The following is a 72,089-nucleotide window of genomic DNA, read 5'->3' as shown; positions in this document are numbered from 1 at the left end:
CCCACATGCCACGGAGCAAGTAAGCTCATGCACCACAACTACTGAGCCCACGCACCTAGAGCACGTGCTCAGCGACAAGAGAAGCCACAGCAATGAGAAGCCCCTCACACTGCAACAAAGAGTAGCCCCCACTCGCTGCAACTAAAGAAAGCCCGCGTGCAGCAACGAAGACTCAAGGCAACCTTAAATTAATTAATTAATTAATTAATTAATTAATTAATTAATTAAAAAAAAAACACTAGACAAGTTTACATTCTTTGTTTCATACTAAGGCTCTGAAGCCTGGTGTGGGTTTTACACATAGGACAATCTCAATTTGGCCACGTTTCAAGTGCTTGGCTAGGGGCTACCTAATGGACAGCTTGGGTCTAGACTAATCCCTTTAATTCATGTCAAAAAGCAGAATCCCAAGGCCCAAAGTGACTTTCCCAAGGTCATGAAGCTGATTACAGAAGAAAAGGAATTTAATCTACACCCACTCTGTCCCACACCAGCAAACCACAGCACCTCAATCCTCCAGAAATTGTTGTTTCCCTCCTAGAAGAAGAAGCCGAATAAGGACTTGACCTCAGGGCAATATAGCGTACTGGTTAAGAGGACAGGATCTGGGGCCAGAGTGCTGGGATTCCCACCATGGTTCTTCCATGCAGTGTAGTTTTGTCAGGTTACTTATTTTCTCAGTGCCTCAGTTTCCTTATTTGTAAAATGGGAATATTACTAACAGTACCTGCTTTCCAGGGCGGTATAAGGATTAAATAAATATGTGAATGTATATGTATGTGTACAAACACATACACATACTTAGAGATACCCATACAAAACTCAGAAAAGTAAATGGGGCACAGAAAATACCATGTAAGTGTGAGCTATGTATTACTAAATGTTTTTCAAAATCTTGAGGCATATTTTAGTTAAGTTTAAATTAAGCCCAAACCCATATGCTTTTACCTGACAATCCTGCAGTATATTAAAAGGAGAGGGTCTAGTGTATCATCACAATATACTTATTAAATTAATAGATTTTAGAGCTTTTTTTTAATTTAAAAAAGTTTAGGGAAAAAAAAGGATTTCCTGATTGACTTTTGTTTAGCCCCAAATCTAAATATAAATCTCTCCAGTAATTGAGTTAATTGAGGTGTTACTATGTTGTTTTTGTAGTTTTCTTCCTGATCTCTAAAAAGAATGTGGATGCATTTATCTATCCTTTGCATAAAAAGAGGCATACATAATCCTCTGAAATCTAACTGAATGCACAAAAATTGTGACTGCCCAGATTCAACCTGGATCAAAACAATATATTCATTGCCAAGTCAATCCAAATAAGAACCACAGCCAAAAGTTCCCTCAAAGTCTGGTTTACAGATAGAAATAGGACGGTTGTGTGGGTTTTTTTTAAACAAACGTAGGTGCACAAAGGTCAAAATAATTTTCTTTATTGCAAAAACACAGAAAATTGTTCTGTAAAACATACCCTAAAAATAATAGCATCTGATTACCAAAGGAGGTCACTTTATTTGTCTCTCTAAGGGGTTTTAGTAGCTGCAGTTGTTTGGGTGAAGTTACGAGGTGAATTTATTGTGGGTAGGTTGTGAAATGGGGTCATAGCCCCACGGTTTATTCTCAAAACGTTCCTGCACTGAACCAAGCAACAGAAATATGTAATTTCACCTCAGCTGGTGACATTTGTTCTTGGAATCCAGAAAGTTTTTATGTGCTAAAAGTTGGATTATTTCTCAGAGACTATATTATTTGAGATTTATATATAGTGCCTGTTCCCTCAATAGGCTAAAGATCTTTTACATTAGTAATGCTATCCTTTGAGCTCAAAAGATAAGCCCTTGACTGCTGGTGCTGTCAAGAATGGGGATATTTGGGGTGATTTATAGAGGTCCAAAAGTCTTTTTTTCCACAGCACATAACTGCCAAACTATGCCTCTGGGTTATAATTGGACCTGCTGGTCTGATTCCCATTGCTCATTTGGACTATTGTTTGTCTCAAGTAGTCGTGGTTTCCTGTAAAAAAATAATAATAATAAAGTGGACTGTGACTGGTCACTGCACACCATATTTTTCTTCCTCTGGCTGAAATTTAAACACATTTCATTACAATGCTGTATTATTTTTCTTTGCCCCCAAAATGCAGTTCTTTTTTCTTTCTTGATTTCAGTCCAGTCAATTTGCCTTGACACAGACTGTAGTGACCTTTTAACATCCCTTCTCCATACTCACAGTAGTGTCACTATAATATTTGTTACTGTCAACATTTTAGAGACCAGTTGGAAATTTCAGTACTTATCTTTCACCAATAACTTGCACAAGATTTGGAAAATCAATAGCTTATTTTCTCTGCAAATCATTTGAAGCAAAATGGCACAAAAAAGAAACAATTTCACTTATGTCAGCAATTCGAGGATAGGTACATTAAGTACACTTTCAGGCTCATATGTGCAGTTAGTGCCAAATCATGATCAGTACTCTTTTTTTTTTTTTTTTCTCCACTAACATTGTAAAAGGATCTAGAATTAAAGGAGATGGATACAATGCCTGCCCTAGTTGGCTGTGTGACTTTGGCAAATCCCAGGATCTTTCTGAGACTCCGTTCCCTCACACATAAAACAGGGCTTAGGGCTTCCCTGGTGGCACAGTGGTTAATGGGTTTGAGCCCTGGTCCAGGAAGATCCCACGTGCCGTGGAGCAACTAAGCCTGTGTGCCACAACTACTGAGCCTGCACTCTAGAGCCTTCAAGCCACAACTACGGAAGCCCACGTGCCACAACTACTGAAGCCCGCGTGCCTAGAGCCCATGCTCTGCCACAAGAGAAGCCACAGCAATGAGAAGCCCTCGCACCGCAACAAAGAGTAGCCCTCGCTCACCGCAACGAGAAAGCCCACATGCAGCAACGAAGACCAATGCAGCCAAAAATAAATACATTTATAAAAAACAAACAAACAGGGCTTAGAACTCCAGGGGGGTTGTCAATAAAGCCAATAAAGGTTTTGTTAATGACCCACAGCTTCCTAATGGACAGTGTGAACTGTAATTTCTCTGAGGACCCCAAATTACGAGTAAAACCGTATACATGGTCCATGTGAGTGGATTTTTGTATAGTTTTCTTTTTTATGATAGTGTCTACTGGAAATCAAGAGGAGACCACTTTTATTTTGGGGTCAACATGGCATGGGGCGTAAATGCTGTAGATGAAAACAGAAGCTCAGAAACAGAAGACACCATAAGCTTTTTAGGACTCACAGAAATCATGGGGTAAACTTTGAGATTTCACAGGATGTGCAATAGCTGAGAATGTGGAATTGGGAGTTGCATGGGTTTTTTTTCTTCTCTACATTTTAAAGATCTGGCACACTCCAGATAATAACTTAAGTAAAATAAGCACAAAGTCACAACTGTCCAATTTCCATAATTATCATTTATTCAAGTTTTGGGTCATAGTAAAGTTTAACTTCTGCATTTGGATTGATTTTCAAGAAAATATGCTCTACCCTCAAGGCCAACACTGGGATTAAGTTCACCCTAAATATTAAACAGCAGCTGGTGCCTCTATAATTTGTATTTTCTTCCCTATGTTGCCGCCTAGTAATCCACAGCTTTGCCAAGGATTTGAGCTCCTTCAAGTAGGAAATCTGAAATCTGAAATTCAAATTCTATTTTATTTTTATATTTCAGTACACAAGATGGATCCCAGGAAGGAGAAAAACTGACTTCATTTTCTTTCCACACAGAAAAAAAAAAGGCTTTACTCGGCAAACAGGCTGAATACGTCCTGACTACATCATAACTTTTTCCAACAGTGTCTTAAATCCAAGTTATTATTCTAAGTTGTTTACCTAGTACTTTGTAATGCTTAACACTTGCTGCTGACAGATTTAAGACACAGTATAAGTCTTGCTTTGTGCTTTAATCCTTAAATAACCTGAAGATGGATAACAGTAAGGATAGAGTTAGTTCTGAGGTGCTTGCAGGAAACACAGCCCCAGTGATATGAAATGAGGCATACATTTCAAGGGTGTGGTCAGGTTCTCAAACTTGGCTATCCACAGAAAGTGAGCATTGTTCTCGTTGCTGTCAGAGAATTCACATGCCTAGACCTAAAATTTCATATCCTTTTCAGAAATGAAGATAAAGATTCAGTCAAGGTAAGTCAACAAGCAACAGTGAACTCTTGCTTTGTGTTACCAGGATTGGCACAAGAATTGTGGAGCCAGATGTCATCGGGGGTGTCCCTAACTCTTCAGAGCTTGGGAAGTTTGCTCACATTCCCAGTCTATCCTCGATGGAATATCAAAGTCTTCCCCCAAGACATCTGAGGAGTCCAGGGATGCTTGCAGTGTTAACATCCCCCCTCTGAGCCACTACATCTGCAGAGGAAGATGGCCTTCTCATCCTATATAGTTAGCACCTGTTAAACTACAGACCACCACCCACATAAGCCTCATCAACATTCAAGAAACAGACACAAAAACAAAAAACACCTACAATGCATGTCTGTGTGCAGCTGATTTCATTTAGAATTTAGAAGGACCAGTTTGGGGGTATATTGTAGCCATGGAAACAATTCACATGGAATATTAGGTATCACTGTTCATAAAATTATTTTACATTCTGCACTGCCAGTTAATTGTCCATCAGCCACTCCCTTCACAAACCTCCCTGCCCTGCACTTTAGGCCTGACGCTTCTCTTCCTTTTCTCGATGATCCTCAGACCCCTATTTGGCCAAGGAATTCAAAGATTTTCTACTTCCCTTGCGTATAATAGTGGCTCTTACACCTTGGGGTATGTAGCACACATTTTAAATGACAAATCTTAGGGCCAACCAAAGACTGATAACCAGATATAGGGTGAGGCCCTGGAATCTGCACTTTTGACAAATATATTACATGGCTCATTTGCAACTGCTGCACAGATGTGACCATTTGTATTTATTGACTAACATCCTTTCAGGGGTCTCTTTTCATGTTTTGACATGTCTTCTGTAGAGAACATGTAGCTGGAGCAGTGGCTCTCAAAGGGCTTGTTAAAGCTCCTACCACCACAGACTCTGATGGTCTGGGGTAGGTTCAAGAATCTGTATTTCTAATAATTTCCCAGGTGACGTTAATATTGCTGGTCCAAGGACCACACTACAGGAATCACTCAGATGTTTACCTTTTTTCTCACGTCAGACAATCTTTGTCTGAAACGTTTAATCAATTTTTATCCACTAAAATCTATTATACTTATGTCAATGTCTACTATTATATTTAGGTTTATTTATTTCCATTGTTGTGTGTGTGTTTAATGTAAGCCATCTTTTCTATGTTACTTCATCTTTCCTTTCTGACTTTGTTTAGATTGATTTTTTTCATTTCATGTCCACTAGCTTCAAAGTTACACAGTGTACTTCTCTCCTTTTGTTGGTTTCCCTAAAAACTGAAAATGAAAACTCACTTATCAAACTCAAAAGTTTATCTTTGGTACACATAAAATAAATTGATAATCTACGAAATTGTTCAATGGATAACATGAATTGATCAGTACACAAAGACCAATAATATTTATTGAAGTCAAACTATTTACTATTGTAAACATTTAATAAAAGCATTATGAGATCTAAATGCAGTCTTTGACAATTCCAACAAAATAAGTGGTATGTTTAAAAAATAAGGCTGGTGAGCAATAAAAAATAAATTTTAAAAATCTCAAGAACAATACAAGGACATTAAACATGATAAATCCAACATCACCTCCCCTCTTTTTGTTATCATGTATTATGTCTCTTCAAAAAATACTTTTTTTTTTTTTTACTAATGATTCCTCCTTGCCTCATAAAATTTCTATCTGGAATCGTTTTCCTTCTGTCTGAAATACATTGTCTAGAATTTCCTTTAGGGATACACTACTGATGATAAACGATGTTATTTTATTCTATTTTACTTACCTATTTATTTTTGACTGCATTGAGTCTTTGTTGCTGTGCATGAGAGCTACTGTGCCTTGTGGTACGCAGGCTTCCCCTTGCGGTGCCTTCTCTCATCACAGAGCATGGGCTCTTGGTGCGCAGGCTCAGTAGTTGCTCCGCAGCATGTGGGATCTTCCCGGGCCAGGGCTCGAACCTGTGTCCCCTGCATTGGCAGGTGGATTCTTAACCACTGCACCACCAGGGAAGTCCCAAAATTATGTTTTTATACTTTTGAAAAACACTTGTTTTCATTATGAAAAATAGTTGGTTTTTGATTTGTTTGTTTGGATAGGAAACTCTAGGTCAGGTATTATTTTCTCCCAAGTTATTGAAAATATGGTTTCACTATCTTCTGGTTTCCATTGTTATCACTGTTAAGTTGGCAATTAGTTAACCGACCTTTTGGGGGCAGGGTTAACTTGTCTTATTCACTAAGTAACTTTGAATAGCTTCTCTTTGGCATAGATTTATTTTATATTATTCTGTTTCAAATTTGTTGGACATCCTGAAGCTGAAGTTTTTTTATCTTTAATTCTAGAGAATTCTCTAGTAATATTTCTTCAAATATTTCCTCTACTCCATTGTCTTTCTGTTTCATTCTAAATACATTCTTTAAATCTATACTACAGTTAAAAAAATAATTTTCTCTTCAGCCGCATTTAATCTGCTACTGAACCATTAATTTATAAAACTTTATAATTATATATGTATATTTTTCATGTCTATAAGTTCTTTTCCACTTTGCTAGACCTTATCAGATATTCATGTAAGTTTTTTTCTCCTTGCTCTCATTTTTGATTTCATAAATTATTAAAATGCATGAACCATCCATTTTATATTCTGAGTTAGATAATTCTAATATCTGAAATCTTTGCTGGTCTAATTCTCTCTCTTGTTCCTGCTGGATTTTGCTTTCTTTTGTCTTTTAGAGTCATGGATTGTGATTTCATATCCTTGGGATGTTTTCTGTGGACCTTCTTGGAGACCTCTGAGTTGAAGGTGGGCTTTTTGGCTTAAAGTGTGATCCATGGACCAGCAGTAGCTGCTTCACCTGACAGATTGTAAATTTGCAGACTCTCAAGCCCTAAACCTACCGAATCAGAATCTGCATTTTAATCATAACCCCACGCACAGCAGAATTTGAGAAGGTCTGGTCTAGGGAGGATTTGGATTTGTGGGATTTTTTTTTTTTTTCCCTGCCAGGTACCTGGAAGCATTATCGCACTTTATATGAAGTTCTCAGCTGGAAGCTTTTTTGGAGCACACAAATCAGACTAATTCAAGATTCAAGCTCCTGGGTGGGCTGGCTATGAATTCTCTAAGATGACTTTTTTCCCTTCCACCCAGAGCCAAAGCTCGAGAGGGCAATTTCCTTGTATTAGGAAGCACGAGGTGGGTCAGACTCACTCCCCCTTCACCCTTATAGCTAGACACAGTCCTTTGTGGTCAATTTGAGTGGCAGAGGGCACCCTCCTAATACACTGCCCACTGGTGGGCTGTGAGCTGAAAGCTTTATCACCTAACTCAAGCACGCCCAGGAAGCTGTGAAAACCGAGGCTCCACATCACATGGGTTCAATAGATGCTTTCTGGAAACCACCCTCTGCCTTCCTCTGACCCACTGCATTCCTGCCTTCACCAAGTCCGTAGCTCTCAAAGACTCTTTGCTTTCTTGTCAGCTAAGTAATAAATTTGAACAGGTTTTTTTTTTTAATACCCTTGGGTATTTCTTTTTGCTCTATTAATATGGTCATTTAGAACAGTCTGACATACCTAGGAAACAGAAATGCAAGCCTTAAGACTTCTATTTCATTGTGAAGGAGAACACACAACTAGGACATAGATGGAAAACCGCTTCATTTGTTGATCAAGAGAAGAAAATGATCCATATCATTTAATACACTTTTCCATCATGCCTTTATCTGGGGTCATCCTGTACTACCTCATTTAAATCTCACATCACCACACATTAGGTACAATTATCATTACCCCCCTCTAAAGATGAGGAAACAAGCTCAAGAGGGATAGAATATTCTCAAGGTCATCCATCTACAAAGGAGGAGAATTTAAACCCACGGTCATCTGAGTCCAATGCTCTCTGTCCCTCTCCCTGAGTCCTCAAGCTGATGTTCCATCTATCCAACCTCCAGGATATCCTGATTATGACTCAGCTGAAAACAGTTCTTCTACCTTCCTACCTCCTGCTCAAGAACTTGTAGTGGCTCCCTTAATACTTCAGAGTGGTTCAAAACCCACCACTCCACCTAATAATGCCAACTCCACACCTAAGTTTTCCTCGAAGGCCCACCCGGTTCCTCCAGTCCATAAGGATTTCTTTTTTTTCCCCCCATACTGCACTGTGGACCCAGAGCCTAGTAACTGTTTATCATTTTTACATATTAGCTTGATTTCATGACTAAATTGAAGGCTACTCTTAAGGCAAAAACAATGGGTTGTTATTTTGCTTTATTTTATTGTTTTCACTCTTCCCCCTGGAAGTACGTGTGGCACTTGGTAGGTATTAAATAAATGCTTAAATGCAATTAATTGACTGCAGGGCAAACCTGCAGTTTATTCTGTTCATCTTTTGTTTTTGCTTTGTTTTGCAAATATCGGTAAGAAGCAAAGAAAGCAGGGTGATTAAAATCTTAGGATTGCAATTAATGTAAATTAAGAGAAAACAGATGGCCAGATTATGAAGTATTTTTGTCTTCAGATGTTTATTCCAAGCACTGCTTTGGTCAATGCAGTTTAGGCAACAGGTAACCCTTAGAGATGATTAATTCCAGGTGGATCAAACCTTAATATCTTTTTGAGGACGATTCACTTCAGTTTGCTGCATCATTACTTTTAGGAGGCAGTAAAGGATAGCAAACACTATATACTCTTCCATGTTCTCTGAAACTTCCCTCACAAGTTGAAAACCATTTAAAAATAATTCGAGATTAAGTTCAGTCAGTTAGCTAGTTATATATAGCATTCTCTTCGGGTAGCATTAGCATTAATTACCATTTGTGGACTGCTTTGAAAATCACAAATGCTATGGAAGTGCTGACTATTAATTTAGTAAAAGCACAAGCCATGAAAGCTGAAATTTAAAGGTGGTTGCACACTGCTGAAATGTTTTAATATTTAAATGAACCAGCCTGAAGAAAGTCTCTGACATCCCATGTTTATAAATCAGGGAGGAAAAAAGTCTGCAGTGGAGAGATTTTAAATGATTTAGAAAAGAATACTGAGGTGGGAATGAATAGGGATGACTGTTGACTATTAGAGGATGGTAACTACACTCAAGGACGATCAAATCATGACTGGGAGTTTACATGCCCATCGGTTTGTAGATTATTCCTTGTGCTGGGGATTGGCAGTGACTTGGGAAGTGAAACATGGGGGACGAAGAGAAAGAAGAAAAGGAGAAGAAAAACGAGAAAGGAAAGGAGGAAAAAGAAAAAGAAGGAAAAGGAGATCTCTTGACTGAGATTAAAAATAATGATAAAAAATGATGAAACTGGTATTTCTCCATTGCAAGTCAGCCCAAGGTGCAATTATAGCACAATAATGACTCCAAATTGAAACTGCCTTCTGATTCCTTCCTAATGGTCATCTCCAAATTCACCTCTGTCATCACTGGTTGACGTGTGACCTTAGTCAGGAGATTCTGCCTCCCCACCCTCCCCCACCCTAGGCCATCTGCATCCTTTCCTTTTCATCACATGGCTTCCTGAGATAAGGCTGGCTTCCTATGTCCCTCTCACCCTCATCCTCCACTCCCACCAAGACAATTTCCTCTTCAAGACTGTCTTTGATATTCAACTTTTCCTTTTCCAGTAAAGTCACATTAGGTCTTTGGGCCCATATATCTGCTATTCCCATGACCAAAACTTACATGCTCTTCCCAACAAAACTTTCCAGGAGAGTAGAATTCCATAATTGTGAAGGTTGTTGAACCATTGAACTTGTTCCCTGGAACTTTCTGGTAACTTTCTAGTAGTAACTAAAAGTTAGGGGAATGAATTAAATGACCGAGAGAACAACCTGTGATGTTATAGGAAGAGTCCTTACAGAAAAGATAAGATGGAAGCTTTTCTTCCCTCTTTCCTTCCTTTTTTCCTTCTTTCTGTTAATTTTTTTTAAGTATAACATATATTTACACTGCAGGATATTTGGAAAATAGAGAAAAGCAAAAACATAGTAATTGTAGCTCATCTGCCGATATATAGCCACACCTTACATTTAATCATAGTCCCTGAATAACTATTATTCATGTTTATATAATATATTGCATCAAATAGTTATATATAATTTTATAAATATGTATTATGTAAATATAAGTAGTATTGATAATATATAGCATATTTATATTTAAGCATTTTATAACATATAAAATATATAATAAACAAGTACATATGAATACTTATATATTTACTGTATTTTCATTATAAAACATTTTCCACATCTTTGTAATAGATGTTTAATATCCTGTCACGTGGATATACCAGAACCATACTTTAAATTTAGAATTATACTTTTATTAGTCTCACAGTTTGTTTTATAAAGAATGTTATAATAAATATCTTTGGGCAAACTTTTTGTCAGAATTTTTATTAAGTGAGGCAAGGCCTATTTTCAACAAGGTCCTTCAAATTTCATGTTTTCTAATTTTCTTACCATGACTTTTCTAATAAATTGTTAAATATGCAACTTTTAAAAGGTTTCTCTTAGAGTAATCAGATCATCTCTGTATGGTAATCATCACATTGTAACAGAATTTTGATTCTGATCAGAGATTTCAAAGCCTATTTAAGGAGCAAACCAAAACGAATTAAACTGTTTCTAAGATACCTGTTAAATGCCCCAAAGTGTCAGGTGCTGAGCACACCAAGTTGGCGCTAGAGAAATCAAATGAATGAAGCAGGGTCCCTGCCTGTGGAAGTCTCCTGATTCTTCATCTCATCTGTGTGGTAGACTGACTGCAAGAATGGGCACAGTTCTCCCCTTCCCTGTATTCACAGTAGTGGCAGTAGTATGCCAAAGCATTTTGTGTCTATTCCCTAATCCTTGGGTCTGGGCTGGCCATGTGACTTTGACCAATGGAATGCACTGTAAGTGACTATGTGCTGGTGCCAGTCTGGGACACAGGGACTTCACATACCTTGCTTGTGCTCTTGGAACCCTACTACTGACATATGAACAAGCCTGGGCTAGCCTGCTGGAGGATGAGAGACCACACGAGGCATAAACGAAGTGGCCTACAGAGGTCACCTTGAACAGCCAGCCCCCAGCCAAGCCAGCAGTTGACCACAAACACATGCCAACTAAGGCCGGAACAACTGCCCAAATAAGTCCAGAATCCTGAGCTAAATAAATGTGGTTTGGTATGGTGTGTAACAAAGGAGATGCTATTTATACTGCCTGTAAGCCAATCCCAGCAACGTGCTTAGTATCATAATAGAGGAAGAGGCAAGGAGCTGTAAGCAGCTGGCATCTTTCTTCCTTAGCTGCTTTTGATCTTGACACTACAGTTTAAAGTAACGCGTGTTATGTCCTTAAAGAGGTAGCTTTCTACAAAGGAGTGAAAGCACTCTGAAGAAGGAGAAAGATCACTGTGTTTTGTTTTGTTTTGTTTTCCTTAAACAATGTTAACTCCCCATATGTACCTTCCCTGGGCTGGGATGCAAGGTTATCCAAGGGACAGAGGTGACTGCTGTTGGACTGAGCTACAAATCCTCTTGTTTCTGGATCTGGTAATAGGTGGTCATTGATGCTGCCAGGAAAGTAACTGCGTGGGCATTCTGGCCCTGAGAGGCAATACTCTGTGCATTCCTTGATGTGTCCAAGTTAACAGTATTATCCAAAGAGCTCTTTTCTGCTCCGAGCAGTAGCTTTAGATTTGCAGTTCTGGTTTAGTGAAGCCAGCATCCTTGTGTCCTCTAAGTTTCCTCTCTCTGGTAAGCCCATAAGTAAAAGTCAGTTTTCTTTCCCACATTCCTCAGTGTTATCATCAAAAGCTAACAGCCAGTCCAACCTTTCTCCTAGACTCTTGCTTTTTGCTATATCAGTGCATCTCAGACTTTAAAGTACATAGGAATCACTTGGGGATCTTGCTAATCTGCAGATTCTGATACAGTAGGTCTGGGATGGGGACCAAGAATTAGCTTTTCTAACAAGTTCCCAGGTGAAACCGCTGCTCCCAGTATAACGTTTTGAATATTAAGTTACTACATGACAAGTGAACTAATCCCTACTAACCAAAGTCTGGTTGATGGATAACCAGAGTTAGAGAGTGCCTGATCTCAGCATCTTCCTGCTCTCATTCATTGTCAGGTGAGCAAATTATAGTCTCTGTCCTCCAGGAGACAAAGAATCAGACTAGTCTTGATAGTCTTGTGTGATGACTGCTCCAATTAAGGTGTATTCTCAACTGCGGAATCTTTTATTTTTAAGAACTCATTTACCAGAGGCCAATCATAACAGGGTGTGAAGGTGGTTCCCCATAACTTCCACTTGTCTCTTCCTTATTTCATCCCTGACTGTTCTATTTCTGACCATCTCTTATCCCTTTGCTCCTGCTTTGCATAGGCTCACCAAACGGCCATGTTTCCCACATCTCCCAACTCCTATTTAATTTTGTGATTTCCAGGAGCCTGTACACCTAGAATACTGTTGGTTGGCAGCTCTATAGGATATGGTTGATTCCTGACACCTCTTCTCCTCAAAGCGGTTGTCCCATTTCAAAGAGCAGTCATTAACTCTCTACCTTAGCATGGATTTAATTGTGTAGACCTTTGACATTCCAGATGGGCTCCATGGATCAGCAGCACCACCTGCGAGCTTGTTCGAACTGCAGAACCTCCAGCTCCATCCCAAGAAACTGAATTAGAATCAGCATTTTAGCAAGATTCCCAGGTGACTTGTATCAAAATCTGAGACATACTAGTGTAGGAATTTCAAAACATCTAATTATTCCTGCAGCACGCATTTCAGGGCAATTCTTATACTATGAAAGAGAAAAGACTTGGCTCCAGTCACTAGGTGTATATCTGAGGACAGACAATGGGGATTACAGACACTTACAGAGTTGTGACAATGTTATCAGATATACGAAAACATTTTGCTCAGTATCCAGTACACTGGTGGTATGGAATAAATAAATTTTGTTTAATGAAAGATAGATATGAAAAAAGTTGAAAGATGCTGATTTGATATTAATGCATTTAAGACTAAAATGTGACAATAAAGTTGGACTTCGGTAAGTAGTACTTTATAAGCACAAAGCAATATATGTATAATTCTTAAGAGTTTGCTTATTAGCTTGAAATGAAATGTTTTATTACTCAGAAAGTATATAAATACATATACTTTGAAAATGAATTCTACCAAATTTGAATAGCTTTAGAGATGTAAAATCAGAGACATATTTGCTTTACCATTGTCCAAAAATTCACACAGCTACTTTGCGCTCACAAATACAGAATATCATTCCAATACAGAATATAGATGTTTAAAGATCCAAATTACTGTTGACAATGGCAAGATTTCTGAGTGGAAGTTACTTTCTAAACATTCAAATTCAATGGCCAGTTATACTGAATAAAATCACTTGGAGTTTGATACTTCCATAGAACCCCCATTTATGTGGCTACAGAAAGGTCAGTCTCCTTTCAAACTGGGAGGGTACTTGAGCAATATTAACTGCCCACAGAACTGGTTCTGTGTATCTTGAAATCAACAATAACCTGAAAAGCTCAGCACGATTGCCCACTTTAGTGCATAAAAAAACAACACAAAGATTTAAACAAACTTTGTATATCTTCAAATCAATACAAAGATTTATAAACAGATATTTTTATATCTTGAAATCAACACTAAAAAGTTCCTCAAATGATCATCCACTTTAATGTATCTCTCTCAAATGTCATTTTGAATGCCAAGAAAAGGAATCACATTGCTTTCAATGGCCACACCTAGAGCTCATTAAACCACTTCACTCACTATCCCTGGATGTCCTTCTCGATACTAACAGGATGTGACAGCTAAATCTGTTTTTCGTTTCTTCTTTTTTATAAGCAAATCCATTTTAATTTCAAAATATTAAGCAAGACTCTATGGCAAATCTCAGGCCATCTACCAAAAGTATCCAAGTTGCTCTTTTTAGAATCATTTCAGACTCAAACCTTAAAAACAGTCTAAAAACACATGCTACATCATCTATTAGGGTGGACCACATGAAATTGCCAATACTTGACAATTCTTGACCCACAATAACAGCAATTTCATATGGTTCGAAGTACAATTTCCTCTCCAAGGTTTAAAAGGACATCTTCTATTTATTGTAATGTCAGTTAGGAAAATATATTTCTTAAATGACCAAGAACCTAAGTTGCTTTATGGCAATTCCCTGGGTCACATAAATTAGAAGTCCCTAATTTGCATATATAAACCACCTGGTGAGTAAGCCAGTTCTGCTCTAATTCTTGGTATTGTATCAACAGCCATGAGGTTGGACGCTCCCTTATAATTAGAAGAGGAGAAAAAAAATTAGGAAGGTTTTTCTAAACGCTTCTTTTGGAAAACTTGAACAATAAAATGGCTTAAAAAAAATGTCCCCTCTGGGTAAATGCTTTAACCAAAAAGTCTTACACACGGACCAGTAATAATAATAGAAAAGCTTGAATAACCACTCTTGCCCCTAACTCTACAACTGTAGTTTTAATGGTTGAACGATGGACAAAATTATCAGTTTTGCTCAGTAAATAGCTAGAGTGTGTTACAGAATAAACGAGAATCAGTCTGTGCATCCATTCTTTTATGTTTGCTGCCCAGCATTGTGAGAAGTGTTGTTTTCAATGATTACACAAAGAAATACAAAAATCCTGACTGCCTTCAAAGCCATTAAGGAGATTTAGTCATGTTCAGTAAAGCATCAGACATTGATGTATTTCATTGCTTCTCAATGTCCTGAAAACTTGTAAATTGCTGATTCTCACAGAATGATGGTATACAGAATTAACTTTGATGTGGGCTAAGCAGAAGTCTGTATATGAGTAATAAAAATGTTTTTGAAAAGAGGCTTGTAATAGCCCACCTTTTTCAGATGATAAATTAAATCCTTGGCCTTCAGAGCATGTGTCTGTGATCCAATGTCTCACAAATTAGGATGCACCACCAGAAAGAACAGTGATTCACCTGCCAGCCCCACAGGTAGCCTGTGAACCTCCTCGCTCTGATTAATTAGACGGCATCTTAGCCCACTCTGCAATGGGAGGGAGTTTTCTTATATTCAGTGACCACTGTTATCCTAAGCAAAGACTTTCCACTAAGTGTCCCAGAGGGAGGTTCAATTTCCAGGGGAACACACAACCAGCCAAGGCCCAACCAGCTATAGGAAACTAGTCGCAAGCTGGCTACTTCAGCTAAACACAGCATTATTGGTTGGGGCAGCGGGGGCGGGAAACGGAATTTATCAAAGGTTCATCTGCCCCAAGTCCAACGTATTCAAACTGAACACAAACGCAAGCAATATACCTATTAGCACCTATTATCTTTTAGGGAGCAGTAAATCGTTATCTCTGAAGCAATAAAGTATTCTTGGAAGAATACCTAAATATGTCAGAGGGGTAAGTGGATCTGACCTGAAAAAAGGTTTTACGAATTTATGGACATTTCAAAGCTCCATAATGAAGAGGGAAGATATATTATAAAACAATTATTAAGCAACAACCAACTGGAGAAAGTGCAGACTGATGTTAAGTTGGCTTACCTCCTCCAGCTGTATTCAAAGCGGGGTTCATAGAGCAGCATTTCTTTTTTTTTCAAAGAGGGCGCAGTTGGACCCCACTGGGTGTGTTCCGGTGTGTGGTCCTGACGATGGACAGGGAGAGGATGGGCTGGAGTGAGCTGAGCATCAGGGCAGGCGCAGAGCATGGTGGAGTCAAGCCCAGGCGCTGAAGCCCCGACCACTCTTCCCAGAAGCTCACCGGCTCTCAGCAGTTCTACAGTTGCGGAAGGGTCCTGGGATGAGACCCACCTGGGTACCCGGGGTGTTGTAGGCCCCTCCTCCCAGGCTCCTCGTAAGGAGTCTGGTTCAAACCACTCGTTGTGTAAACCCCAATGCTCATGGACTCTTACCTCCCCTGCCACTCCCTAGCCCTTCAAAGTCACAGTACAAGGGAGCCTCTGCCAAAAGCCGGGCAGGTTCAGAGGAAGCGCTCTGCTTGAAAGGCCGTGAGGGGAAAGACCTCCACCGGCGGAACGCGGGAGTGGACTGCGCATGCTCCAGCGGCAGAGCTGGACCCACCCCCACTCCCACCCCCACCCCGGATGGGCGGGGCAGCCACGCGGGTGTCTGGTGCACGGAACCCTGGGGCCATGATCCCACAACTCAGGGCTCTGCGCAGGGACTAGCACAGACATTGAAAAGAAATACTTATCAGCTTATATAACAACTGTATATAAAATACTGAATTATTTTATGTCTGTTTAACCTGATGTTGAGCTTTATGTCTTTTTAAGTTTATTTAGTAACTCATGTATATTGTATTTTACTAAAATACTGGTGCAGGATGGATTTAAAATTAAAAAACAAGCCGCAAACGAAAACAAGGAAAAACAGGTCCTTCCTTACAGAAGTTCTAGTCAATCTCTAGCTTCCAAATAACTTCTTTCCTTTTTTTTTGGGGGGGGGGGCACGGCAGTTTAAGTCTCTTTGCCGTGTCCATAATAGTTTCTTGCTTTGAGCTCCTGAATCTTTAAAATATACCAATAATTTTCTTTCACTAAATTCTTTTGCGTGAAGTAGAAAATGTAGACTGATTTCTTTTTGCAGTGCAAGATTGAAAGTCAAGTGAGGGGAGAAAGGAGATTTTTCATGTTGCTATCTCATTTTCATTTACTACCTATGTAGTTTACCAAATAAGTTCTTAATAAAGCCAGCCATTGCTAGATGCTTTCATCTTGTTTTAAAAAGATACCAGGGAAAATAATTTTATAACCTACCTTTGAGTTCTTTTCATGTTTGCAGTCTTTCTGGTCCATTCTCCAATATGGAGAAGAATTTTGCCTCTATTCTCTGTGCACATCTTCCTACCCACCCCATTGCCCCCTTTATACAAGGGAAAAGATAAGGACGCAGAGAGAGTGGAGTTCATTGATTGTTATCTGAGCTAAATATTAACGTAGTTTAGAATAAGCAGCACCAATACATTTATTTTTCTTTGTTTTTTCTAACTGCCATGAGGCTGGAATCAGACTTGCTCCATCCAAAGCTCACAAGGGGTTCCCAAACATGTGGATTAAGATGTGCTCTTCTAAACAGGTCAAACCAAGGGTGTGGCGGCCCCTACGGTGGAGACAGAGTGAGTGTGTCTTGAAATTTGGCTTATTGTGATTGCTTTCTCCTTCTGTCTAGACATTAAGGGTTCTCATCACTTTATCACTAGTGGAATCTTTTAAGTCAGCAGCGGCCCTAATTATGCACCAATTAACCTTAATTAAAACAGTTCCTGTGTAACAGCACACCCAGAGTTCACTAAACAAACAGCTTGACAAACGCTGTCATTTAAACTCCTTTCCAAACATGTCAGTTTCTTAATTAGGAAATCAAGTTGTGAAGACTCTATATTCACAGACATTATTTGGGAAATTAGAGTAGAGAAGATGGGGGCCAGTTCCTCTTCATGGTCCTTAAATGCATTGGTTACACAGAACATGCTGCCTTGTATCGACCCATAGAGCAGCACCGTGAAGATCACCGCTTTCTGTATGCATTTGCTCCAGGTGGGCAATAAAATGATATCCAATTACTGAAGTTTCATTTTTCAAGGAAAGATTAGAAAATGAAAGGAGGCATTTCATGGAAATAATGAAAGAACTTAAGACTGATCCTTTTTGGACTTCCCTGGTGGTGCAGTGGTTAAGAATCCGCCTGCCAATGCAGGGGACATGGGTTCGAGCCCTAGTCCGGGAAGATCCCACATATCACGGCGCAACTAAGCCCATGTGCCACAACTACTGAGCCTGCGCTCTAGAGCCTGCGAGCCACAACTACTGAGCCTGCGTGCCACAACTACTGAAGCCCATGCACCTACATCCAGTGCTATGCAGCAAGAAGCTACCGCAGTGAGAGGGCTGTGCACCTCAATGAAGGTTAGCCCCCACTTGCCGCAACTAGAAAAAGCCCACGTGCAGCAATGAAGACCCAATGCAGCCAAATAAATAAATAAATATATTTAAAAAAAGATTGATCCTTATCCTATTTGTATTAATCTGGAAGACATACAGACACTATAAATTGAGTTAGAAAATGCTGACAAATTTGGACTTTTAAACTATATCTTTAACATCTTTATAATATTGGTTCTTATTTTTTTGTTCTTTTTAAATTTTTTAATTTAATTTATTTTTTAATACAACAGGTTCTTATTAGTCATCCATTTTTATACACATCAGTGTATATATGTCAATCCCAATCACCCAATTCATCACACCACCATCCCCACACCCCATGGCTTTCCCCCACTTGGTGTCCATACGTTTGTTCTCTACATCTGTGTCTCAACTTCTGCCCTGCAAACTGGTTCATCTGTACCATTTTTCTAGGTTCCACATACATGCGTTAATATACAATATTTGTTTTTCTTTTTCTGACTTACTTCACTCTGTATGACAGTCTCTAGATCCATCAACGTCTCAACAAATGACCCAATTTCATTCCTTTTTATGGCTGAGTAATATTCCATTGTATATATATACCACATCTTCTTTATCCATTCGTCTGTCGATGGGCATTTAGGTTGCTTCCATGACGTGGCTACTGTAAAGAGTGCTGCAATGAACATTGGGGTGCATGCATCTTTTTGAATTATGTTTTCTCCGGGTATACGCCCAGTGGTGGGATTGCTGGATCATACGATAATTCTATTTTTAGTTTTTTAAGGAACATCCATACTGTTCTCCATAGTGGCTGTATCAATTTATATTTCCACCAACAGTGCAAGAGGGTTCCCTTTTCTCCACACCCTCTCCAGCATTTGTTGCTTGTAGATTTTCTGATGATGCCCATTCTAACTGATGTGAGGTGATACCTCATTGTAGTTTTGATTTGCATTTCTCTAATAATTAGCGATGTTGAGCAGCTTTTCATGTGCTTCTTGGCCATCTCCGTACATCTTCTTTGGAGAAATGTCTATTTAGGTCTTCTGCCCATTTTTGGATTGGGTTGTTTGTTTCCTCAATATTGAGCTGCATGAGCTGTTTATATATTTTGTAGATTAATCCTTTGTCTGTTCATTCGTTTGCAATTTTCTCCCATTCTGAAGGGTGTCTTTTCATCTTGTTTATGGTTTCCTTTGCTGTGCAAAAGCTTTGAAGTTTCATTAGGTCCCATTTGTTTGCTTTTGTTTTTATTTCCGTTTCTCTAGAAGGTGGGTCAAAAAAGATCTTGCTGTGATTTATGTCAAAGACTGTTCTTCGTATGTTTTCCTCTCTGAGTTTTACAGTATCAGTTCTTAAATTTAGGTCTCTAATCCATTTTGAGTTTATTTTTGTGTATGGTGTTAGGGAGTGTTCTAATTTCATTCTTTTACATGTAGCTGTCCAGTTTTCCCAGCACCATTTATTGAAGAGACTGTCTTTTCTCCATTGTATATCCTTGCCTCCTTTGTCATAGATTAGTTGACCATAGGTGCTTGGGTTTATCTCTGGGCTTTCTATCTTGTTCCATTGATCTATATTTCTGTCTTTTGCCAGTACCATATTGTCTTGATTACTGTAGCTTTATAATATAGTATGAAGTCAGGGAGTCTGATTCCTCCCACTCTGTTTTTTTCCCTCAAGACTGCTTTGAGTATTCAGGGTCTTTTGTGTCTCCATACAAATTTTAAGATTTTTTGTTCCAGTTCTGTAAAAAATGCCATTGGTAATTTGAATGGGATTGCATTGAATCTGTAGATTGCTTTGGGTAGTATAGTCATTTTCACAATATTGATTCCTCCAATCCAAGAATATGGTATATCTCTCCATCTGTTGGTATCATCTTTAATTTCTTTCATCAGTGTCTTATAATTTTCTGCATACAGGTATTTTGTCTCCCTAGGTAAGTTTATTCCTAGGTATTTTATTCTTTTTTCTGCAGTGGTAAATAGGAGTGTTTCCTTAATTTCTCTTTCAGATTTTTCATCATTAGTGTATAGGAATGCCAGAGATTTCTGTGCATTAATTTTGTATCCTGCAACTTTACCAAATTCATTGATTAGCTCTAGTAGTTTTCTGGTGCCATTTTTAGGATTCTCTATGTATAGTATCATGTCATCTGCAAACAGTGAGAGTTTTACTTCTTCTTTTCCAATTTGTATTCCTTTTTCTTTTTCTTCTCTGACTGCCGTGGCTAAGACTTCCAAAACTATGTTGAATAATAGCGGTGAGAGTGGACGTCCTTGTCTTGTTCCTGATCTTAGATGAAATGCTTTCAGTTTTTCACCATTGAGAATGATGTTTGCTGTGGGTTTGTCGTATATGGCCTTTAATATGTTGAGGTAGGTTCCTTCTATGCCCACTTTCTGGAGAGTTTTTATCATAAATGGATGTTGAATTTTGTCAAAAGCTTTTTCTGCATCAATTGAGATGATCATATGGTTTTTATTCTTCAATTTGTTAATATGGTGTATCACATTGATTGATTTGCATATATTGAAGAATCCTTGCATCCCTGAGATAAATCCCACTTGATCATGGTGTATGATCCTTTTAATATGTTGTTGGATTCTGTTTGCTAGTATTTTGTTGAGGATTTTTGCATCTATATTCATCAGTGATATTGGTCTGTAATTTTCTTTTTTTGTAGTATCTTTGTCTGGTTTTGGTATCAGGGTGATGGTGGCCTCATAGAATGAGTTTGGGAGTATTCCTTCCTCCACAATGTTTTGGAAGAGTTTGAGAAGGCTGTGTTAGCTCTTCTCTAGCTGTTTGATAGAATTCACCTGCGAAGGCATCTGGTCCTGGACTTTTGTTTGTTGGAAGATTTTTAATCACAGCTTCAATTTCATTACTTGTGATTGGTCTGTTCATATTTTCTGTTTCTTCCTGGTTCAATCTTGGAAGGTTATACCTTTCTAAGAATTTGTCTGTTTCTTCCAGGTTGTCCATTTTATTGGCATAGAGTTGCTTGTAGTAGTCTTTTAGGATGATTTGTATTTCTGTGGTGTCTGTTGTAATTTCTCCTTTTTCATTTCTAATTTTACTGATTGAGTCCTCTCCCTCTTTCTCTTGATGAGTCTGGCTTATGGTTTATCAATGTTGTTTATCTTCTCAAAGAACCAGCTTTAGTTTTATTGATCTTTGCTATTGTTTTCTTTGTTTCTATTTCATTTATTTCTGCTCTGATCTTTATGATTTCTTTCCTTCTGCTATTGTTTGTTCTTCTTTCTCTAGTTCCTTTAGGTGTAAGGTTAGATTGTTTATTTGAGATTTTTCTTGTTTCTTGAGGTAAGCTTCTATAGCTATACACTTCCCTCTTAGAACTGCTTTTGCTGCATCCATAGGTTTTGGATTGTCGTGTTTTCACTGTCATTTGTCTCTGGTATTTTTTTATTTCCTCTTTGATTTCTTTAGTGATCTCTTGGTTATTTAGTAACGTATTGTTTAGCCTCCATGTGTTTGTGTTTTTTACATTTTTTTCCCTGTAATTCATTTTTAATCTCATAGTGTTGTGGTCAGAAAAGATGGTTGATATGATTTCAATTTTTAAAAATTTACTGAGGCTTGATTTGTGACCCAAGATGTGATCTATCCTGGAGAATGTTCCATGTGCACTTGAGAAGAAAGTGTAATCTGCTGTTTTGGGATGGAATGTCCTAGAAGCATCAATTAAATCTATCTGGTCTAGGTGTAAGTGAGGTGTTAAAGTCCCCAACTATGATTGTGTTATTGTCGATTTCCTGTTTTATAGCTGTTAGCAGTTGCCTTATGTATTGAGATGCTCCTATGTTGGGTGCATATACATTTATAATTGTTATATCTTATTCTTGGATTGATCCCTTGATCATTATGTAGTGTCCTTCCTTGTCTCTTGTAACATTCTGTATTTTAAAGTCTATTTTATCTGATATGAGTATTGCTACTCCAGCTTTCTTTTGATTTCCATTTGCATGGAATAACTTTTTCCATCCCCTCACTTTCAGTCTGTATGTGTCCCTAGGTCTGAAGTGGTTCTCTTGTAGACAGCATATAGATGGGTCTTCTTTTTGTATCCATTCAGCAAGCCTGTGTCTTTTGGTTGGAGCATTTAATCCATTCCCGTTTAAGGTAATTATTGATATGTATGTTCCTATTATCATTTTCTTCATTGTTGTGGGTTTGTTTTTGTAAGTCCTTTTCTTCTCTTGTGTTTCCCACTTAGAAAAGTTTCTTTAGCATTTGTTGTAGAGCTGGTTTGGTGGTGCTGAATTCTCTTAGCTTCTGCTTGTCTGTAAAGGTTTTGATTTCTCCATTGAATCTGAATGAAATCCTTGCTGGGCAATCTTGATTGTATGTTCTTCCCTTTCATCACTTTAAGTATGTCATGCCACTCCCTTCTGGCTTGTAGAGTTTATGCTGAGAAATCAGCTGTTAACCTTATGCTAGTTCCCTTGTTGTTTTTCCCTTGCTGCTTTCAATAATTTTTGTCTTTAATTTTTGCCAGTTTGATTACTATGTGTCTCGGTGTGTTTCTCCTTGGGTTTATCCTGTATGGGACTGGCTGCACTTGCTGGCCTTGGATGGCTATTTCCTTTCCCATGTTAGGGAATTTTTCGACTATAATCTCTCCAAATAGTTTCTTGGTCCTTTCTCTCTCTCTTCTCTTTCTGGGACGCCTATAATGCAAATGTTGTTGTGTTTAATGTTGTCCCAGAGGTCTCTTAGGCTGTCTTCATTTCTTTTCATTCTTTTTTCTTTCTTCTGTTCCACAGCATTGAATTCCACTATTCTGTCTTCCAGGTCACTTATCGGTTCTTCTGCCTCAGTTATTCTGCTATTGATTCCTTGTAGTGTAGTTTTCATTTCAGTTATTGTATTGTTCATCTCTGTTTGTTCTTTAATTCTTCTAGGTCTTTGTTAAACATTTCTTGCATCTTCTCGGTCTTTGCCTCCATTGTTTTTCCAAGGTCCTGGATCATCTTCACTATCAGTATTCTGTGTTACTTTTCTGGAAGGTTGCCTATCTCCACTTCATTTAGTTGTTTTTCTAGGGTTTTATCTTGTTCCTTCATGTGGTACATAGCCCTCTGCCTTTTCATCTTGTCTATCTTTCTGTGAATGTGGTTTCTGTTCCACAGGCTACAGGATTGTAGTTCTTCTTGCTTCTGCTGTCTGCCCTCTGGATCTTATTTTTTTAAGGACATATTTCTATTCAAGTCAAGACATGCTATGCAACAGATTTTTTATACTAAACTTGCACATTTCCTATTATGTATTTCGTGCTTTTGTTGCTTTTGTAAATGGAATCTTTCAACATATTTAATTTTATCTTAAAATATTTTAGTGTGAAATCTACATTACAAAAAAGTGCAGATTATGTGTATGTAGTGTTTTAAGAAAACTTATAATAGTTACCAGCTTAAGAAATAGAACATTAATAGTAGTTTTAAATCCTTGTGTTCCCCTCCCCAATTACACTCCCTTCCTCCCCCCACTCCAGAAATATCTTCTCCTAAATTTGTGCTAAAAATTTCCTTTATTATGTTTAGAGTTCCACCACCTATGTATAGTATAAACCTAAGCTGTGTGTAATTTTGCACATTTTTAGCAGTTATATAAGTGGAATCATACTATGATTTAATTTTTTCTATAACATGTTTATTTATTCAACTATAAGCATGTAATTCTCAACTTCATTTGTTTTCACTGTTGTAAGTTATCCTGTCATATGACTCTATTATAAAAAAAACACAGTGATCTACTCTAGTGATGTTTTTATGAAGAGGTTTTCTTTTTCTTTTTGTCTGATTTTGTCATGAATGGTAAAATTTTATCAAAATTTTTCTTAATCTATTACAATTATAAAGTTGTTATATTTTTCTGTTTTCAATGTCCTAATATGGAGAGTTATATGACATAATAATTTTAAATATGAGTAATAAGTCCAACTTGGTCATGATGTATTGATATGTATTGTGTTTTGTTTTACAGTGCTGAATGAATTTTCTTATTGATTTTGAGGGGGACTTTGAAGAAATCAAAGCCATGTCAATGACTGATTGAATTATAATTTCCATTTATCTTATTGTCCTACACTGATTTTGGTATCAAGATTTTATTAGCTTCAGGACATACATTTCAAAGTACCCTCTCTTTCCAGTCTCTGAAAGATTTTTCTTAAATTTAGAATGATCTAGTCTTTGGATATTTAGTATAATTTTTCTTTAAATGTAAGTAGGATGAGAGTAAGACAGCTGAAATTTTCTATTTTCTGGAATTATTCACATTCCTAGGAATTTTCCTCAATTTCACTAAATTTTCCAATACGTTGGTGCACATTTCTCCATAGTTATCTCTATTATCATTTTATTATCTACTCTACATATGCCCTTTATTCTTCATATATCCTGTTAGAGGCTTAGAGGTTGTTAGAGGATTATAAGGTGTTGTCTATAGTACATTTATTTTCTTTTTAAGAATTCCTGTGTTTTATTACTTACCTCCTATTTTTTTAGGTTTATAATGCTTTATTTTAGTTTAATTAGTTTTATTTTGTTGTTGTTGTTTTTGCTTTTTCTTAAGTTGAAATCTTTTTTTTTTTTTTTTAATATATATATATATTTTTTTGTGGTACACGGGCCTCCCACTGTTAGGGCCTCTCCCGTTGCGGGGCACAGGCTCCGGACGCACAGGCCCAGCGGCCATGGCTCACGGGCCCAGCCGCTCCGCGGCATGTGGGATCTTCCCGGACCGGGGCACGAACCCATGTCCTCTGCATCGGCAGGCAGACTCTCATCCACTGTGCCACCAGGGAAGCCCCTTAACTTGAAATCTTAGCTCATTAATTCTCAGTCTTCTCTCCTGGCATAGGCCTTTGAATATTGTTTGTCCTTTAAGAACTATAACTTGTGTCACACAAATTTTAATGAGTTTTATTATTATTTAATATTACTAATAAATTTTTAAGTAAAAATAAACTATTTCACTTCTTCTTTTGGTCAGTGTAAACACACGAACTCACAAAATGGGGATTATCCTGTGTTCTAGTGTTTTGTTGTTGTTGTTTTTTGTTTTTTTATGCTGTGCTTTACTTCTGTTTCAAGACTTTGCCTTCCATACACAAGTAATGATGAGTCTCAAGGCTCCCAATTCCCTAAAGACATCTCTGATTTGTCTTTTGGCCACACAAGCAAGATTTATCTTTTTTTTTCCTTATTCCTTTCTAGCTGAATGATTACTTGAACGCCAGTAGATACACTTCACAGCTACCAATAACTGTACTAAGAAAGTGCTGATCTTACCTTAACCATTCTATATCACTTTATTCTACTCTCAGTATGCTTTGATCTGAAAGTCTTTGGATTATGTCTCCACACAACAAGGAAAACATTTATTTTATTCCTGAACTTCTGATAAAATGTCGTGTCTTCTGGACCAAGTGGAAATGACCATTGCTTTGGGAAACAACAGAACTCCTCTTGCTTTGCTCTGTCTGCCTGACAGGGATTTAGATTTAACAGGCTTCATGAACATCAAAGGCAAGACGGAGATGAAGGAAAGTCTCCTAATGCCTTTTAAATCCGTTATCTTTCTTTTTCAAACCCGCAATGTGTAAGTATTCATTATATGCAACTGGCATTCAAATTTCTGCTGTTCAAGCAGAAAAATGTCTTTCATCAATTTTAAATTCTTTAAATATTTCTTAATCCTCTACATGTAGGTTAGAGTGAGCAGCTATTCAGAAGACTGAAATAATTCCTCCTGATACCTGGACTTAGGCAAACTATTTTGACCGCAGGTTACAAAAACACAATTGTACAAACATAAACATAAAAAGAGAAATTAATAGTAAGATACAGGGGTTTTGGTGGACTCTGTAACCTGTTAGGTCTGAGAAGGGTCTGTAACCCAAAGTTGGAAACTATCTATAGGATATTAAAACCCAAATATCATTCTAAATCCTAGTTATAAATTCTCAAGAGAAAGAAAACTCTATTGAGCCTTGCTTGGACAGATGCCCATTCATTGTCTAGTCCATCATGACCATAGGGTTAAGGACAGGATGAAAAGGAGTTTGGACATCATTGCTCTATGTGGGGGCCAACAATTCTTGGAGGGAAAACGGTAGCTATTCCATAAAGAGGAGAATTAATGCTGCATTAAACACTTGGGAATTTCTGCCAGAATTTTGAGGAAAATGAGTCAAAGCTAAAAACAGTTGGAGAGAATATAGTGTACTTTTATAATAGCAAATGGAGAGTAAAAATGTGAAAAATCAGTGTTTTTTTTTAAAAAAGAAGAAAGGAGAAAAAGTTGACATGTCAAACTATTCAAACACAATGACAAAATATCCTGAGATAAATGAAGATCTGACCCAGGAAACAGTAATTAAATATACGATTCTAACACATAGTGAAAATATTAAATGCAAAGAAACAATATATGGATACTAGAAGTACTCAACAGAAACAATATAAAGGCAAAAAAATATATGTAAACAAGAAAATTTGGCTGACCTTTGATTTCTTTTATGAAATCTAGATGCCAGAAACATTCTAAAGATTTTGAGTAGAAAATTTGGGACTCCCATAATTTCAAATAAACCAAGTTCTCTTCCATGTGTATAAACTAAAAAAAGATATTCTCCTCCCTTCCTGTTGGGGAAAAAGTGCTCCTTACCTGGCAACTCCTTTTTTGCTAATCATCCTTCAGAATCAGCTCCAAGGCCATTCCTTCCCTGGGCCCTCAAATCAAACCTTTTGCCATGATATTCTCTCTTTCACAGAATAAAAACCTTTCCTTTTATAACACATTTCAAAATTTGCATTTACATATTCAGCTGTGTTCATTATTAACTATCTATCTTCCACATCAGGTTATAAGACTCATGAGGGTAGGCCCAGTCTCTATTTTGTTCACCACTGTACACACAGTGCATAGCAGTGTTGGGTAGGACATAGTAAATGTGGAGGGAAGGGCAGGGAAGGAGAAGGTGGTTGTACACCTTACTTGAACTGGGAAGAGGGGAAGGCAACAGGGGGAAACAGGAAAAGAGGGAAAAAGTCAGGGAGAGTCTTAGCCCAGGCTTACTCTAACAACATGCCCAGAAACTAGGTGTCCTATAAACAACACATATTCATTTCTCACAGTTCTGGAGGTTGGAAATCCGAGATGAGGGTGCCAGTGGTGTCAGGTTCTGGTGACAATCCTCTTCTGGGTTGCAGGCTGAGACTTCTTCCTGTTATCCTCACATGCTGGAGAATAGAGCATTTGAAGCAAGCTCTCCAGTGACTCTCACAAAGGCACTAATCCCACTCAGGAGGGCCCCACCCCCACAAGCTCATCTAACCCTAATTACCTCCCAAAGGCCCTGCCTCCTAATACCATCACATCATGGGTAGAATTTCAACACATAAATTTTGCAGGGATGCAAACATTCAGTCCCTAAAAGGTAGACGGCTGGGCACAGGGTAAGAAGAGGGGTGTCAAAAGCTGCTAGAGAAGGCCTCATTCACATCTGAGTATGTGAGCTCAGTAGCTACATATGGCTGTGCAGAGTAGAGGGAGAGAAAGATGAAGGAGTCTGTGAAAACATGGAGAGAGAATGGATGAAAGAGGAGACAAAAATATCTTTTCCTAGTTCCCAGTGAAAATCCCTCTCTTTTAGATGAATTTTTATTAAATAAGTAGTAATTGGTTGTGTGTCCCAAAAAAGACAGGTTTCAGTTGATAACATCTCTCTAGGTAGGGTGTTCTCTTCAAAGAGTTGACAATGAAAGCTATTTTTTCTCTGAAAAAAAATTCTTCATATTGTCTGTTCCATTTAACTTCAGCCTTAGGAGGAAAACTGTAACCGGTAAACAGTAGCATCTGAAAGTAGTAAATTATCTTCAGCATCCTTTGTAATGGAGGAGTTTCCACTGTGCAAGTGACCAGTTCTGGGCTGTGCCTTTCAAGCCACAATTCCTCTGGCTATGAAGGATTCTATTGTTTGTTGAGGTCACAGGGTACTGTGTCTGTGCTTACAGGTGTCACAGAATATTGGCACAGGGTATTGTGCACACCAGGCAATTCAAATAGGGTTAAGCAAAGTCCCAAAGCACAAGTGGCATTCCACTACTAGGAAGTCTATGGGTGCCGTGCTGATGATCACTGATGGAAGTTCCAATATCTATAGTGAGAGACGAGCAACTATTATAGCTCTTCCACTTGGGAGACACAGCGTTAATACAAGATGGTGGCTTGAGTTAGCTCTCAGGGCTGGACACTAGCCAGGCATGGATCTCTCCTAGTGCTGATTCCAAGTATTTCCTGTGGTTCCCTTGGGAACTCTTACACCACACCTCCCATCCCAGGCAATGTTCCTCTAGCTTGGCTTTTCCTAAGTTTTTGTTCCTTCAGATCTTAAAAATCACCTCTCCCTTGCAGATTCCACCATATCGTGATAATAAATTTAGTGTTTACAATTCTCATGAAAGTTTTTAACATTTCAGTACATTTTTTTTTAATCCAAAAACATGATGTGTAGAATGTGAAACAAGGAAAAACAGAACAAGGAAAACAGGTATATGTCAGAAGTCACATTACTAATCAGTGAGTAAACAATGCTATATAATAGACTGATGTTATAAATTTTGTAGTTTAAATGTGTTATATGCATCTTATTTTTGTCATCTTAATTTATCCATTTTTGATAGAGTTTTGTTAAAATCTCCAATGTTACTGTGTTTGTTCATTTCTCCTGGTAATTCTGCAAGTTTTACTTTCATTAAGCTTAAAGGTTATGTTGTTGAGTGCCTACAAATTTATAATCAGCATAGATTCCTATTGGCTTTTTTTTCTTAATTATATGGTAGCTTTCTTTATCCTAATAATGTCTTAAATTTTATTTTGTCAGGTATTACTTTTCTTACACTCGTTTGTTTTTACTAATAATTTGTTTTGTTTTTCATACCTTTATTTTGAATCTTTCTACGTGGAATTGTTTTAGATTTTTTTTTTTTGTTTTATGGAAGCAGCCTATTTCAAATTCAATTTTACAAACTGATTTTTAATATGAAAGTCTAATCTATTTACATCTTCTGTGAGTCCAGTGGGGTTTATTTCTGTCACCTTATTTTTGGTTTGAGATAACCATGCTTTTCCTTTATTGCTGTTTTCTCTTCCTCTGCCTTCTGTTGGTTTGGCAAAGTGTTCTATTTTCCCTTTTTTATTTGCTTTACAATGAATTACTTTGCTTGTGTGTTTGTTTTAGGGCCCATCTGGGCCCTAATCTGAAGCTAGGTTCTATTACCAGCAGTCCCACTGGGGACGTGGCAGATCCAGGCTCAGATCAATGATCTAGTTTTCACAGCTCCTGGTCGTGCTGATGTGACTATGTCCCCACCTTTCTCAGGCTTCAGCGCGCTAGGAACCCTATTCTCAAGAAAAGACCTTCCTAAGTGGAGGTGTCCATCCAAGCATCATCATCTTCTGTGGAACTCTTCTGGTCCCCTTGACCTGGAAGTAACAAAAACCCCTTGTGACTACTGCTTATTTCACATTCAAAGTGCAACAAAGTCCTACCTCTGCTCTGCTCACCATTTCATTTTTCTATTCATTTCCTTGATTAGGGAAATGCTTGTCTTTTATTTGAGTCCAGCCATGTCTCTTTAAATACATATTTTTTCTCTCTTGCTGTATGACTTGAACAAAGATGCCATCTTGACCTAAAGACTCGCTATTCTCTTTCTAATTCTATGGTTATGGCCAAAACATCACCCCATCTCACTCAAGACATCCCTTCTGATTCTCAAAAGACTGTTTTGGAAGTCAGAAAGCTGAACATTGACTGTTTCTTCTTTTCTTTTTCTGTCTAATGATCTACTTATCCTCAAGGCAATGGAGATGCCTCTTACTGAGAAGATGAAAGGTCATGATAAAAATAAAATGATAAAAAGTGAAAGCTCAAAAATTACTACTTTGAGATGTTTTCTATATATGTACTTAATAAGGCATGTGCTTCAAAGCCTAGCTTAAGCCATTCGTGTGTGCATGGAATTAAACATAGACTGTTCTAGAAACAATTCAGCTGAGACTGAATTAGTGTGTCTTATTGACTTCCTCTAGCACTTTCTATTCCTGCTGGTGTGTCAGCTACAGGAACCTGAGAAAAATGAGGAGGAGAATGAAGCATTCTTTAGTCTCTGGGGAGTGAGGAGCAGCGAGGAAGAAGAGATGCTACAAGTGGTTTTATCCCCTGGGGACTTTGAACACAAGACCAATTCTTAGCTTTCATGGGTGTGGGTAAAGAGATAACACCTGAGTAGCAAGATAAGAAACCCTCAGATAGGGGAGGGGAGTAAAAGAGAGTGAGAACAAATGTCCCAACGTTTTGAAATACACACTTATGAACCGGTCACTGTGCTTACGTACAAGATCCATTCCCTCTCCATTCTCTTCTGGTGACCCTGTGCTCTTCCAGGGCATGCCGAGTGCTCAGGTGAACCAGATCCCATGTGGATTTTAATGCCTGTGAAACAAGACACACACAAGGTGGTACCCATGGCTGATGTGAACACATCAATAACAATCAGTGACTGTGGACTCAGCTTAAAAATTCTATCTCAGTATATATTTTTTAACGTCAGTACACTGGAAATAGGGATAACAAAAACTGAAGCAAAGCATGAACAGAATTTTACTTTTAAAAATCATCTTTGGTGGATAGTATGATGACCAATCTTTTTTTTTTTTTTTAATTTATTTAGTTGCGTTGGGTCTTAGTTGTGGCAGGCAAGGTCCTTAGTTGCATCAGTCTGTCTCCTTAGTTGCAGCTCAAGAGCTCCTTAGTGTGGCTCGCTGGCTCCTTAGTTGTACCATGCAAACTCTTAGTTATGGAATGCATGTGGGATCTAGTTTCCTGACCAGGGATTGAAACTCGGCCCCCTGCATTGAGAGTGCAGAGTCCCAATCACTGTGCCACCAAGGAAGTCCATGACCAGTTTTATGTAAGCTTGGCTAGGCTATACTCCCCAGTCATTCAAGCAAACACTAAAGGTGTTGCCATGATGGTATATTATAGATGTACTAACTTCTACAACCAGTATATTTTAAGTAAAGGCGTTTATATTCAATAATCTGAATGGGCCACCCCCAATCAGTTGAAAGGCCTTAAAAGCATAACTGATGTTTCCCTGAGGATGAAGAAATTCCGCCTGTGGACTGTAGCTTCAGCTTGTGCCCAGGAATTTCTGGACTTCTCTTCCTGATGGGCCACTCTATGAATTTTAGAGTTGCCTTGCCAGCCCTCATGATTGCAAAGGCTAATTCCTTAGGATAGATCTCTTGATATAGAAGTATGTGTGTTTGTGTGTATGTGTGTGTGCCTGTCTGTCTGTCTGTGTGTCCTACTGGATCTTTTTCTCTTGTGGAACCCTGACTGATACAGATTTTTATAGTAGAAGTGTTTTGAGAGGGATAGAATCTTAAGAACAAGGTTTCTAAATTGATTCTGAGTTTTCTGGAATAAACCATCTAGTTTGATTAGACTTAAAGGCACTAATGGGGGCTCCCCTGGTGGCGCAGTGGTTGAGAGTCTGCCTGCCGATGCAGGGGACACGGGTTCGTGCCCCAGTCCTGGAAGATCCCACATCCCGTGGAGTGGCTAGGCCCGTGAGCCATGGCCGCTGAGCCTGCGTGTCTGGAGCCTGTGCTCCGCAACGGGAGAGGCCACAACAGTGAGAGGCCCCCGTACTGCAAACAAACAAACAAACAAAAAAGACACTAATGAATATTTCTAGTGGTAAAGAGGGTACTGATAATCCACAGTATGATGTGGCAGTAGAGATAGGCAAAATATCACCATTGGATACTATCAAATACCTATAAAAGGTAGGGTTCTGGGCAGCCATGTGTTTGATATTGTACAACATTTTGGACAACCTAAGGAATATAATGGATTTGGCTAGTTGCTCCTACTTGCACTGGAGAAAGTAGGGAAAGGGCAAATGACTTGAAAGGTTCTACACCTTCCCTGAAAGAAACCTTCATCTCCTGTAGCTGCAGTGTTGAGATTTCTAAAAACCAAATCCACAGTCTCATCCTGAGAATGGCTGAATTATAATGCAGATTGAATTCTCAACCTTATGGATGTCCTCTGTTAAGGTGAGGCCATTGATTAAGAAGGAAAGGGATCCTGAAAATTAGAATCAGGACATATAGAAGATCCAGTGAACCTGGGTGCATTGAACTGCTAAATTCTGCTGAATCTTCTTTGGCACTAGAAGAGGCCATTTTACTTCTGTTTGAGGAGGTTCAACCTGCTTTGCCTGAAGAAGCCATAATGAGCTCGCCTGAGGTAGTTGCCTTGAAAGACACTCTTGATTCCTCTCAGGAACTATCCCCACCATTCATTTTTGCTTCTAGACCTATAATGAGACTCAATTTCCAACTGGCTCCAGAGAATGAGATGCAAAGTGTGACCTGCAATGAAGTACACTACACACCCAAAAAACAGCACGATTTTCCAATTTATACAGGCAGATATTTGGGTAATATGTGTCAGGATGGATATTAAGGATGTGGGATAACAGTGTAAGGAATATATAGTTTTATCAGACCTTATTTATTGATATGGGCCCACTAAGCAGAGTTTCTTCATTTAATGTTGCAGCTGAGGGGTTAGAAAATCTCTATCAGTTTGTTTGCTGGTTTGCTGAAACGTGGACCAAAAGGTAACTTATATTAACTGAGGTGGAAATGCCAGGACTCTTTTTATGCTGTAGAGGAAGGTATCCAAAGTCCTAGGGAAATTGAAATGTCAGAATGGATTCATCATTTAAGACTTACTCACCCACCCTGGAACCATCCTTTCACCAAATGTGAGAAATAGATTTGTGAGGGGAACCCCTCATCCTTGAAGAGCTCTGTCATTGCTCTTCTCTGCAGGTCAGAAATTACCTTGGGAGCTGCTGCCTGCCGCCCAGCTCTGATCCCTAAATGCAATGGGGATAATTAGATCCCAGGGTGGCAGGGTCCAAGTGTCACACAACTTAATTACCAAATCAAAGTGGGCATGGTTACCATAATGGACAGTGGAATCAAGGCAGTAACAAGAATAATCTGACTGTCTGATGCCTATGATGTTGGCTAATTGATCATGGTGTCCCTAAAAAAGAAATAGATAGGCAGTCTATTAAATTCTTACTTGATTTGTATAAGTGGAGGGTTCTAGGCGAAGTGAATAGAAATCTAATTTATATCACCAAAACAGAGATTCATGTCTCCTCAATCAATTCCCAGATTTGAGTCAATTTTAAGACTCTGAACCCCTTGAATAAAGAGGAGGGCCTGTCTCCTTGAGGAATGACTTCACGTCACTGCCAAAAATTTATACATTTTACTGCAACAGACACTTATGCCAGATATGATTTGCTTTTCCTGAACACAATAGTCCTGCCCAAACTGTGGATACACAGAATGCCTTATCCACTGTCACTGTATTCCACACAGTGTATCTTCCAGTCAGTCAAGGAACTCACTTCACAGCAAATGAAGTGCAGCCCTAGGCCCAGGATTGTGAAATCCCTCATGTTTCCCATTATACTGAAGCAGAGACTTCAAAGAACACTGGGATGGCCTTTTGATGATTCAGCGACAGTCCCAGTGAGATGGAAATACCTTGCAAAGCTGTGGTTAATATCTAAATCAGCATCCAATATATGGTGCTGATTTTCTCATAGCCAGGACTGACAGGTCCAGGAATCAAGAGATGGAAATGGGAGAGGTATCACTCACTGTTACCGCAAATGACCCAGTAGCAAAATCTTTGCCTTCTATCTCCATGACCTTATGCTATGATGGTCTAGAAGTCTTAGTTCCAAAGGAAGAAATTCTTCTACTAGGAAACATAAAAAGAATTCCATTGAAACAGAAGTTCAGACTGCCACCTGGCCACTTGGGGCTCCTCCTGCCTCTGAATCAACAGGCAAAGACAATATTACTCTACTGACTGGGGTGATTGATCTTGATTACCAAGTAGAAATTGGGTTGTAATTGGAAGTGAAAAGGAGAATAACTGGAATACAGGAGATCCCTTAGGTTTTCTCTTGGAGCTACCATGCCCTATGATTCAAGTCAATGGAAAACTACAACAATCCAATGAAGGTAGGACTGCTAACGGTCCAGACCCTTCAGGAATGCAGGAATGATGGCCTGAGTCACCACACCAGGCAAAGAATCATGACTAGCTGAGGTGCATGCTGAGTGTAGAGGGAATACGGAATGGAGTGTGGAAGAAGGTACTTTATATGTGGCTAAAACCATGTGGCCAATTGCAGAAATTAAGACGTTAACAGTTATAATATGCCTTTTTATTTTGTGATGCACATGTTTGTGTGTGTATGAAGAGCAAACATTTTTGTCTTTTCTCTCTTACCCCCTTATCTTATAAGATGTATTAATAATAGTTAACTTTGCACCATTGTATTTAATTTACAGGATACCAAGGAGAAGAGAGAACATCACCCAAGGACTTTGGATTCTCTTCTGGGGAAAGATTAGAGTACTTTCAGTTGTACACAGGATAGTTATTACATCATTTTAGATGGAAGTGTGTCTCTGTTATTGTCTTTATTTGGTTATTAAATATGGTTTAAGGAGATGTATATGGGCACCAAGTCCATAAGGGGTAGACTGTGATGTTTCATATGTCAAAACTTTGCTAGGCTCCAGCCCCTAGTTATTCAACCAAACAGTAATCTGTGTGCACCTGACTGTTACAGACAGGCAGAGAAAAAATAAAACCCAACCCCCCAACTTTTAATGTTCCCTTCTAAAAAGCATTCATCTTCCAAAATAAGGGTTATATATACTACTGATTAGTAATAGTTAGATGCTTTATATATAGTGTCTCATTTAATCCTCACCATGGCCTGTGAGAATGAATAATTGGAACACAGAGTGAATAACTAGTTTGAAATCTTTCAGCTAGTGAATTCAAGATCAGGATTTAAATTCAAATTGTCCGACTCCAAAACGTAACGTTTTCTACTGAGAGACATAGACACTACTATAACTACAAATTTCATAAACACTAAGAAACAGCATATGCTTCTTTGCAAACTGCTCGACCTTGAATTCCAGACTTCTTTTTCATGAACCCTTATCTTACTCACAGAGAATGGGAATTTTTTTGCGAACCAAGTGATATCCTTTAAAAGCCTTATAATTTTTTTAAAAAAACTTCTGTTTGTTTTGTATTTGAACACTTGCTGAAAGGAGACTGCCTAATTTAAACAGGGAGTCAAAGCCACAGCCCAGCCATCTTCCCATTCCTTGGTTGTGTACTTGGGCAAATCACTTAAATCTGCTGAGCCTCATGTTTATTCTTCAATAATTCAGAAATAATAATAATGAAGAGGTAATAATCCTTATCTAAAATTTTCACAAAACGGTTCTGAAGCCTCTTTGAGACACCATAAGCTAAGCTACTGTATACATTTAAGAATTGAATTCAATATTCATCTTTTCTACTGACTTAGACTGCTTGATAATAGTTCTATATCTTGCTCACTTTTGCACACGACCTTATGCAAAATAGTTGCACAATAAATACAGGTTGGATTAGGTGAATAGTAGGTACTAAATAAATAACAGGTGATAAACTCCATAAAGGCACTGGCTATGTGTGTTGTTTTCATTGCTGTATCTCCAGTATCCAGCATATAATAAAAATAAATGAACGATAATTAAAATAGCATATTGATCATTAGATCAATTTCTAGGGTCTTTCACTGATGGATGTTGGGAAAGAAACTCTTCAAGCCCATTCACAACTTCCCTTTCCTCACTGTCCCTTCTTTCAAGCTTCCATTATTTATGTTCATCCTTAAATGACCAAACTTCTTAAACATATAGCCTGAACTACAGCAATCATTTTTTTACTACCCCTTCTTCCCTATCTCCTCCTCCTGAAAATGTGCCCTAAAAGTCAGCAGTAGTCACTGGCAGATGCATTATGAAAGTGTGAGATCCCATTTGACTTTTTTTTTTTTTGCTCTATTTTCCCACCTCAAATCATTTAGATATTTAGATCAGTTTTCCTTCATCTAGGGGATGTGCTGATGACTTGCTAAGAAAAGAATAAACATTTGGAATTACTGTTGTGACAATCAAGTAACAAAAACCTATGAAATATTTGCAAAATGAGTGCATAAAAGCTTTTAATTTTTTAAGGCTCAATTATCTACCGTGCCAAATTAAGCTTTAGTGAGAAAAACTCAGAAAGGTCTAAAACATAGCAAATTTAAATTGCATCGTCAGACAGTTTGCTGGTAGCATTCTTGTAAGAAAGAGGAACTTAGATGTTTTTCCTCTAGTAGTTTACAGTCTCTGATTTCCCTTTGCTCTTTTCCAGTGCTTTCCACCTCGTGGGATGGCCTCTTGGTCAGCACGGGGATTGAGATAGAGCTACCTGGTGCATGGCAACCGTGTTATCTTCCCCAGAGCTCATCACTGCCAACCCACGTACTGTGGCCAAGATGAAGTTAGAACTCTAATGAACCCAACAGTATCCTTTGAAGGAAGGAAGGAAGGAAGGAGGGGGTGGGGTGGAGGGAGAAAAGCTGAAAGAGGAAATATTTAATTTCCATGAAGATGTTCATACAATATTTAATAGCAGAAGAGATTCTCACAAAATTCTAAAATACCAAGACATAAATTACACATCCTAATATTTAAGACTTATGCTTCCATGTTAAGCTAATAATTTTCAGGGTGAAGAAGCAGGAAATAATGGAAACTTCTATCAGGTCAATAAGGTGTTTTTTTTCCTTTCCTTCTCTTCTTGTTTAATATAAACAGCCCATGAGTCTTGGGATAGTTAAGTAAGACCCCCTCCCCCCCAGTAATTGCCGAAGGAGCCACAGAGCTCTCTCTGTCCAGAGCTCTTGGAAGAACATGTAGGGTTGAGAAGCGCTATCCCGGGCCTGGTGGCTCAGCTCCCAAGACGTGAGTTCTGACGGCACCGGCACCCGTGGGGCCGGAGAGAACCCAACGTGAGCCTGAGCAGATTAGCCTTCACTTTGGAGAAAATGCAGAAGATCCAGGAGAATTTTCACCAAACTCAGGCTCTAGATACGGGGTTCCCTTCTCCTGTGCTAGACCCCATGTGAAACTGCTGCGGTGGAACAAAAGAGATCTCCAAACTTACTCTTTTCAAAATCCATGTCTCTGATGGCTGGAGGAGCCAATGCTAGGAGCCGCATCTTCCACCTTAGACTGTAGGCGCTTGTCACTGGAAGTTACAATGCCTGCAGGACTGCTGTCCCCGTCACTCAAACACAAGAAAGAGGCTCAAGTTTCTGAACTTGAGTTTTCTCATCTATAAGAAGGTGAGTGGGAACAGACAGGTGAATTGTAAGAGCACTATAATGTGACAGCTCTATTTTTGACCAAAGACAAGCCTGCTGAGTTATTATTTTGCAGCACGTTCACTCCTGGGAGCCCAGTGGTTTGGGAGGGAGAGTAGGAATATGTGGGTATTCCTTTGTCTGAGTCCAGGGGGCAGCAGCGTCTCAGGTAAAGAGAGGCCAGTGAGGCTAAACGGCATATAGGAAATACTGCATCTTCCACCTCTTAAACCCTGAGGTGAGGAGACGTGTCCACCAAAATGAATTTTTTTAAAGAAACAAAATCTTCTGAAATCATGCGCTAGTTCTAAAGAAACTCTGGCTCCCAGGAGATCCTCAGAACATAAAACTCACTGGTGCAATGATAATATTTCTCCTGAAGGGTTCCCCTTCGATTTTCTTGGGTGGGTGTTTGGTGAGAGCAGAAACCTCTTTCTTGGCATCCTCTTTCTTGATGACAAGGACTTTTTATTTTTCCAAGATGTGCCTGGCAAGCCCCAAAGCCAGGGAAACAAGATTGGGAGGCCTGATGTTACACAATGCGTTACAAGCAAGACCCAAAGCTGTTCTGGTTTCCTGGTTCCTCCTGACCCAACACAATGTGTCATCAGCACTCAGGTGTTTCCCACCTAGTAGCAAATCTGCATCTTGACTCTATTTTTCCATTTTCATTAGTGGGAAGGAAGGAAGGTAACTCAGCAGCTGAAGACTCAGAGGATTCTAAAGGAATTGCCAACTTTTTTCCCCCCCGTGTGGCTTTAAGCCCAGTGCTTGCAGCAGAAGCCTTTGAAATCCTTGCAGCTTAGGAAGCTGAGGTTTCTGAAGGAATGAATATGCATGGCGCACGTAATCTACAATTTATTAGCCTGCTTCGCTGGTCATTATTGAGATTTGACTGTAATGTTCAGTGGCACTAACATCCTCTCCACATCTCCCTAATAACATTTACGGTCAGTAATAATATTAGCTCAGTCCTTGAGCTGTGCTCTGCGGAATGAATCTGCCCAGTCTTATCTTGTCTCGTTACTCTTAACAGGGCTCCCGGAGTCATATCACACTCCAGTGACACGCCATACAGAGCGACATCTTTTAAATGTTTTCTCTGACAGATTTCACTTGAGATGCTAGACTTTTCATTAGTGCAACGCACCAGGAAGTGACAGATTATAGAGGAAGCACTGATTCTCCAGGCGAGCACGGTAGCTGTAGGATGTCCCAACAGTACTGAGGGACTCAGAAGACATCCATGAGTATGTCCAGGAAAGGTTCTTTGAAGACGTTCCCTCAGTCCAGGTGGGCACTGTGGGTGCCCCTTCCAGATGCTCTCCTATGACTCTTAACAGTATTATGCACCCATTCCCCAGCTCTGCATGCTTTGCTAGTCATGGTTGTCTCCTGTCTCGGTGGGCAGCACAGCTGCGCAGACCTGACTCAAAAAGGAGCCCAAGCTGATGACTGACAGGTACAAAAGCCCAACCTCCTTGCCTTGAGTTGACATGTATGCTCCAGAGCCCCTTGCAGGACCCAGCTGTGGCTAGGGTTTCACTTGCAATCACACCCGTGCTTGGCTTCCTCCCTCTCCCTTTCCTGTTTCCCATTACTTACTGGCCTCTCTAGGGATCCCTTCCTTGATAAATCACTTTCACAGGAACATTTGGCTCAGAGTCAGCTTCTGGGAGAACCTGATCTCAGATGCATCAGGCAGGCCCCTGCCTCTCCAGCTGTGCACAAGCCTCGTGGCCATTCTGCTTCTGAATGTGTCCCTCTACAGCAAGAAAATCTCCTGGCAGCCCAATCGGTGTGTCCTCCCAAACCTCTCCGCCTCCACTCAAGTCCCAGGGCCTGCCAGCCTTCTGTCCAGAACGGCCTAAAGGAATCTGCATTTTTTGGATTGCTTACCAATGTCATTTATGTAAATACTTCCATTTTTCTCTTTGCACCAACCATTTCAAGTACATATTATATTAGTAGAACCATTTTATAGTTTTAGGAAACTGAAGTTCAGAAAGGTTATAAAAACCAAACAAATTCCCACACTCAAAAGATGTGAGGCCTTTAACCCAAGCCTTTAACTCCAAGTGCAGTGAATTTTTCACATCCTACAAAGGCCCCACTACAGCCAGGACACGATGTTCCCAACTGAGAGTATCAGCAATGTTGAGATGACCACATCATGACCGTGGTTATCCATATCCCCTCTGTTGACTAACATGAGTGACTGTTGTTCTTCACCAATGACAATGCTAGCTTCACTTTGGTCCTCCTGCCTTCTAGACAAAATTTACCCTAATTTCTTGGCAGTATCTAATCTAGAACCAGCCCCTGCTTCCTAAATTTCTCCTTACATTTATCATAAGCCCAAACTGTATCAAGAGCCTTCTCCCCAGCCCCGCTTACTGCAATGCTCCCAGGCTTTCTCTGAATTCTATTCTCCTTTGCTGCAGCTGCCTAACCAAACCTAACTTTGTTTACTTTAGGTATGTTCCTTATGGTATCATCATCCAGATTTCATCACCCATCAAGTTATTTTCCAAAATAATTTCTTGTGAATAATTATGCCGTTGACTAGCACGATGTTTCATGAAAGTTTATGCGTTATTAACTGCAAAATGCACATGTAACACTAAAAAGAAGAAAAGAGCTGCCAGGTAAATTATGACACCATGCCTTTACAATAGTCTTGTACAACATATGAATCAGTCACATCAGCTTCCTGTGGCTTTGTTTATTTTTTCACATATTCCAAGAGATGTGATAATTTCCCCGACTTTAGTTGCACTGGTTGGCATGGGATAGGTCACATTTTTTTCCTTGTACCTCAATAACAAATCTTCACTACTTTACTTGTGAAAATCTTCCTTTCTTTATTCACATAAAGCAATTGGTGTGGCTTTGCAAGAAAATGTGGAATTGCGTTCATTCTTCTAACATCAAATATTTGCTTCATTAATATATAATTTATACCCCAAAGCTCTAGTATGCATTTCTGCCTTCAGAATATTTCACTTCAAGATCGAGTTATTGAGGACAATTGAACAGAACACAGATAGTACCAACATGACACATAAAGTAAATGAATGGATGACCAAGTTTTTGTAGGCACATGCAATGTTGCTAGGGCCCAACTTTGACCTAACCCCCAGGGATTAGAAGAAGCAAGATGCATCATGATTCTGGCAATGTCAGAATGTGGAAAAGTATGCATCTTAGTATAGATGAAATATATGAAGGTAGCTGCAGTTAATTTTTATTTTGAATAGAATTTCCATCCTACTAATTTACAATTAAGTATAAAATAGAAAAAGACCATTTTTAAAAGGAGCAGAAGCAAATAAGAATGGTGTTAAACTTTCTCTCAACTAAAGGAAACATGTGAAGGCACATAGTTTTTCTTCTTTTAGAAAAGGAAAACATATTTACATTGATAGAGACTAAATATTCCTAGGACCTACACCTAAGTAGTGATGTTAGTAATATTGCCTTTCAATACATATTCAATTATGGTTTTGAAGAAAAATGATCAACTCCCAATAAATGATGTAATGAATGTAATGAATATTAATATACGAAAGGGAGATGTCTGGGTTAGATGGAAAAGGTTTTGCCTTGTAAGCAGTTGCCAGAAGTCAATTGCTTATAAAACATCCCAATCCTAGTGACCCACTCCGCCGCATTCAATACTGGGTGACCTACTCATTCCTTGTAAGAGGTCAACCCTTAGCATATATAGTAGGTACTATTGGTGCCTCACCCAAACCTCATTTTATGGCCTGTTTAACCCCTCTCCCGGCTGCTGTGAGTACTGGATGCTAATGGCTCAGAGCAGCCCTCTATTTTAATTGGCTTTCGACAACTGAAATCACTTCACCGGTATGTAGGTAGACTGAGAGGTAAGTAGGGAGGTTGGTCATTCCCCCATCCCCCGAAATGGTCAGCAGCCAATGTTTTCAGCCAAGGACAGTAGGGGGCAAGTACAAATCACTCTCCTTGCCTCAAGGTGGAAATTATTCTGTGGTGCAATTCATGCTCTAGAACTCCCCAGTCAATGAGGCTTAAAGCTAGAATCATATTCTTACTTGACCCTGCCTTAACTTGATGCCTTTATTCCCCTCACCCATGTCTCCATTGAGAGTCCCCCCCTCTCAATAAATTGCCTCCACAAGAATCCCCATCTCTAGCTCTAGACCCAACGGAACCTAAGGCAAAAGTAAACCCCATCCCAAGGGTCTCTGCATTTTCATATTGAACTTATTCCTTTCCCTCTCTCTCTCCCTCCCTCTCTCTCTCCATGTGCACTTAATTCTGCTCACAGAACCTAAATCAGGAAGAAAACCCTGGCTTCACCTTAGCTACACTAACTCTGCATCTGCTCTTACCCCGTCTCATAAAGAGGAAGAGAAACTTCAAGTTACAGTCTCCATCCATCCACCCTGGAGTAAGGAAATAAAGAGATGGAGACTTCTCAGGCACTGACTAGAGATCATTCCAGAGCTAATGGAGATATTCTTTTGGAAAAGTCAGTTTTGAAACACTAGGCTTTGCTGACATTCATCCACCCCTTTAGTAAGTTTCATCCTCATGTGTTGTTTTAGAAGGAGGCTCTTTTGAGTCCCGTCATCTCTCTCTACTTCCCCTTCCCTTAGGCCAGTTATGCTGTCATTGGCAGACTTACCTGGGCAAGCTCGGTTCCCCCTGGGCCTCCTCCCCTCCTCACTGTGCTTGTTTTTCATAAGTCCTTTCTTTTTCCACGTTCAGCAATGATATGTAGGTTGCTTTTGCTATGGACAGTTCTGAAAACAAAGCCCCAAAGAATTTGAATCAAAATGTCACTGTGTTGGAGAAAAAAAGAAATATCTTTTTGAATCAGAGACCTAGAAATTTCTTTGAGGTAGTGTTTAAGCTTATTTATCCTCCTTTCCTAATACATTATTTCCATCAAAAAATACTTTCTGCTGTTGATTTAATTATCATTGTCTCACAGTCACTTAATAGATAGATGTTCAGCTTACAGTACTCTATATTCAATTCCTTAAGATTTTTCAACTCTTTAAATTCCATTCTGTTCCTTCCACATCATTTATGCTGAAAGGTTTATCTTTTTCTTATATTCGGTCCCTGATTTATAGTGCCCAAACTCTCTTAGGAGATTTATAGAAATATAGATTTTATATTTAAAAGAAGCTTAGAAGAAATAAATTCTCTGAAACCCACTGGGTTGGGAGTTCTTTTTCATCCAGCTAGTTTCTCTTCTTTTTGATTTTATAAAGGGTAGAGGTTTTGGTAATATCTTAAACTCCTAAATAAGCAGAAGGGAGCCCAGTTGCTCAGTCAATGATGAAATCATGGACCTTGGATCCAGATCAGCTCAACTAGGGGATCACAGCCTCTGACCAGCCTCTCCGTCCTGTCTCCAGGCCATCTGAATCTTCTTGCCTTCTCCCATATCCTCAAAGTGTCAAGGAGAGACTAGAAGTGGGTTTAAATCAGGAGTCAAAGACTTTCTGTAAAGGGCCCCTGGATAGAAGAAAAGGGTGGGGGGCATCAAGGGAGAACATCGATCATTAAGAAACTAGATCAGGGGAGGGGAAGGGAACTGACATTTGTTTGACCACTGGGTGTCAATCACATCATTCTTTCATTCTTCTCAAGAGCCCTGTAAGATATAAGATATTTCAAAATGTGGAACTGAAGCTTAGAGTAACTGAGTAACCCACTCAGGGATGATTAGTTGATAAGCGGCAGAGCTGAAGCTCAGTCCTACATCTCTCTTTTCCCAAGTCTGTTCTGTACCCTCCAGTGGCCATGTCTTCCTTTTACCGTAGCTCCAAAGGGGTCTGAGATCCCAGACCTCTTTGAGATTCGGTTGCAAGCTATGGATCCCAGGGGAAAAAAATACTCCTGTGCACTTTTGTACACAATTTCAGGAGCTTCACATTAATTTGCCTGAAAAGTCAGGGCCTTCACAAATCCCTGCAGGTCCTATTAGCCAGAGATATATTCCTTCAGAGAGAGAGTTGCTTTAGAAGCCTGAAATTATGTCAGGTACCAGCTGCCTACTGACCCTGACACCCAGCACATTAATTCTGGGTGGCCCCCAAGATACCAAGCCAGCCCTGCAGTTGTGTTGGATGGAGAAAAGGAGGATGAGAGAGGGTAAGCCTTTTCTGGAAATTTGCTTTTATGATTTTTTAGATTTTATTATACAATTGCCATGTGCTAGACAGTGGGCTTCATATCTTAGATGCACTATGTCACTCATCACGACTCCAGGAGGTAGATTGATTACTACAGCAGTGTATGAAGGAGGATATTATGGTCCATTAAAGTGGCAAATGACTTAAGTCACACCCGTAGCAGAGAAAGGATTCAAACCAAGGAAGTTTATTCTCTAGGGTATGTGCTCTTAATCACTTACACTTCCAGAAAGTTTTCCATAGACCTGTAGGTATACATAGGCAGAGTTCTCTGTGTCCTACCTAAAAACACCTGAATATTTTTTTTTAAACATCTTTATTGGAGTATAACTGTTTTACAATAGTGTGTTAGTTTTTCCTTTACAACAAAGTGAATCAGTTATACATATACATATGTTCCCATATCTCTTCCCTCTTGCATCACCCTCTCTCCCACCCTCCCTATCCCACCCCCGCATCCCACCCCTCTAGGTGGTCACAAAGTACAGAGGTGATCTCCCTGTGCTATGCGGCAGCTTCCCACTAGCTATCTAATTTACATTTGATAGTGTATATATGTCCCTGCCACTCTCTCACTTCGTCACAGCTTACCCTTCCCCCTCCCCACATCCTCAAGTCCATGCTCTAGTAAGTCTGTGTTTTATTCCCGTCCTACCACTAATCTCTTCATGACATATTTTTTTTTCCTTAGAGTCCACAAAAACACCTGAATATTTATAATTTAAAGAGCCTGGTACTTTTGCTGTAGACATTGTTATAATTAAAAATGTGAATGTAAATATTTATAAACAGCTGGTAGGGAAACTAGACTTCTGGAGAGGAATTTTGAGCTCAAATTGCTGCACTGAGGTTTTCTTTTAAAAATGTAAATATGCAGACTGACTCTAAATAGAAACCTTCCTCCTATTCTAATGCTTGCCTCTCACCGCCCAGCTAAGGCTCCCCTAGAATTCAGCACTGGGTCCTCAGGAAAACAACTACTTTGAAAAAGTTTAGCCACAATGAAATTCTACTGCTCACCCACCGCAACAGTAAAGCAATCAAGACTAGTAATACCAAGCATTGGAAAGGATGTGGAGCAACTGGAACTCTCAAACGCTGCTATAGGAAGTGGAGAATGGTATAGCTCCTTGGCAAAATTGATGAGTAGTTCCTAATAATGTTAAATTTGTACACCTGCCCTATGACCCAGAAATTTCGCTTCTAGGTACTTCCTGAGACAAATGATAACATAGAGCCATACAAAGAAACGTGTAAGAAGATTCACTGCAGCTTTATTCATAAGAGCCACAAATCGGACACAACCCAAACGTCTATCAACTGATGAATGCTTAAACAATTGTGGTATAGCCACACAATGGCATGCTGCTCTATAAACGGAATGAACTGCTATTACTACTGATAATATACTACTACATGGATGGACATCAAAAACATTGCTCTGAGCAAACGAAGCCAGACAAAAAAGACTGTATCATTTCATTCATGTGATACTCTAGAAAATACAAACTAATCTATAGTGGCAGAAAGTAAATCAGTGGTTTCCTTTGATGGATGAGAGATGGAAACAAAAGGGCACGAGGGTATTTGTTGAAGTGATGGGTGTATCTGCACCTAGTTCTGTATCTTGATGTGTGGTGGATGGGTACCATGGAAGTATGTACTTGTCAAAGCTCATTGATCCATATACTTAAAAACTGTGCATTTTATTGTCTGTAAATTATACCTTAATAAAATAAGAGTACTGGAAGGAAAACAAACAGTATGGATGATGTATGTCCATCCTTGTTGGGCTCAGCTGATGACCCAGCGTCCTAAGGCACAAGGCCTCCACAGAAGTTTACCTTCAACACTTAGGAGAATCCAGGCAGGAAACAGACGTACCACCCCACTTTTCAAGCTCACCGAATGAAGCTACCAAAAGGGGCAATCTTTACACGCTTCCAAATTCCAAAAAGCAGTGAGGATGGAAATAATCTTTCTTGACTTTCTCTGTGTTTAGTTCCTGGAGTCCCAGACCTGAGGAATGACTGTGAAATTCTTACTGTGGCACTTTGTTCTTACTGTTTGGGTTGAATTTCCTTCCTGGTTGATCTGGTACTGGTTTGGACTACATTTGGGGATTCGATCTACCCGGGGCTGCAGTGGAAAGACGCATGCCATTACAAGAAAGTACATATTTTCGGTGGGACCTCTCCCTCAGGGATTCTGATAAGCCCCCTCCTCAGTAGCAGCACCACCCCCCCAAGCAGGGAAATGTATTGAGCAGAAGAGCAGGGGTCCAAGTAAAGGTCAAGCCCCATGGCCTTCAGAATAGAAATGTCTCTGCCAATTTTGATGCACCTTCCAAGGTGACTAACCCTCTAACACACCTAATGAATTTAGAGACATATTAGCTTGATTTGCATAACAATATTTTTTTAAACACAGGGTTGCTTTGGAGAGTTAATTGCCTTCCCTGTTTTCCTTCCTGGAACTGAACTGCGGCGGCGCTTCCAATGCGCTCCAAATACCCTCCCAGAGAGCCCCGCGGAGGCAAACTTGGCAGAGGAGAGAACACAGAACAATCCACACCTTGCAAATGCTAAGAGGAAGAGCAATCTGGAATTTGCTGGCAAGTGAATCCGTAAAGCAAGATTGGGGAACAGGGCAAAGATTTTTTTTAAAATTTATTTATTTTTGGCCTTATCATGTCTTTGTTGCTGCACACGGGCTTCCTCTCGTTGCGGGGGCTACTCTTCAGTGTGGTGCGCAGGCTTCTCATTGCGGTGGCTTCTCTTGTCGCAGAGCACGGGCTCTAGGCACGTGGGCTTCAGTAGTTGTGGCTCGCGGACTCTAGAGTGCAGACTCAGTAGTTGTGGCACACGGGCTTAGTTGCTCCGCGGCATGTGGGATCTTCCCGGACCAGAGCTCGAACCTGTGTCCCCTGCATTAGCACGCGGATTCTTAACCACTGTGCCACCAGGGAAGCCCAGGGTAAAGATCTTAAAAATCATTTTGCCTGGGTGAAAATACATTCTCCACTCCTGGAAAACAATGCCGTGTGTGGTTTTTCTCGCCCTTCTGCAGGCCGCCTCCTCCTTCAGAGAGCAGAGTTGCCAAGGGACAGAAGGCCTCGAGGTGGTGGTTGCCAGGCGGCCAGCGGGCTGGCGCGGCTCTGCAGCGTGGCAGGCGGCCAGGACCCGGAGCGGCGCAGCCTTCCTCAGAGCACCTGTCATCCTTCCCTTTGCATCGGGAACGCGCCACCTTCCCCCACCCCACGCTGCTTTTCCCTGCGGGGCTCCATGTTGTCTTTCCGGATGGCAGATGCCCGCTGCTTTCCTCCCAGCAGCTGTGGGGGCTGGGGGAGAGGAGGGCCTTGTCAAGCGCATCCTTCGCCCTGGCACGCTCCTGCGTCCCAGGTATCAGTCAGTAGCAGGTGCTGTGACATGATGACAAACAGGTCCTCGGTGACTGGATGCGTCACGCGCTGTGTCTGAGAGTGGCCGGCACCTCATCAATCATGGCCTTGATTATTAGGCCGCTCAGGGTCTCCGGCCTCAACTTTGGGCTCGGAACAGAATTTACTGCGAGCTGAACAGCCTTATTTCCAACGTGGGCGTAGGCGCCTTGTTTACAAGAATATCATCATCCAGCTAGAAGATCACATTTGCACTCAAACGGGCCAACCTTTTCTTGTCAATACTGCAGTTAGGTGTGCGTCAGGCACAAGAATTTGCTGGGGAGTTTTGCTTTCCTCTGGTCCCCCTACCATTTTCTACAAAGATGCATTTTGTTGGTGCTCCAGTGCTGTATTTAGGGAAGGCTGTGACTGTCCATGTATGATCACTAATGAACAGTAGATCTTCACACGGAAAGGGAAGAGAGGAAAGGATTCACAGTTTCTCTGGTGATGATTAAAACTTGGTCCTAACTAGATGCCTCATCAAAGAGGCTGCTAATCCAATACCATTGATTAAGCTGGTAGTCTGTGTCCAGCCTTGTGTCCAGCCTTTTTGAGGGCCCACAAGTAAGAAAAACATGATTGTTGCCCAGGAGAACTTCAAAATCTTGGGAGATAATTATACAAATATTTATGTAGCAAAATGCTGAACAGACTACTTTGCCTGGTATTGAAGGCATTCTAGGGCCTGACCACAGTATACAGGTCCTCACATGACTATCCTGTGCATTCCGAAAACATCCCTTATGCTTTCTTCCTCTAGACTTGAGCTCATGGCACTGTTCTCATCTGGGGTCCCATTTTGCACATATTTCTCTAAATCAGAGGTCAGCAAAGCTTCTTCTGTAAAAGGTGAGATGGTAAACGTTTTAGGCCTCATGAACCAAGAGGCAAAATCCAGCAACTATTCTTGCTGAAAGGTTAATAGTCTTGTTTACATTTTACATTTAAGAGTATAAAAACCATTTTTAGCTAATAGACCATACAGAAGTAAGTGGTGGGCTGGATTGCTGACCCCAATCTACATCTCATTTGTCTTTGAAGACCCAGCTCAAACGCCAGTTGCTGTGTGAAATATATTTGGTCCTCCTCATCTGAAATCCTCCTCTCTCTCAGGAATGTCTAATTTACACAATTTGTCAAGTATGTATTCTTAAATTTATGAATGCATCTATCAGGAGTATGGTTAGAAGAGAAAATAGAAATTGTAAAATCAGACAGTAACATTCAAATTCTGATTTCTCAACTTATAGTTGATTGGCACTGTGAAAGAGACTTAAATTCCCTAAGAAGTTTATTTAAAAAAAAAAAAAAACATCAGAATATGTTTATATCTGTGTAGGAGTTGTTTTTTTCCATTTCCTTACCTAAATTTTCTAAAATTATTTATATCAAATATGTATCCCTTTTATAGTACAAATATGCCAATTACCTAATCCATAGGGTTACAGTATTTGTATTTAAAAAATGATTATCTCTGAAATGTTATAAAGGGTCAGTAAATATTTTCTTCCATCTCTTCATGAATTCTTTCTATATTTTTATCAGGGGTCTATGCCTTTTTTTTTTTTTTTTTTGCAGTACGCGGGCCTCTCACCGTTGTGGCCTCTCCCGCTGCGGAGCACAGGCTCCAGACGTGCAGGCTCAGTGGCCACGGCTGTCAGGCCTAGCCACACCACGGCATGTGGGATCTTCCTGTACCGGGGCACGAACCCGTGTCCCCTGCATCGGCACGCGGACTCTCAACCACTGAGCCACCAGGGAAGCCCAAGGGTCTATATCTTATGTTCAATACTAAATTGCATTTTGTTTAGGAAAAAGATGCCACCTTGAACTTTAAGCCCTCCACAATACTTGAGATCTTGCACTTAGCTGGTGGTCAGAATCATTTGCTATTAATTTAAATGGTACCCCCAAAACTGTTTTACACTAAATCCCTTCAAAATAATTGTCTCTATTCATTTCTATTTGCTTGCCCTACTACTCAATCTAATTCAAGCTGTCTTCTCTCTCCATCACTCAACCCACCTCCATGTTTCTAAATCCAGTGAACATATTTCAGGGCTCATCTTATTTGACTTTTCATTAGCATTGGATTCAAACACATCCTTCTTTTTGACACTTCCATCTCTTTGAACTCCACAATGTCAGGATTTCCTGGGTTTTCTCCTTACTCCCCTCTCTCTCCATTTCTGTCTCATCTGCAGGATCTTTGTCATTCAGAGACCATTAACCATTGGCATTTCTGAAGACATAGCCCTTTCTATTATCTCTCTGCATTTCCACCCATGTCCCTGGTTTCAAATGACATCTATATACAGATGTGTCACTAAATTTAATCTCTCAACAAGATCTCTAAGTTTGAGCTCAATCGTCTCACTCAGAGACCCCTCAAAGTCAACATGACCAGGACTAAATCCATGATCCATGCTAATCCCTCAAGCTTGCCACCCAGTTGCAAAGGGGAGAAGAAGAGATGAATAGTCAGATCCCAGATGATTTTTAGGGCAGTGAAACTATTCTGTATGATACTACAAAGATGGGTACCTGTCATTATACATTTGTCAAAACCCAGAGAATGTAAAAGAGTGAATGTTAATGTAAACTATGGACTATGAGTGATAATGATGTGTCAATGTAAGTTCCAAGATTTTAATAAGAGGACCACTGTGGCACAGGCTGTTGATAGTGGGAGAGGTTGTATGTATTTGGGTGTAGGGATTATACAGTAACTCTCTGTACTTTCTGCTCAATTTGGGTGTGAACCTAAAACGGCTTTAAAAAAATAAAGTCTATTAATTAAAACCAAAACCAAAACCAAAAGTCTAGGGTCATTTATTATGGGCAGAATCAAGCCAAAGTTAGACTTCACATAAATCCACATCTTTTGCTTACTTTCTTCTCCTGCCCTATCCCACCCCCTGTTTTCTTCTGAGATCATTCCCTCAATAAATCACTTAGGCAAAAATCCTTCTCTCAGGCTCTGCTTCCAGGGAACCGACCTCAGGCAGAGCTGTAGGTGTGGCATGCATTTTCACTGACCTGTCCAGACTTTTTCATCTGCTTAGAAGAGTGGGACATGGCAGAGTGATTTTTGATGGAAGATGAAGAGACTTAACAGATGTCTGAAATGTAGGTGCTGACAGGAAAATACGGGCCTGGAGAGAGTTGAAAAGAAATGTCATCCACATTACCACCACCACACCTAGAAGATGGTAATGTGCCAAAGACAAATCTCACCTGCTTTAAAGATTTGTCTGGGTGCCAGCTCCCAACTCTATGGGAAGGAAGCAAATGCTGTCAATTCCTTTCACTCACTGTGTTTGCTTTCTGTGGCTGTTGTGATAAATTACCGCAAACTGGCTGGCTTAAAACAACAGATGTGTATTCTCTTGTAGTTCTGGAGACCTGAAATCCAAAATCAAAGTGTTGACAAAGCCATACTCTCTCTGGAGGGTCTAGGGGAGAACCCTTCCTTGTCTCCTCCAGTGTTGTGTGGTCAAGGGCAATCCTTGGCCTCCTTGGCTTGCAGCCATATCACTCTAATCTCTGCCTCTGTCTTCATGTCACTTTCTCTGTGTCCATCATCTCCCCTGTCTCTTACAAAGATACATTTCACTGAATTCACCCAGATAATCCAGGATGATCTCAAGGTCCTTAACTTAATTACATCTGCAAAGATCCTTGTTCCAAATAAGGAAACATGCACAGATTCCAGAAATTAGGAAGTGGACATATCTTTTGGGAGGGCACCATCAGTCCACTATACTCACTAATTTTTCCCCTAATTCTATATAATAATATTTCATATGCTTATATATCCGTTTACAGTCTGCCCAGTTCTTTCAATTAAACAGCCTAGCAATTACCATAACAAATAAACATAAGAATAAGAATACCTATTATTTAACACATTTTTCTTATGTCCCAGACACATCCTGTGATGGGTTATTATTCCTATTTTATAGTTAAGGAAACTGAGGCTAGTGTGGGCTTTAATTTTTCACCTTTAGTATTTCAAACTTGGTATCACCACTGGGAGTCTCCTGCAAGAGCTAGAACGAGAAGGGTCTCCAACAAGAACACATTCACCTTGCTCCCTGGGTTAATGTTCTGAGTGTAATGCGAATAGCAATATTCTTAGAAGCAAAGTAGATCATGAAGCATTTGGCTGGCACCTGTACTGTGCAGTGGTGCAGGAGAAAGAACCAGGGCTCTGGGTCTCACACAGGTAGCTAGAGTCCCCACTGTGATCTCTGACTAGCGTCCTGAATTGGGGCAAGTCGCAACATTCCTCTAAGGCTAATTCCTAGCCCATTAAATTAGGATGCTCCCACATTGTTCATGTGGCTGTTGAAGGAACAACTGAGTTAAAAGCAAAATCACCTTTACCAGATTAATTATACGTTAACATATAATTATATTAATGTTACACTAATTCCCACATCCTTCCTTATGTATTTGCAGACCACAAGAAAGAAGGCACCCAGGATAGCTTCGCATTCTCTATTTATTAATTCTCAACAAAGATCTCCCACTCCTGCGAGCTGGCTCCTTCCTCCACCGCATGGCTGGGAGAGAAAACTTGGAAATTTTGAGAATAGAAATGTTCCCGTCTCACCTCAATCAATGCTTTTATATAAGAGTTTATATAAGTCCCTATTTTTATATAAGTCCTTTGCTTCAATCACCCACAAAACACCCATTTCTTTTTTTTTTTTAACTTTTATATTGGAGTATGGTTGATTAACAATGTGATAGTTTCACATTACAGTAAAGTGATTCAGCTATACAATACATAGACATGTATCTATTCTTTTTCAAATTCTTTTCCCATTTAGGTTGTTACATAATATTGAGCAGAGTTCCCTGTGCTATACAGTAGGTCCTTGTTGACAAAACACCCATTCCTGAAGGATCACGGGTCTACATCTACCTGTAATGAATTATGGAGCAGAGACTATTTTCTGTCTTGGTACCTCTCCCCCACACCACCTTCGCCACCCAAATGGTCAAGATTTAATATGTGAACCCCCTAACAGAAAAGACAGTAAGCTCACTGTTTGGCAGGAAAAGGAAGTCATTCAGCAAATCAGGGCCACCGTCAGGAGGCGTCAGTTGCCTCTTCAGCCTCACTCCTCCAGGTGTGCAGCCCAGGCCAGCAGCACCAGCATCAGCATCAGCTGGGGAGGCAGGCACATCTCCGCTGCACCCCCGGCCAGCTGAATCAGAACTTCCACACTGGGACCCACGAGGTTGCTCTTACCAAGCCTCCAGGTTGTTCTGATGTGCCTGGAAGTTTCGGGAGCCCTTTGCTACAGAAGTGGTTCTCAAACTTCCACAGCATCAGAACCACCTGGAGGCTTGGTTAGAGCAGCCTCGTGGGCTCCATTCCAGAGGTTCTGACTCACGAGTTGGGGCTGCACCAGAGAATCTGCATTTCCCATAAACTTCCAGGTGATACTGGTGCTCCTGTCCCAGGGGCCACAATTTGAGAACTGCTGTGCTACCACACTTCCAGAGGTAAATGCATCAGTTTCTTTTTTCTCTCTGGATATGAAAACTTGAGTAGGGAGTATTGCCAAAAAGGAAGAGAAAGATTGCTTTCATGCCTGGTTTTCCCATTACATGTTGGGTTCCTGTGGGCTTCCTAGAGTCGGTTACTCCATTCTCTATAGACAAGAAGTCATCACGCCTTTTCATGTCACCCTCAAAATATCTCAGACCCATCCTTGGCCTCCTGAGGCTGTTTATTGCTCCAAGCTGATTCTTTCTGCCTCCAAATCCATTCCATTTCTGTTTTCATATGATCACCAGATACACCTTCCCTAAGCCCCACTTTGGTTGCAAAGTATAATGTCTGTAAAGCTGTCAAGGACTCTTTAGTTCCCACCATTTCAAATCTAAACTCGTCCTCCTGGTTTTCGAGACCGCCTGTCATCGAATCTCTCTTTACAATCCCTCCTGTAACTCACTCTCTGCTCCGATCAAATTGGTCCCTCTCCTGAGCCACACACATAGAAATTCATTTTTCATCCTTGCTACTGTAGAATGTTCTTCTTTCCCCATTTACACCCAACACATCCTTCAAGGCCCAGATGAAGTGCCATTTCAAACCCAGGTTTGCACACCAGCCACCACTTCTCCCTGCCCACAGCACATAGTGCTGGTCGATCATGCAACTCAAGCTGATACCAGACACCACTTCTGAGTCCTACTTAATACAATGCTCCAGGCCACTGCCACTAGTCAAAGTGTACACAAAGGATGAAACCTCAGTATTCTAACCCTTGGTGGCTTTTGTTATTCCAACCATACCAAAATCCACAATCAAGTAACCATTCATTATTATTCACTACATTGTAATCTCACTCAGGAGAGGGATAAGGCTTAAAATACCTCTGTACTTCTCCAGAATTTCAGTCCTGAGTAGAAGGGAAGACCTGAGGAATACCAGTTTGTTTTTTGATTAGACAGAAAGTATTGCAACAGATATGCAGTGATGCTTACACTTGATCTGGCCGTCTTCACTCTATAGAGACCCAAGTTCACCTGAGCTCTTCATCCACCTCCTCAAAGAACAATAGTAGAAATATTTGCTTAATTAATTCCTTAGGTTTCCACAGAATAAAATGGAAGTTATCCTCGTCTCTTCAGTAAGAGAAGCAGAGAGATATGTAATTTCAATCGGCTTAAAAGAAAGCTAGCATCAAATAAGGCTATAACATAAAAGCATTGTGTTCCAGGCATTGTGTCTAACATAAGAGTAATGGTATAAGATAATGGCAAATTTTGACAGTGGCACCATGTAAATACTGAGCCTTATCTTGGTTTGAATTAACATTTACAAGAGGTAATTCTTTTAATCTGAAATAAAATCTTGACTTCAACTCTGTTTTTTTCTTCTTCATATCTTGACATGCAAAGTACTAAGGGAGATGGGGGGGAGGCACCCAGGCTGTGATTAAATCTGCTTCTCACATCTATTATCTTCTCACTTTTCACGAGCTCTAATTTAAACATCTTATTTATAGTGTCATGTTCTTAAGAGGTTTCTGGATGTATTTAAATGGAGATAGCTAATTGGGACCGTTCTAGCAGAAGTTGGCTCCAAGCTCATCTTCCTAGGTGGCATCTCCTCTCTCTTCCTGAAAAATAATGTAATTTCCTCCTTTTCAGTCTAATTTTCATGTTCATTGTTACTGCTCTGAATATTGTGACCTAAGGATGCATGGGTTTAATAATGTTTTAGTTTCAATATTATCACTAATACTTGCAATCTTCACATCATGAATTTGGTATCTTCCTCCAGAACTTCCCACTGTTCTTGACATAAAATATAAGTAAAATCTAAAGCAGGGAACAACTTAAAAATAGTCTGAATTAGGAATTTCTTTAAAAAGTGAAAACTATATGCTATGTTTTAAATATGTTTATTAAATGAGCTTAGAAAATGAACAGAAACTATTTTCCAGTTCTACAAAAAGTTGTGTTACTAACTTACTCTTGTTCCCTGGTAATAAATGCCTTAGGTAATAAGTATATTTCTATTATTTATGGTTTAGTGGAATAATCTGATGCCAGTACCTGGGGCCACATGCAAAGTTAGATTAATTTATACACAGCTTCTCTCGTTCTCCCCAAATCACCTGGCCTAGGTTGCGTTCCCCAGAAGCAGATCCTGAGACCAGGTTGAGCTGTTGATTAGGGACGTGAAACGGGAGGAAATGGTAAGAGGTGGGAGAATAGGACAGGGAAGGGAATAAAACCATAAGGGGGAGATTTTAGGTGAGATCTCAACCTCTGCCTGATCTGTGGGGGAGCTCCAAGTATAAATGACACTCAGAGTTTATCCCTCCTTGGAACAAGGGAGCTGGGCTCTCACATTCAGCAGTCACTGGCTACTGGTAACTCTCTGCTCATCAGCGTGTCTGGGCAAAACATCGCCGTAACCCAAGAGTAGATGAATGAAGAAGACTGCAGGTGCTGGGCATTTGCATGGATTAGCCTGCCCACTGGATCAGCTACAAGGGTCCTCCATTGCTTCTTCTAAGGATGGGTTTTTGGTGAACAGCCTCCAGCCATACTCTTTCCAGCCCATCAGACCTCCACAACTGCTATTTGCCCACAGTTCCAAATGCAGGGACAACATCTTTCTTCATCAGCTGTCCCCTCTTCAACCCTGCTACTGCTACGTAACAAGTCATTAAAAAAACTAAAGTGCCTTAAAACAATAACCATTTATTCTGTGTAGCAGTCTATGTGTTGGCAGTAAGACTGAGCTCAGCTGGGTGGTTCTTCTGATCTTGCTGGGTTCCCTTATGTGCCTGAGGTCAGCTACAGGTCAGGTTGGAGGTTTTGCTGATCCTGCATGCATATCCTCTCCCTGTGGCCTCAGTTGGGACAACTGGAATGATTTCTGTCTCCTCCTCTTGGAATGTGTTCTCTCATCCTTTAACAGGTTATCCCAAGTGTATTCATATGACAGGGACACCAATAGAACATTGGTGCCATTGTGCAAACTCTCTTGAGGTCCAGACTCAGTACTAACTCACTGCCATTTCTGCCACATTCTATTACTCATAGCAAGACACACAACCAGGCCAGATTCAAGAAGTGGAAATTAGATGCAGAGACAGAAAAGGCCATGGATACAGATGTAAACAATCATGCATGTTGTTTTGCAACATTACACAGCTTCTCAATGCACAACTCTCCTACTCCCAGAAGCATCAACTTAAATCCAGGATGAGCCCAATATTCCCAATATAATTCCAGGTAGAGGTTTTCTTTATCTTGTCTCTTGATGTCCAAAGATGCTATCTACCCACCAGTGCAAGATCTTCCCTATTCTCAGGCAATGTATTAGTCAAGTTCTCCAGAGAAACAGAACCAATAGGATGTATAGAGATATATAGAAAAAGATTTATTAAGAGGAACTGGCTCTTCCAGAAACACCTCACAGAGGCACTCAGAAATAATGTTCACCAGCTATTTGGGCATCCCTTAGCCCAGTCAAGTTGACACATAAAATTAACCATCATAGGTGTGTAGAGTAGGGAGGGGGGGTTAGTTCATTTCTTCTTTCCTCTAGCAGCTCAGATAAGGCAGAAATTACTCTCAGTAGATTATCCCTCTAGGTATATTCAACAGTGCTTCTTTTTTGTTCATTTTATGTATGTGTGTGTGTGTGTGTGTGTGTGTGTGTGTGTGTGTGTGTGTGTGATGTATCTTATCTTCATGTGACATTTGGTGACTGAGAATCACAAAAGGGAGTGAAGAACATAATTCTATTTTCAGCTGCTGGGCATGTTTAGCTCTTCTGCCAGGCATTCATTCCCAGTAGCTCTAACTTGTGAATTGGATAATGATAAAGGTTCTTCATAGGCCCTCCTATTCAGGGGTCCATTTTAAATAAGAGAATTCATAACTGAAGGCTGTCCACTGAGTGTGAAGCTGAGGAAAGATCCATACAACTTCAAATGATCAAATGCTGGCCCCAAAGAATTTCTTCCCAAGGTATAAAAGACATTATATATTTCATCAGTTCCAAGATGACCATTTTTCACATTTTAACCTCTCTGAAATTGGGATGCATCTTAAAATTGATGGTCTCTTAAAATTGTTTGGCAGCATTTTCTTAATGGCCTACAAAAATAGTGGTGAATCTTACAACTGATGTTGTTTTATTTATTTATTTTTGCGGTACGCGGGCCTCTCACTGTTGCAGCCTCTCCCGCTGCGGAGCGCAGGCTCCGGACGCGCAGGCTCAGCGGCCATGGCTCACGGGCCCAGCCGCTCCGCGGCATGTGGGATCTTCCCGGACCGGGGCACGAACCCGTGTCCCCTGCATCGGCAGGCAGACGCTCAACCACTGCGCCGCCAGGGAAGCCCGCTGATGTTGTTTTAGATTTGATGATACATCATGACCAGAAGAAGTAGTTGTTTCCTCATATAAAACACTGGCCTGCAAAACACTCACGGACTCATGAGTGTTTGATATGAGCACTCAGCTCAAAAGGCAAGGCTTTTGATCTGAGTGCTCAATAATTTAACAGCCTTCACTTTTAAAATAATGAGTCAACAAACTCTAGGTTCAGCCAACTTGAGCATATATATGGGTGAGATGACCAAGTTAGCAGCATGAGAGGAATCCTACAGAATCTTCCTCAAAATATCCTGAAGTTAAAGGAAAAAAAATTTTTCTGGCTGCCTTAATAATCAGCTTAAATTAGATATATTGTATAAAGGAGTGTCACTGAGTCACCAACAAAATGTAGTGTTAGATGCATAAAATTCTGGCTATTCTCTTGGCTTACAGATCTGAGAAAATGAAATTTCAGAGCAATCAACTGACATCTGGCATTTCCAACCTCACCCTCTAGGTTCATGCCTCATAGACTATTTGAAAATATTTTTCCTCATTACCATGACTGATTCCCAGTCTACAGCCCACCCAAATATGCTTACCTATTTAGATAAAAATGTGCATATTAGAGAATTAAGGGTATTTTAAAAATCTCTTTACTGCAGCTTTCCACATCTTTCCAGTTTCCCCCAGTACATATATTATCTTGAAAATCAGAAAATTTGTTTAAGTGAAAGAAAAATTATCTGCAGAAGAGCAAAACAGATCACCACAGACACAAGAAGTGAACAGATAATAATAAAAGCCAACTCAATTGTTACACTCATTTGGCCACTTACTTGGCCACTGACCGATGGGACCCCCACACCCTTGTGTGGTCAGTGCTACTTTCATCTCCCTTTACAGATATGGAAGCAATGACACAGGAGGATTTCAGAGCTTTATTAAGACCACACGTCTGTTAGTGGAGAAGCAGGATTGAAGGTGAGCAATCAGGCTCCAGAATCCATGTTATCTGCAGCCTGATGAATAGACAGGAAGTGAACAAGAAGAAACAGGTCAGAGCCCCAAGAAGTCATTCTACTTTTTCACCTCTTTGTAGCTTCATGATGAATGGATACTTCTCTCTCTCTAAACATCAGTTTCCTTGTTTGTAATGTGAAGATACTGGCATTAACAACTGACCTTTTATAAGGATCAAATGAAACAATGAATATGAATATGTCTTGTAAACTGTCAAGTGAGGTATAAATATGTCATTGGTAACACCATCCTCTTTTCTGTCTCAGGACTTGGGTAAGAAAACAGGAAGTGGCTATCTCCCCAGAACCTGTTCCCCCATCATACTGCTGTCTCCTATCCTGGCAATAAAATACTAAACTTTTTCCTTCTGTATCTCAGGACTTCCCTCAGAAGCTACGATTCTCACTTGGCCATCAGTGTCTTGCCCAGGATCCCACTTCCAAGACAGTAAATGAAGGGCACACGTGTCATAGCTTCCCCCTCCTTGTCCATGACAGACATTGATAATCAAGCCTGGATCTCATGCCGGCTTAGCCAAAGCTCAAATGCTGCCTCAGAATCCTTCTTAACAAGCTATCTAAGAAGCCACTTGCTACTACCAATCAAATGTAATGAACAGCTGAAATTAAATCCATTTGCCATTCCTGTTGCAATGCAGTCTAAAATGCAACTACAAGCAGAGCTTAGAATTAAAAATAGGGAGCTCTTTGAAATATAAAGTTGATAATAGTAGCTGGGCTACTTTAGTTCTGTTGTGCTGGTCACTTGATCTTTTACATCTTCATTTCCTCATTGTTCTAATGAGAGAGTCAGATTCCAGTCTCTCACAAAATCAGTTTTGATTCTGGCCTTTACATCCCTTTTCTAACTCCAAACATCTTCCAAAATAGTTTTTGATTTTTCCTCTTACCCACCTGAATTGCCACCCCTACTTCTTTCTCTCCATCCATTTAAGCTGTGCTTTGATTCCTTCAATTTCCATGTTTCCCACAAGGCTATTTCTTGGCTACTCCAGTAAATAGGGACCTCACCTTCCACTTACTGACTTTAACATTAATTGTCCATGGATGGATACAATTGGCATCATGTGTTCTGGTGAACTAGACTGCAAGCTCCCTGGGGGAACAGGCCCTGGGACTACATTTCTTTCAATTTCTGTGAATTGCACAGAGTTTTATATGCTCAATGATAAAAACCTGAGTTTATACTGTTTTATAATTTTCAAAGAACTTTTTGTTTGTTCTAAATTGTTCTACTCAATTTCTCTGGAAATTTTAACATTAGAAATGTTGGTTAATACTAAAATTTGGGAAAATAACTAAAACTTGTCTCCCATGTTATCCTTTAAAAGCATTTCTTTTTCTCCATAAAGACTATATTCTAGCTCATTATACCATTAGTATAAACTGGGAAAAAAGAAAAGGTTATAAAAACAAAGTCTCAAATAATAAACTCAGGATCACTTCTTAAGACTCAACTTTAACATGCATTGTTCTATGGCTGATTTTAAGTACTTCTTTTAGTTATTTTATTTAATATTATTATATGTACTTAAATACATTTATAATTGATATATAAGTGACTGATATAAAATATAGTAATATAAATATTATAATTAGTTTATAATATAAACATTTAATAATTTGAATATAGATATTTTATGCTTGATAGTCAGATTTTATAATATTTAATGTTTTGTATAATAATTAATTATTATTTATACCATGTTTATTTTGCAAAACAAAATTTTTGAGATAGATTTTCTAGAATATAGGTGAAGTAATGGGATGTACTATTAAAAAGGCTTTATTATTTTTCCTCCCCACCCAACTCTACCCCACATGTTTCTGTTCATTTCTATTCTGATGCAAAACATTTTGCTTTGCTTTGCTCTTTCCAATTCTGGCTTTCGCTGTGTGGGCCTCTCCAGTTAGGGCTTCAGGCCTACATCACAGGGTATAAAGAAAGTAGGAAGGATTAAGACACAGTTGGATTATATGATGAGGAATCTGACTGTAAAAGAAATTCCATTATCACCACCCGGGGAAGTTGAACTTCTTTCCTCACATCAAAGGGTGGAGAGAGGGAGGGAAAAAAAGTCTGCAAACTGGATTTCCTTTCATTTCCACTTCAATTCACTGCACTTGAGTGTTCAGTACATTCCATCCTCTCAGACCCTGAAAGAACTTGAATTTGACTTTAACACATTGGGAATTTCAGCTCAAGCAGATCTGACGGGAGAAGACAGAACGCCTGAACAGATGCAGCTTGTACAGAGATGATTTTTTTTTAAACCAAAAGTTGCTGATTTTTTTTCTTCTATAAAAACCTTTTCCCTGATAAGTTTTAAAGTGTGAAAATTTTGACATTTTTCTTTGCACATCACAGGTTAACTGTGTTTATTTAATGTGTGTGTTTGTGTGTGTAACATAATCATCCTATGGTGGACTGAGAAGGCACTATTCAGATTCTGTAAAAACCCTTGGGCTGTTGCCATATTTTTGAAACTTCGAGCTTCACTGAGCTTACTGGGGGCCTGGTTTCCCTAATGTGTGAATTGCTACAGAAATTAAAATGTGGCCAATCCTGGAATCTCCACTGACAAGCTGATGAGATCCATGTCCCCGGAGCTCCTCTCAACTCTCACTGATACTGTCAGAGATATCACTACATCTGCTCCAAATTGCTACCTGAGGAGAAGAGTAGGACTTTAGAGGCATCTGAAAAACACTGTGAAAGAGAAGTGAGGATTCCTGAGGGAAACAAAGAGGAATTTCACATGGCTGAGTGTGAACTGAACTGGTGGGAAATGCATAAATGTCCTCATGTCTGTATCTACACGGAAAGAGATCTGAGAATAGACACAGTTATAGAGACAGTGAAGGGAAATGTGTGGAATGACTACTCGCCCTATTTGTTTCTATAACCACACGACAAAACATTCGATTTATGTTGGTTGATTGACTAACATTAATTGACCAATATCGACCCTCAATGTTCCTGAGACAGCAAAACCAAGAGAAAAAAAATCCACATTTTCTGCAACCAAGCTCTTCTATTCTCCTCAATGACCATGTTCCCTCCTTTCTCTAGAGCTGTAGCCCTCGGAGTACAGTCACTAGACCAGTTGTATCATCGTCATTTGGGAACCTGTTAGAGATGCAAATTCTAGGGCCACATCCCAGACCCTCTGAGGTGAATCAGAAACTCTGGTTTGGGCCTCAGTGATGTGTGTCTTCACAAGCTGACAGTTTGTTCCCAATGTACATGAAAGTTTGAAAACCTCATGTCTAGTGTAGAGCATCATCAGTCTCTTGATCTCAACTGATTTATTCTCATCAGCATGCAATATGATCTAGTACCTGCTACATTTTAAAAAATTCTCTCTTGTCTTCATAACTTCCAGCTATCTTCCCTCTCTCTCTACTCTCGCAGTATTATTTCTTTTAAAATTTTGTCTATAGAGTAAGATGACAACCTAGGAAGCCCCAGACCTTGTTCTCCCACAGAGGTGCTGACTTAACAACAGTCCAAAAGCCTTTATGAGAACGTGAGAAACCAGTTAAGAAGTTGCAGCACCTGAGGCATGCTCAAAGCCAAGAACATTGAAACAGGGTTAGAAAACCCATTACCTATCACCCAGGTAGAGCCTCCCCCAAGCCAGCACAACTCAGAACAATTAGGAGTAAAGCCAATTCATGGCTTCTCAATTGGCGGGGGAGGTGGAGAGTGGAAGGAGAGGAGTGAAATGTATGTCCAACATTCTGGCTTTTCAGGGGGCTGCCTAAGTGACTGATTCCCATCTTGTCTGACACTGAGCATGGATGGAGACCTTGGGAACTGTTGAGAAAAAAAGAGAGCCCCTTGGCTTGCTGCAAAACCAGGGAAGCTGTAGTACTGAAGACAGGCACCAGAGGGAGAAAGAAATTACAAGCTGTAAAAAAGAAACACAAGACACATTATCATTTCTTTTTTTACCTCTTTATTGGAGTATAATTGCTTTAAAATGTTGTGTTAGTTTCTGCTGTATAACAAAATGAATCAGCTATATGTATACATAACACACATTATAATTAAAATGTCAAAAGTTAAAGACAAAGGAGAGAATCTTAAAAGCGACAAGAGAAAAATAACTTGTTATATACAAGGAAATCCTCATAAGACTATTATCAGATTTTTCAGCAGAAACCTTGCAGGCCAGGACAGAGTGGCATGATATAGTCAATGTTGAAAGAAAACACTTCCAACCAAGGATACTCTACCTGGGAAAGTGATCATTCAGAACTGAAGGAGAGAGAAAGAGTTTTCCAGATTAGCAAAAGCTAAAGGAGTTCCTCACCACTAAGTCTTACAAGAAATGTTATAGAGATTTCTTTAAGCTGAGAAGAAAGAGCACTAATTACTAACAAGAACACTTGTGAAAGTATAAGTCTTACTCGAAAGGTAAATATATAGTAAAGGTAGTGGATTAGTTATTTACATAGCAAATATGAAGGCAAAAAGTAGTAAAAAATGACTGTAGCTATAATAATTAAAGGTTATACAGGATAAAAAGGAGTAAATTGTGACATCAAAAACATAAAATGTGCGGGAGAGTAAAAATGTTAAGATTTAGAATGGAATCAATCTTAAGTTGTTATGAACTTAAAACAGATGATTATAGACATAAGTTGTTATATGTAAGCCTCATAGTAACCACAAAGCAAAAACCTATAGTAAATACACAAAAGATAAAGAGACAGGAATATAAATATATCACAAAAGAAAGTAACCAAACCACAAGTGAAGACAGCAATCTTGAGAAAGAAGAACAAAGCTGGAGGCATCATGCTCCCTGATTTCAAACTATATTACAAAGCTCTAGTAATTAAAACAGCATGTATGTTACTGGCATAAAAACAAACACATAAATCAATGGAACAAAATAGAGAACAAAGAAATAAACCCACAACTTACAACAAAGGAGCCAAAAATATGCAATTGGCAAAGGGCAGTCTCTTCAATAAATGATGTTGGGCAAATTGGACAGCCATATGCAAAAGAATAAAAGTAGACCACTATCTTAAACCATACACAAAAATTAACTCAAAATGAATTGAAGACTTGAACTTGAGACCTGAAACCATAAAACTCCTAAAAGAAAACTTAGGCAGTAAGCTCCTTGACATAGATCTTGGTGATGATTTTTTGAATAACAGAAAAAGCAAAAACAAAAATAAACACTGTATCAACTCAAGGTAAAAAGCTTCTGAACAGCAAAGGAAACCACCAACAAAACGAAAAGGCAAACTAGTGAATGAGAGAAAATTTTGCAAATCATATATCTGATAAGGAGTTAATATCCAAAATGTATAAAGAACTCATACAACTTGAGAGCAAACAATCCAATTAAAAAATGGGCAAAATATCTGAATACACAATTTCCCAAAGAAGACATATAGATGGCCTACAAGTACATGAGAAGATGCTCAATATAATTAATCATCAGGGAAATGCAAATCAAAGCCACAATGAAATATCATCTCACACCTGTTAGAGTGTCTATTATCAAAAAGACAAGAAATAACAAGTGCTGCAAGAATGTAGAGAAAAGGGAACCCTTCTGCACTGTTGGTGGGAATGTAAATTGGTGCAGCCACTGTGGAAAACAGCATGTAGATTCCTCAAAAAATTAAAAGTAGAACTACTATATGATCCAGCAATTCCACCTCTGGTTATTTATCTAAAGAAAATGAAAACAGTAATTAAAAAAGGATATATGCACCCTTGTGTTCGTTGTAGCATTATTTACAATTTCCAAGATATGGAAACTACCTAAGAGTCTATCAAAGGATGAATGGATAAAGAAATTATGTATATATTCAATGCAATATTATTTGGCCATAAGACAGAATGAAATCTTGCCTTTGCAACAACGTGGATGACCCTTGAGGGCATTATGCTAAGTGAAATAAGTCAGAGAAAGACAAATACCACATGATGTCTCTTACATCTGGAATCTAAACACACACACACAAAACAAACAAACAAACGAAGCACATAGATACAGAGAACTGATTGGTGGTAGCCAGAGGCAGGAGACTGAAGGTGGAAAAAATGGGTACGCTGTTTTGTTTGTTTTAGTAAAATAAAGAGAAACCAGCAAGCCAAGCCTCTCTAGTTGGAAAATTATACTCACGAGCCTGGGGAAGATGATGTATCGTTAGAAAAGATTTTGGAGATACCCAGAATCTCTAGCTGGGTTAATTAGTGAAGAAGGTCTTTTCCTGTGCAAAGTCAGTCCATAAAGACTGGAAGAAGTGGTTGTTTTTTTCAAATATACAAGTCACAGCAAAACATAACAAGACATAAGGAGAAACAGGGAAACATGGCCCAATCAAAGGAAAAAAATAAATCTCCAGAAACTGATCCTGAAGAAATGGAAATGCAAGATGAAAGAGTTCTAGAGCTCTATTACACAACAATGTGCATATAGTTAAGACTACTGTACTGTACAGGTAAAAATGCTTAAGATGGCAAATTTTGTTACATATTTTTTACCACAATAAAAATTTTTAAATCAAATGTTATCTATAGTCCTAGGGAGGGTGACACCTCCAGGCATCATTTTGTCACCAACACTACACTGAAACAGATCTTTCCAATGTTGAGGATGATTTCTGTTGCCAATTCCAGTGGTCACCATTTGGGCCACATCTTACTTGATGTCTCAGTAGCTCTCAAGACAGTTCAACCTCCTTCCTTCTTGAAACTCTCTCATTTTTTTGATTCATTAAAACAGGATCCTGCTTTCTCTTTTGCTGCCTGAGATGCAAATGTTGAGATAATCTGACCCAGCAAAAATATGGATGTCATTCTTGATTTCACTCCTTTCTGCCACATCCAGTTGGTTCTACCTTCAAAATATATCACAGTTCATCCAGTTCTTTCTGTCTTCCATGCCACGACTCTAGTCCAAGCCCCCATGGCCCCTTGCCTCCTAACAGGTCTGTTGGGTTCTACTCTCTACCCCCACTGCTCATCCTCTCACAGCAAAGCCAACTTTGAAAACTCACATTTCACGTGGCCACTTCCTTACTGAAGCTCTTCATGATGTCACAATGCACTTGGAGTACACTCCAAAATCCTCAGCATTGCATGACTGATCACCCTCTCTCCCTTCTGACCTGTTTTCCTTCCACTCTGCTCTTTACTCTAAATGTCTAAATGTTTACATGACTCGTCTTGCAGGTCTTCAAACTCACCATGTTTATTCCCACCCCAGGCATTTTCATTGGCTGTTCTTGTTGCCTGGACTGTTCTGCATCAAGATGTTCCTGGCCCTTCTTTGTAGGTCTGTCCCAGGTCAAATGCCACTCTCTCTGGTACATTTTTTCCTGACAACACAGTGACTCTCCATCATGTGACCCTATTTTATATTCTTCCTGGCAATTGGCATTATATGACATTATATCAGTTACTTCTATTTTATTACCTGTTGACTATGTTCACATACAGACTCCAGAATAGGAATTCAATGAGAACAGGGAACTCATCTGTCATATTCCCTAATATGCCCTGGGTCCTAAAACACTGCTATTGTAGAAAATCAAAAAATTTAAAACCTATGGATAAAATAAATGACAGGGTGCATCTTCCAGTCTCTGATGCTCACCTGCTTTAACTTACACTGGGCCTTTGCATATGCTGTTGCTGCAGATGTGAATGGCCCTTCCTGCCTCTTTTACCTGGTTTTATCTTTTTCTGGCCTTTGGATTTCAGTGGGGCACAAGTACTGCTTCTTCTGGGAAGTGCTCCCTGATTTTGTCAAATCCCCTTCATGGAAACCAACTTCTCTTTCATAGCATTCATCACAGTTGCTGTTTTTCCTTGTTTACATGATTATATTTGATTCATGCCTATTTTACCAAAGGAAGAAACTGTACATTTTGTTATACATCTTAACGCCAGTTTAATGTATATAAGTGCTCAATAGATGTTTACTGAAAACTACCTCTAGTGGCTTTTTGTAGCATGAATATGCATGCTGGTTTTTCACGACGGCCTGGTGATTGACTGTTGTCCTGGTGTAAGTGTAAATAAAGGGTCCCAATTCAGATGATCAATTATGTGGTCACTCCAGTTGTATGACACTGGAAGTGTCACTAAAAATATATCTGGATAAAAAAATCTCATTAAATCACTTTAAAATGATTGGCTTTTAAAGAGTACCTACACATATATCAATGTTTTTCAAACTGTAGATCACCACCTAATAGTGGGCCATGACTGCCAATTTTTTTATGAATTAGGATAGACTAGAAAAAAATAGAAATTATTCACCTTGAACCACAAGTGGATAAATAAGCATTACTTGGGAATACTTTCTTTTTTAGTATATAGCACTCTATGTGCAGGTCACAAAGTTAAGTGCTTAGCTTTATGCTATGGGTTGTGTTGGTGCTATGGGCCCCCACCCAGACCCCACTGGTCAGGCTGGTGGACTATCTCCCAGCTGCTTTGAATGTTGGCTGCAGAGAGTTTGCAGGATGTTTGCCCTCTAGAGAGACCCCTAGAAATGCCCAGGGGCAGATGATGACTGACAAATATGTAGGTAGAAAAGACCAGCCCCTGACCTCCAGGGAAGCAACTAGGTGGTACACTTTATGTTCCAGAACTTTCTAGTGAGACCAAGCTAAAGCCAGATTCCATCAGAGTATACATCCATGCCTGACTTCCCTGTCCATCCTGCTTCTTTTGCTCCCGTACAGGTTCCTCCTGAGAACCCTCCACCATTACATCACCTATAACAAAATCCCTAGCTCAGGTTCTGTTTATAAGGACCCAACCTAAGACAGCTGTCATTTAAAAAGCATGAAAAATGGTAATATAAATATATTGCCTTAAATTACAATAATTTATGTTTCCAGGAGTTCTTTTTATCTTTCAGCATTTTCTCTAAGAAAGGTGCAAAATCTGACACAGAAATCCTGTACAAGTGAAACGTTGAATTGGTTTTTGAACTGCGACTCAGGAAAGCAAGTGTGCCAACCATCTGCTGGTGTGTGGGAGATGGTCTTCCCCAAACTGTGTCAGTCCAGACATAGATTCACATAAGACTCCAGAGCTACAAAGCGCTAAGGGAAATGGGATGGAAGGAGTAGCCTCATTTCCCTCTGTAAACTAAGGCAGGTAAATGTGGTCGAATGCCAAGGCTGCTTTAGAAAATGCCACTTTGAAGCCAGCTGTGCTTTTTCTTTGAAGCGTCCTTTCACTTTATCCCCAGACAGGGGATGATGCAGGGAGTCAGAGCAGATACCCACGCTCCCAAAGTCATCAGAGCCACTCCACAGCCACCGTCCAGAGCTTCCTGGGCTCCTGCAGGATACCTACCCCTGTCACCTCAACCTGCTCATTGTTCGACAAATGTGAAAGCTTCTGTGAGGACGCCTCTCTGCTGTGGTTCATGGAACAGTGTCCAGAATAGAGAAGATATATGCCAGGCTCTGAACAAGAAGAACAAATGGCTGATTTCTGTACTGGTCAAATACAGACCCTGGGAAACATAAAGCATGGTAACAAACACACCTTAGCTAAACATTTAGGGTCTTTTGTTTGGAGGGTTATTTATTTATTTACGGAGAACTCACTGTTAGGAGGCATTTTGGACTGTTTTGTTTTGTTTTTAACAATACTACCACACAGAAATCACCTGAATTTGTTCAAGGTTTTGTAGATAAAAGGGAGAGGAAAGAGCAAGGGAGTGGGAAGAGATTGTGGCAAAACCTAAAACAGAATTCCCAGAAACTCACAAAATCACCCCCAAGTAACCAAAGAGTAATTAACCTGAAATTCTGTACAGAACAAAGACCTCTTTCTCCCACAGTATCCCTTGCTAATTGGAAACTAGTTATCAGGATTTGTTAAATAAATTCTGGTTCATTTAAGTAATGGAAAGTGACACGGCCATTTATGGAAAAGGAGACATTATATTTTTTGATATAAAATGTTCTCCAAGATAAAGTGTTTAATGAAAAAAAAAAAAAGAAGATCCAAAACAATGTGCAAAATATTGGGGCAAAACAATTAAGATTCACTTTATATATGTGCGTGTGTATAAATATGTATATGTATAGGTGTGTAAAATAATATAAAATGTATAACATAATGTTGAATATATACAAACACATATACGTGTATATTTGGAAGGAGATTGGGAAAAGGAGGTGCAAGATAGACTCTTTTCCCTGCTTACCCTTTCGCTTAGGAGTTTTTTTTTCGACGTGCATCTAAACCTATTCAAGAACATTTCAAAAGACTACAGCCCGCAAACCAAAACAGGTGATAACGTGCTAAACAATACAGTTTTTGTTGTGAAGAGTCGGTAGTTGAGCACTGATACTCATATTTGCTAAGTCAAACTCTTATCATGTAGACATTATTCGTTGAAACTCCCAAAGATGCTTTGAAAATACTGTGGTGATTGTGGCTTCCTGGGGTACCGTGCTGTGCTCTTAAGCCATAATTGCTATGTCCCAGCACTGTAGTCTTACTGAGGCATCTTAGTTTACTGATTTCATATTTGAACACTTAGGGAAAATGTATGCAGTGGGAGAGAGCAGACTTCCCCCTCCCAATGTAGTTCCCAAGGCTGCCTTGGAGAGACACCATCAAGAATGATGGGTCAAAGTGACTGCTGACTCACACGAGGAAAAGACCATGGAACTTTTTAGAGTATTTAGCCCCTTGTAAGAAAGAGGGATTCCAAGGTAGACAAAGGATTCAAAGTTGAGATTAATTCTTTAGGCACCTGTATTAGGGAGCAGCATCCTTCATCTTCTGAAAAATATTAGGAATGAAAACCAGAATCTCTAAAATGTTTACTTTAGAAGCAAAGTGTAGCATCCACCTAGTAATTCTCAAGGATGTAGCAGCTAACAGCTAAAAATATCTTCCAGGGGAGGGCTGTGCAGATGGGGCATTGAGAGCAGGGGGCGGGGGCACAGAGAACCCAGAAGAGCAGCCATCTGAGCAGATTTCACAGGATTAATAGGGAGTTTGTTGGCTTTAAAAATAGAACCTCATTTCTGACGGGTGGGTGCCCTGCTCCAGAGCCCTAGAAGGAGCCTGCTGAGAGGGATGATTAAAATGAAAGATTGTGCAGCTTTAAGGAAATGTTGGCATAAAGAAATGGCAGCGATTACTGATGCTCCAGCCACCATCTAAAAGGTTTCTGCAAATTGCTTTCCTTGGATGAAATACCAAATATCTGTTCCCAAATGTTATGAAGCAAAATAAATCACATTCCATTGACACATGCAATATGTCATATCAGAGACCCTGAATCCAAACAAAGCAAAACTGCTGTTACCTCAGTGCTATTACATTTCTTTCTCTTGCTTTTGTATTAAGGCTGCAAGATGAAAACTTGTCCCTTGTAAACAAAAAAAAGTTATCTCTGCCTCCTCGCTGCTTGAAATGAGAAATCAAATCAGCCACTGACAAATTTTTAGAGTTCAAGAGGAACTCAGGAATCATGTACTCTGATCCTTGGCCTTGATAAATGACGAAGGTGCAGCCCAGAAAGGGTACATCACTTTTGCAAGGTCACATTGCTGGGGGTCCACACAGGCAGAACACAGGGAACCTCGATCCCTCAGCTAGCTATCAGTAACTAGCCCTTCTGCTAGTAGGGTGTACTCAAGTGCTCAAGGTAGGATTCCTTTGCGAGACCTTGCATTTTCACTAGAATCAAAGTTTTAAGAGAAAGGTGATTTCTCAAGCAGTAACCAGTACATGAAGAAGGCATGTTTTGAGGTATGCAAAGAAAGAAATATCTTGCCCCACAAAATAATTCAGTATTAAAGTTATATGGACTATGGGACTATTTATTGCATTTCACAAATGTAAATACTGAGGCACAGTGCCACTAACCGTATTCATCCACGTATAGAAGCTGCTATTGGATCACCTTGGCCAGCAGGTGCCCCCACCTCCCAGCTACTGTGAGTGTTGGCTTCTGAGAACTCCCCGCTCCAGAGGATTTACCTGCTGTCCTGGAAATGCCTGAGGGAATTACCAATGACTAGTTGATATGGGGGTTCAAAAGGCCATTCCCCCGTGCCTCAACTCAGTGGTTTAATTCACGTTCCAGAGCTCCCAATGAGATCAAGCTGAGGCCAAGCTCCAGCTGTGACTACATGGTCGTTCAGCTCCTTCCCCTGTGCCATTCTGCTTCCCTTACCTCCCTATAGGTTGTCCCGAGAGCCTGCCTTCAGTAAATCAAGTGCTTCCCGGGACTTTGACCTAAAAGTGCATGTGCATGTGCAGGAGAGATAATAAGTGTCAGATAGCAACTTGTAATATCCTATGTCTTCTTCAACCATCTCCACTATGGTCTCCATGCAAATGTGTATTTGAGACAGAGAGTTCTGCTGGAAGCAGATGCCTGTGCTCTTCTTGTCTGGTACTATGGAAGGTTTCCCAATTTTTCTGTTTAGTCATATGCTTTCTGACTTGTCCGTCAAATTATGCAATGCCCTTTCTTTACACTTTTCCTAAAATCAAGTAAACAAAAACCAGATTTCTGGTGTGGTCATGATTGATGGAGCAAGGAAACAGATCTGAAGGTACAAATGTGAATTTTAAGTCACTAACCTTTAATAGAAGCTTGGGTGGTTCTCTGGCCTTCTGTTTTCAGTTTTCCTGATGTGTGGGAAGGAGCACGATACAAGGTGCTGAGACAGTGATCAGCATGGCAGATTGAGGCTCTTCGGCAGATGTACAGAGTGATGAAAAGCTTGTGGCTTCTCTTGCTTAAGATTCTTTGGCTGACAGCAACAGAAAATGACTCTGCCCTGCTTAAGCAAAGGGGGTTTTTAATTGATAAGGTAGGGAGTGCGCAAAGGATTGGATGACAGATGCAGCAAGAACACAGAGCAGAGGATGCTGCCTGGCCTGGTGTGGGTGCGCCGCAGAATACTTTTTCCATCTGCTATCAAGATTCAGGGTTCTGGGAGAGAGTATAGCTGGCCAAACTGAGGTCATGGTCCCACTGCTTAACTGTGCTGGGTCATTGAGAGTGATCTTGGGAAAGGGTTGTCTGACCTTAGATGCACATTAAAATCACATGTGCAGAGCTTATAAAAATCTGATACTTAGGTCATGCCACAGACCAATTACATCAGAATATCTGGAGGCGGGAACAAGGCGTTTGATATTTTTTAAACTCCCCAAGAGATTTATTTCATTGTGTAGCCAAGATTGTAAAACACCAATTTAGAGGAAAACAGGTAAATTAACCTTCAACGAGTTAATATATACTATACTTTATCTGTCAAGCCTAGGAGAAATGGTTACCAGAGAGGTAGTAAAAAGATTGCAACATCTTTTAAGGGCAAGAAAAAAAAGAAGGGGAGGAGAATGGAAGTAGGTTTGTAAAATCTCATTTTATTGGAATGGAGTAAAGTAGAAAGAAAACAGTGATATTTCTTCCCAAGAGGGAGAGGGAATTTCTTTTTTAAAGAGTAGTAGACATTGTTATCTAGATCATTTAGATCAAGAGAAGAGATATGAATCATCAATGACAAGGAAGAATACAGTAGACTTTTCAAATTAGCAAAGAGGAAAAGAGAATAAGCAGGAAAAAATAAGACAAAGAAAAAAAGAAACAACATTCTGTCCAATAGTAAACATAAAATAAGATCAAAGCAATACACCCAGTATATCAGTCACTGTATAAAATATAAAAGAAGAGGAATCTATCATGAAAAGACAGAGGCAACACATTTCTTTGTAAAATAAATCACAGCCAGATGTTATATGTAAGGAACATTCTCAAAATAATTTTGAAATAATATAAAGATAAATGGAGTGAGCAAAGAGATATCAGAAAAACTGAAACAAAATGGAAGTAAAAGTGGCAATATTAATATCAACAAAATGTAATTTAAGGGTAAAAGAACCAAATAGGATCAAAAGAGACAACAGAGAATGATAAATGGCAAATTGTAGAAGCAGCAGCAGTCATAACTGAGATGAGCCAATCACTGTAGCAACTCAATACT

The 72,089-nt window shown here is 39.7% G+C and overlaps 1 long non-coding RNA gene across 1 annotated transcript; it reads right to left on the bottom strand.

The window, feature by feature from the left end:
• Window positions 1-25,336: 25,336 nt before the first annotated feature.
• Window positions 25,337-70,875, bottom strand: LOC136792470 (uncharacterized). Its single transcript, XR_010836300.1, has 4 exons — window positions 70,681-70,875; window positions 42,190-42,307; window positions 30,537-30,637; window positions 25,337-29,625 (listed from the first exon to the last, which is right to left on the bottom strand). It is a non-coding gene; the product is annotated as an uncharacterized lncRNA (long non-coding RNA).
• Between the last annotated feature and the right edge of the window lie 1,214 nt (window positions 70,876-72,089).

The sequence above is a fragment of the Kogia breviceps genome, chromosome 14 (assembly GCF_026419965.1).
Source record: "Kogia breviceps isolate mKogBre1 chromosome 14, mKogBre1 haplotype 1, whole genome shotgun sequence".
Classification (NCBI taxonomy): domain Eukaryota; kingdom Metazoa; phylum Chordata; class Mammalia; order Artiodactyla; family Physeteridae; genus Kogia; species Kogia breviceps.
The sequence above is the reverse complement of the archived record's forward strand: the minus strand, read 5'-3'. Positions and strand labels throughout refer to the sequence as shown.